Here is a 72,089-nt window from a genome sequence, read left to right as displayed (position 1 = left end):
CCTTTTGACCAACACTTAACAAACATGCAATCTACAGCCATTGAGGCCTTTTGACAAACATTTTGCAAGCACATAATCAAAATCCATTGAGGCATTTTTTCAAACGCTCGGCAACAATGAATTTGAGATTCTTCTTCAACCTATTTATCTCATAAAACTCAGAAATTGAAACTTCAAATTTTGGTATCATCAAACAGGGACTAAATAATCTTAGTCTTTTATCAAAGACTTGATAACCGGCGCACATAACTGACAACAACAATTTGTAAAAGCGCCCAGATTTATGATCCGAGTTTTGAAAAGTGTTTTTTTAATCAAATCGGGGGTTACAGGTCCATCTGACACGGATAACCCCTAATATTGTCTTGAATCGGTACGAAAACACACATAGATGATTTTTAAAAACTATCAAATACGCTAACTCCAGGAATTTCATTTACAATTTTTGTCAAACAGATGTCATGCAAGCTTGAATCTACATATATGCAAAACAAATAACAACCCAATTCAAAGGAAGAAAGAAGCATGTATTAAATTTCTAAAAGGGACAATGGAATGCTATCAAACATAGAATATCAGATTTAGATAATAGACATGGCCTGCTATGGAGAAAATTTCATTATAAGCAAAATTTGAAATCCTTGGCAGCGCATTCTTCTTTTAATTCCTTGCATGTAAATTCTCATACATAGTTTCCATGAAGTTATTAACCCATTGTGAGTTAGCTCAGAAATAACTTTCTAAATATTTCGTAAATATTCATAATTTGGTAATAATTTAAAGTAGCAATAATAAATTTAAAATCTCAACATTTTAAAACTAATAAGAAACTAAAATTTCAAGAGCATTTATATATATATACCTGAGAATATATAACTCGAAAAAGATGAGAGTATGCTCCAACTCCAATGCCCTTACCAACTCATTGTGAACCATCTGGTTTTCCACCCAACCATATCCAGGGAGAACTCCCCCTGGAACCCCCGATTTGTACGAGCTCCCAAGCAGTACCAAAATAGCAGTCGATAGATATACAAGGAAAAATGAGGAAGCTAAGTTTCACTTCCTCTCAATACCACTCATGGACAACTCCACCCGGTAGAACTACTTAATAATTTAGTTTAGGAATTTCATATTCATTTCAACAACATTTGGTTATTCTCCAAGACTCTCCCTTTCACAATCCTCGTCAAGTCTCTCCAACCCTTTGTATTACAATCCACCTCCACCAATTGAGAATACATGAGACACATATATAGGATGAGTAACAAATTCTTGTCATAAAGAGGAGTAATATGCATGCATTGTATTCCATATAGAGGAGTGTAACTCATGCCATTAAGAAGAGGTATGCAATCCTTAGTTAAGTATAGTGTAACTTATGCATTAAAGAGAGCGTAATAGGAATCTTTTATGGCATGTCGTTAATGAGTGTAAGAGGAATATGCCATTCTTTGATGAATGCATAAAAGAGAGTGTAATGTATTATTAAAAGAGAGAGATATTTACATAAAGCCATGAGATTCATCAAGGAGATGTGTGAAGTGATTGAGGAGATGAAGGTGACATGTAATTCCTTTTTAATAATAATATCATATCCATAATTGTTTGAATCGACGTTTCGAGCCATCCACCGTGGCTCATCATCACGATAGATCAATAAGTATATAAGACAGATCTCGACGGAATGAATAAATAGAGGTATGAGATATTGATGGAATGGAAATGATGGTAGCTGACAGGTGATGGAATGGGAATGATTGTAGCTGACACATGTTGGCTACCATCATTCTCGTTCCTTCACTATCTCATACCTCTATTTATTCATTCCGTCAAGATCTATCTTATATACTTATTGATCTATCATGGTGATGAGCCACAGTGGATGGCTCGAAACGTCAATTCAAACAATTATGGATGTGATAATTCCAAAAGAAAACTCGACATAGAATGCAAATTGCAGAAGCCTCAAAATAATAATAATATCATAGTCTCATAAATGATAATAATATTATTAATAATATTGAGGATTAAGTCAAGACTGAACTATTACGATTAAATAATGATAAGTTGAGCGATTTCCTTCAACTATACTTGATTACCCATTGATTAGAAGTGATTTACTATTTTTGTAAAGTCATACTTGAGATGCTAGACATGACTTCCTATTTTTAGAAAGTCAGTCTAGAATTGTCAAAAATTGGATTTTATTAAGGAAATTCATCCCTGAGCTGCCCATGAGCGGTATTTTTCTTCTGGAGAATAGGGACTTTGCATCCCTATTGCATACATTTTTATGCCTTAGTAGATTGAGGACTCCGCACCCTGATCTACTCCAAGGATCCAAGATTCCACACCTTGATCTTTTAAATGCTTAGGACTCTGTGTCCCAATGATTTTATTATAGATCCAAGACTCCACGTCTTTATCTTTCAGAGATTTAGGACTCTGCGCCCTAATCCTTTTATTATAGATCCAAAACTTCACATCTTTACCTTTCATGGATTTAGGACTTCGCGCCTTAATCCTTTTATTATAGATCCAAGACTCCACATATTTACCTTTTATGGATTTAGGACTTCGCGCCTAATCCTTTTATTATAGATCCAAGCATCCACGTCTTTATCTTTCATGGATTTAGGACTCTGCGCCCTAATTTCCATGGCTTCTCATCTACTCTACTTTGAAACTCCGTGCTTCACCTTAAGGTACTGCTTGTGAGATCATACCCATCTGACGGCTCATTGGTAAGGCATTATTCCAAGACCTGTATACATCACAATCTCATAGATCAAAGGAATTAAATGAATTTCATAATTAACTTATTCACATTTTATCAAATATTGTGCATGACTTCCACAGTCATTTTGGTTATGAGGAAATGACTTCCATAGCCATTTATAATTTGAACATCCTTGTTTGCAAATAACCACGTTCCCTATCACATCCTGCTCAATACAAAATTAAGCATATATATCATAAAAATCATGTATCGTGACTTCCACAGTCATTTATAATTTGATCATCCTTGTTTTCAAATAACCATGTCCCCTGCCACATCTTGCTCAATATTAAGAATATATAATCATACAAATCATGTATCATACATAAATCATAATTAACCATATGTTCACATAACCATGATCATCCATGGATATATGTGTCTCAATCCTAGATCACCATCCATGTCATACACCTATGTCTAAACTAGGATACCAAAAGAACATCGATAATATGTTATTAACCAAAATCAGTTCTTATACACACGACCATAGATATTATCATAACCACATACCAATCGTGTGACCCAAACCAGGTCTACAGCATACAAGCCTCTACATAATTCTAACATGCATAATCTTTATATCACTGCATCAAAATCACCCTCTCCAAGTATCATAAAAGTTATAGCACCAAGAAGGGACACTACAATAAGAAGAAGTTTTGATGGGTTTCCCCCCTCGATGGGGTTTTGCCCTAGCATTGAGCCTATTGTTAATTTTTCATAGGGATATATTATTCTTTGCTTTGGTAATTGCATTTTTTCATTAACACATTAAGTTCACCCCAAAACATCATAACATTATTCAAATTTACATCATTATTCATTATCATATGCAACTATGTAGAAAGAACAATATCATTATCATCAATGCAGTGAAACATAAAGGAACGATAGAACAAAAGCATTCACACATAGAGACAACAGGATTGGTCAAAGACCAGGGGAAAACCCACTATGGGGAAAACCCTTGCGAATTATTCTTCTTAAATTGTCATCAAATAATTCAGCAAAAGAGAGTACAATGATCCATATCTTCATCTATGCAACTAACCAGCAAAACATCTACAACATCCATGAAATGAACCCAATAATGTATATGCTCAAAACTCTAATTCTAAAGACTGTAATGAATTGTCACTGTCTGCAGTCAGATGTCGAACGCTGCAGTCACTAAGAAAATTCTTCGAAAGACTGAGATTTCATCTTTTAGATCCTAGTTGCACAAAGGAGGTGTCATGCGAGCGACTATAGATTTTTTAGTCGCTACCTAAATCCTGAGATGCGAGTGACTCGGGTCAGATCTAGACTATGGAAACCCTAAACCCCCAGTCATATGGATGAAGAGTTGTATGTGCGACTAGAAGGCTCTAGTCACAGGGATGAGCTTCCTTGTGTACAACTAAAGTCAAATCCTTCCTATTTTGTGCTTGTAACTAGGGCCCAAAACCCTAAATCAGAGATGTGAGCCTCAGACCCTACAATTTCATCTCAGAGAGAACATGATCCTTCAAAGACGAGCCTCAGACCTATGCGAGCCAAAAAAATATAAAAGAGTGTCTAATAATTTTTTCCAGATGAGGTAGAGGGCACTTGTATTTATAGCCTTTCAAGGTGGTCCACTTTTCTTTAGGGTCGACCTTATCAAATGTGCATATGTGTGTTTTCCTTCATAAGTACACTTTCCCTTATCCGATTTGAGTGATCTTTAGGTCTATTTTGGTCCTATCGAAAAGAGGAATTCAATGCAATTATTATCTCCATTAGGTGAGCTTTCCAAAGTGGAATTTGACAGCAATTTCATATTTTTAACACTCCCTCTCAACTAGGGATAATTCCATTTGCATCATGTCATGTGTATCTTTTCATCAAATCATATCCAATCTTAAGTATCTCATCATCATAAATCATTTTAATTACTCTCTTGCTCATTCCTAGTTATCCCTTTGATTGTCCCTGCTCATATGTTGAACATTCTCAAATCTAGAAGAATAATTTGTCATCAGAGGGGAGCCTAAGCTACCACCCTCTATTCGTCGGGCTACTACCCAAAATCTTTGTCAGCGGCCTACTACCCGAAATCTCTATCAGCTGGCTATTGCCCAGAAATATCAGCGGGGAGTCAAATCTACGACCCGCATCAACATAGGAGAGCATATCATCAGGGAACACATCTCAACTTGGAACCACATCGGGGAGCTACTACTACGACCCCATATCGAGAAATAAGTGATATAGGGGAGCTACTACTCAACACATCCTATTGACTACTAATCTTCCCAACAATGACCCTCAATAGTCATGTGGTAGAAAACCTGCATCATAATCTGAGCTTGGAAGAGATACCTGACTTACCAAGAGTTAAGGATCACATGCCTCTAAGCCTCCTCAACCGTTGGCTCGACGGAGAGGGACAATCCCAATAAGCCCTGCGTGTGGGTATGATGCCAACTGGGGTATACTCTGCAAACACCAAGATAGGGTGAGCTATTAATCCAACCTTATGGGTAACAGATAAGGGTGATACCCTATTTTTCAGAGTTCCCTCAACCCCAAGAGCCCTCTACTCAATTCCACACCCTAGGAGATCATACAGGGGAGGAATGGTTGTCTCAGTGTTCTCAATCAGTCCTGCTCTCTATAGATCAAAAACGTATCATCGTGCTCATATATGTAATAATCATATCTCAATAGCAGTTGTCTCCTATTCATACAGGACATCAAATCAAATATCATATTAGAACATAAATAATCATATATATCACTAAAAGTATACCATATTCATCCTCCCTCTCAAGGAGGTGCTAATCACAAGCCTAAGATTGTCTCATACAACAACATTGTCTCAATATATGAAGATATCTCATTCCCAGCTACATGCAAGATTCTCTACCAATCATTTCTTACATTTTCCATCATAATGTATCCATGCCATATCCAGATCTTACTCATATGAATCTCCAAGGAGCTTCTACATCATGCCACATGGCTAGTCATGCTAGTAACATCGTACTCAAACTCAGTCATGCTATGGACCTCCCATGCAAGATATCATGGCAGATCTCATAGTAAGGCAACATCCAAATGTGCTCATCTCATCAATAATTATCCTAATCATCATCAGTACACCCAAGTAGTCACATACCACAAGAGGATTGTCTCATGCAAGTAAGTTTAAGGATGTTAGACATCAAGTCAATGTGAATGAAGCGGCTCAATCATGAATCAACTCAGGTTCTATGCACATCATGTATATATACGGATGGATGTTCAAAACATAACATCAATGCTTCAATCATCTATCGATTGCCAAGTCAATTTCAACAATATCTCTTCACATCTTCTTGAAATTCAATCGAAGTGTCCAAGGATTTTCATTTCCACTTTCCAATATTTCTTCAATAGTTTCGGAGTATATATTTTATTTTCCCAACTTTAGAAATCGATTCATCATGCCATGATTCAGTATTTCAAGATTCAGAAGCCATCTTCCTCTTACTTAAATAATCAGAGGCTGATTTCCTGTCAAGAGTAGACCATCGACATATAAAACCAAAACCAAAATCAAATTCATACTTTGGAACACTTCTGAAGTAGAGGTTTGCATCAACACATCTTATTGGCTTCACCTGATAACTGTCGATGCAGACATATCTGGATCGAGGACCTTGATTTACACAAAGATTTATGCAAACATAACACTTCACCAAAGCAATATGCATAGCCTTACATGAATCATTGTTGTTAGATCAAAACTAATATCAAACTCATCAATATCATTTGTATAAAATTATTTAGACGAGGTGACAAGTAGAGTTCTCATCAAGTCATGATTTCATCTATTATCATGCCAACAAGTTGTCATAAGAAATATCAATCCAAATTTCATCAAATCATCCCCATGATCATAATATAAGTCACTAGATGCAAATGCATATACCAAGGATAAGTCATGCAGGTTCCAACCATTCATGGAGATAGCTTCATATTGAATCACAGTTGTTAATACTTCAACTAATGTGCTAAGAACGAGAAGGCCAATTGAATACCAATATTAGTCATTGGAAGTTCATAAATCATTCTCATCAAGGAAAATTATTATTCATCAAATCAAATCATATGTCATTAGGTCAAATCCAAATTTTCTATCATAGAGAGATTTATAATCCAGATCGAGTCAAAACTCCAAACGTTGTTTATCATCAGGTCAAATCCAAATTTTCTATCATAGAGAGGTTAGTAATCCATAACATATCTCAACATCGAGTCAAAACTCCAAACATTGTTTATATTAAATAACCAAATCATGTCAAACTCTTGTAGCACAAAGTTTAAACATAATGACATATCTGTATGCATGCTCTAGTCACCTGCAAACACAAGTTCAGTATATATCTATATATATATATATATATAGCTAACATCTTTCCAGCTCACAGATCTTTCAATTGTCTGCCCTGCATTCGTAAGACTGACATCCTTCAAATGAACATTTGATTTCATGCACAAAACTTCATTTTTGTGTCCCGCAGGCATAGTCGCACCCATAAGCCTTCTTGCGTGTAGTTGGAAGACTACAGTCGCACCCATAGGCCTTCATGCATGCGGTTGGAAGACTACAGTCGCACCCTTGACCTCACTTCCACGAGGATGAGAGGCTAAAGTCACACCTGTGAGCCTGCTTCCATGCGACTAACGCTTAGAGCCAAGGAAAACTCTCTCTCCTTAGATCAGAACTTTGTTGCAGATCAATAATGTCAAATGTTTGTCTTATTCATGCCCATAAATCATACTTTATCAGTAAAGAGTATACATATAATGAAAATGATAATAGGATAAGGGATTTTATAGAGAGATTCTCCCTTTGAATGGGAATCCACTTCAGTCATCTTCAATCAAGTTATCAACCAGTCTATAATATTATCATGCATCAATAGATTTGTTAGAACATAAAGTCAAACTATATCCACATATTCATCATGGTCATATATGTTATCATCAACTACTTCATCATGACATCAATCTGTCATCAAGGATTAGTGTTAAATATTTAATAGGAGCAGACTTCGAAAATCATGGTCACATGCATTACTTCTTTATCACATAACTCAATCCAATAAGTTAGGGCATTCAATTTTACCATATGCCACAATCACTAAGCACATCAAAATATAACCATGGTCAACAAAATATCATGAATATCAATCTCATAGTTATACTTTTATCATCATGGTTACCATGCTTATCATTATCAATAGGATCAAGTCAGGTCATTCAATAAAAATTTACCAAAACAACAAGAGTGTCAAACCTTTTTCCATACTTTCATCAGGCTCATCACAAGCATCATCAATAGTATTGTATATAGAAATCGAGCTAAACATCTCTTTGAAATTCATCATGTCTTATGCATGTCAAGTGTCATGAGTATCATCTGCTAGAGTCAAGGTGCTAGCCTTCTTTATGAGATCAATGTATCCAAAAGATAGATGTTAGCCAAACATCAAGTATACCAATATATCAAAGCTCAACATTAAGTAGCCTTATAGAATCAAGAAGTTCATCATGATCGAGAAGTAAGATACTTGTTAAATATTAAGTGCACCATTTCATCATAAGAATCATGAATTCAAATCACTTTCATATGCATGCATGAACCATTTGAGAATGAGACATTCTCATCATACCTTAGGGCTTAACTTGCCATAACATTGAAACAATATACCATGCATACCTTATAGTATTCAAATACTTGTGCATCCTTTTATTTGACATACCAGCATGTAGCACTTAGTCATATTTTCAACATGTGCCTATTTACATTTTCCAGTACTAGCTCTTCTCTTCCTGCACTAACCATGATCCTCAAGAAGGATCCACTTATCATATCTCATCAAGGAGGTTAGAAACACCCAAATACTCAAATATACATGAAAGAAGTATAAGTAATGATCAAAACAATAATCAGATATATAAGTCTAAAAAAAGTAAAGACATATAGGCGCATCATAAGTCAAGAGCTACTTATCTTCAATGAGAGGTGATCCTCTCCCTCTTGAACCAACCTTCAAGAGTCATCATTTTCCATATAACAATGTTGCCTTCAATATTTCAACCAAATTTATCAACCAGGCCTACTAGAGACTATCCCATCTAGGGCTTCATCAAATCTGTCACAAGTGCTTGAGCATATTCAAATTGACCATGCTAAATTTCATATCTCATATCCTTTCCATAAACCAGGGTTTCTCTCAAACCCTAACCTCATAATGTCCATCAAACCCTAATACGCAAACTGCCTAAGGTTATCTTCAAACCTTAGAATTCTTTTAGGTCTCCTCCATCTTCTCTTGCTTCCATCAAAGGTGTCTCCATGGGGGTGATCTCCATGACTTTGTTCCAGCCCAAGTCTAATACCATGTTAATTTTTCATAGGGCTATATTTTTCTTTGCTTTGATAATTGCATTTCTGCATTAATACATTAAATTCACCTCAAAAAATCATAACATTATTCAGATTTACATCATTATTCATCATCCTATGCAACTATGTAGAAAGAACAATATCATCATCAACAATGCAACAGAACATAAAGGAACAATAGAATAAAAACATTCACACATAGAGACACCAAGATTGGTCGAAGACCAGGGAAAAAACCACTATGGGTAAAACCTTTGCAAACTCTTCTTCTTAGATTGTCATCAAGTAATTCAACAAAAGATATTACAATGATCCATATCTTAATATATGCAACTAACCAGAAAAACAAATACAACATCCATGAAATGAACCCAACAATGTATATGCTCAAAACTCTGATTCTAAAGACTGTAATGAACTGTCGTCGTCTGCAGTCAACTGTCAAACCCTATGGTCTCTTAGAAAAATCTTCAGAAGACTGATATTTCATCTTTTAGATCTTGGTCGTATGGAGGAGGTGTCATGCGACTGGCTATATCTTTCCCAGTTGCTCCCTAAAACCCGACATGCGAGCGACTCAGGTCAAATATGGACTGTGGAAACCCTAAACCCCCAATCGCATGGATAGAGAGTTGTCCATGCGACTAAAAGGCTCCAGTTGCACGAATGAGCTTATGTGCATGCAACTATAGTCAAATCCTTCTTGTTTTGTGCCTACCACTGGGGCCCAAAATGCTAAATCAGAGATGCAAGCCTCAGACCCTGCAATTTCACCTTAGAGTGAACTTGATCCTCTGTGGACGAGCCTCAGACCTGTGCATGCCAGAAACAAGATGGAAGAGTGTCTCATCATCATGTCCAAATGAGGTAGAGGGCACTTGTATTTATATCCTTTCAAGGTGGTCCACTTTGCTTTAGGGTCGACCTTATCAAATGTGCACATGTGGGTTTTTCTTCATAAATACACTTTCCTTTATCCGATCTGAGTGATCTTTAGGTCGATTTTGGTCCTCTCGAAAAGAGAAATCCAATGCGATCATTATCTCCATTAGGTGAGCTGTCCAAAGTGGAATTTGACCGCAGTTGCATATTTTTAACACCTATATCTTGTGTTCATTGTGTTTCACATTTATCTTGTTGATGAAATAACATAATAATATTAAGAAGAAGAACCTAAATCACAAGTAAATGTCATGTAAAGGAAAACATTAAGTTTCCATATCAGTTTTCCAACATGGTATCAGATTTATGGTCAGTATAAAGGCAACAAATATCACCTTTTATGTGAAAGAGAAAGGGTTTCATGCCTTGCACTGAAGGTTGAGCCACCTAGAAGGAGAGCCAAATTAAAATAATATATTTCTGAGCATATTCTTAGGTTTGTACCTTTGTAGCTAAGCGCAGGCCTGAGCTAGTAGACAAAAACTTGAGGAAGGGAGCCGAGTAGCATTGTTGGAGGTCTAAAAGGCAAATCATCTAACCTAGTCAAGGTTGAGGTCCTTGAGAAGAAAAGTGAAGTTCTGAACATGGATGTAAGGATACGAAATCACCACCAAAATTTTGAGGTTAGAAGTACATGAATGTAAAGGTGGTTGATCTACAAGTTAAGGTACCTTCTTTGTGGACTATAACAAGTTCCAATATCAAGAAAAGAGTCTACTTATCCAAGACAGAATTGTTTAGAAGCTTTGAAAGCCTATTATAAAACTACAATCACGATAATCTCTAAAAGAGCTAAGACTCCTATGGAACGAAGGACCTGGGAAAATATTAGAAATCTTAGCTCTGTGGATGACTGAATTATATTTTGTGGTGTCTCTTTTTATTCCTCACTGCCAGCAAAGAGAAAATACCAAGCAGATCTATTTGGTAGACCTATTGTAAGACTACAGTCATTATAGAAGCCGAGATTCCTGTGTAGGAGTAAACAAATATGTGGATATAAATATATATGAAGGTCGAGCTCTACTATGGCATAGAAAGTCAAACTTAAAGAACAAGAAAGTCTTTGTATGAACAAGGATGCCAAGCTTATTTGAAAGAGATATATCAGTAGATTGATGAAGCACTAATCATAGGGTCACACTCAAGTCCTGTAGTAGTTCTTTATACCCTAACCAAAAGATTGAAGAACAATGGAATCAATTATATTTGAAGTCTCTTTGAAGGATCTCTTGAAGGAAGTAGTTTATAAACATTGTAGAAGAAGATGTCTAGATGTAAATCTAGACCATCTTGCACAAAAGATCTTATTGATCTAATCTATAATACTCAGTAAAATTAATCACTAACCAGACTATGTTTTGAGTTTTGTTCTTCATAATTTACTTCAGAAATTTGGAAGTCTGAAATAGGTACCAAACCTATTTTGAAGGGGCTTCTGTGTAATTTTTGAATATTGGTAGATGAACCAAGCTTGAAAGGACAACACCATTTGCTCTTATTTGACACTCCCAAGATCGTTGGGAGTCAATATTTGACTTTGGCATCTTGGAATCAATTGAAAGATTGTGACAGTTATGGAAGTGTAAATACCTTAGACAATGTAATCAATGTGAGAGCTTTGTAGTAGACTTCTTGTGATCGCGAAGGACTAAGGTATGTGGTCCTTGACTTTGACGTATGTATTATTTTTATGCATTTTGGGTCTCACATAAATTGTATTATGTTTTTGGGGATAAGTTTGGTTCTAGGGTTTATTGAAGATTATTGATAACTAAGATTTTGTAAAACCCTAGTTGGCCCTTGAAAACCCTAGTCAAGTGAGAAACCCTAATATGTTTGTTCCCTCATAGAAACCCTAGCTTTTTGTTTCTAGGGTTTGCAAGTAGTCTAGGGTGTATGACAAATATTATTAAGGGTAGAATTGAATTTTGGGTTCAAACCTTAGGATTGATGTCTCAAAGGAAATATCTAGGAACTTAGGGTTTAAATCTAAAAATCTTAAGGATTATCCCTCTAAGATACCATGGTATCCCTAGATTGTCAAAGTTGCAATCATGCTCTTGTATTTGCATATTTTTCTTGGTGGTACTTGCCATAATGCAGGTATATGGCTAAGAAAAACTGATCTTATGAGAAACGTGATGAATGGAGGGAACTGCAAAGACCCTGAAGGAACTAATGTTATCCAAAGTTCATTGAAGAAAGAATGGTAACTTGGTAATCAAGTTGGATCCTGCCACTCTGATAGACTCTCGTGGAGATGAACCATGAATATGTTTTGAAGATAATCATGGTTAGGTAAGTCTAATGAGGATATCTATTATTGGTTATCTAGTTAACATGTTGCTTTGCTACCTGGAAAGTTGTTGTAGGTTTACATGTTGATAGTTGAAGCAAGTTCAACTATGTGGATGTTGAGGGAAAAACTCAACATTTGGTACCTAACATCGTGGAAGATCAAGATATGCTCATATTGGGATTGGATGATAGCAACATAAGAAGATAACCTGAATTTCTAGACGAAAGATCACTTTCTTGAAGAAGTTATGAACAAGGTTTAATAGAATGCCTTCATTGATAAAGCTAAGACGAAAACGATGTGCAAGTTGGATGCCTAGAACCTGTCGTAAGAAGATGGCTCTGTGAAAGGGAGCATGCTTTGTATGATGAGATGCAAAGGAAAGAGGGACATGCAAGTTGATAGCTGATGAAAGACAAGTTTGAAGACTTGTGGTTGTGACTTCTTTAAGGAAGTTGGAATCTCCTCTAGGTTTGAGAGGGAGTAAAAGAAGTCTCCTTGAAAATGAGTGGGATCTATTCTTTGATTACAAAGAGAATAGGGATGTCCTCCCTGCTTGAGAGGGAGTATGGTTGGACACTGGTTCTCCCTATGTCATTTACTAGACCAAGACTAACAATCGTAAGTCTAGTGCATGCACCGCGGATGGGGAGAATGATAACTTGTTTGGTTCTCCTCTTGTTAGGTACTTTGATGGATTAGGACTAATGTCCTAATTCAAGTACATGGACATGGATAAGGAGAATGATGGATTGGATAAGCATCTTGAAAAAACATTATTGAGTCATGAAATGTGATGAATTAGGATAGAGATCCTAGGTCATATGAACTTAGATAAGAAAGCTTTGTTGGACATACATTCTTGAGTTGTGTGATGGATTAGGATGGAGATCATAGATCACATGGATTTGGATAAGAATGGTCTGATGGTAGTATTACTCTAGATATCCTAGGTGGAGTATGTACAATGATAAGGTGGTATGGTGTCCTATGGAATGCCTCCTGGCATTGTGCTCCGATCTTGTGAGAGATAGAGTGTACTTGTTCGGATCCCACCCTAACCCCCTTATTTATGTAGTAGGATCGAGTCATATATAGTTAAGTCAAGAGTCAATAAAGCCCATATTAATAATTGTAAGTGGTTAACCCGCATTTAATGACAGGACCACAGTTAGTTGCAAATGGGCCATGGTATTAGATAGATGGTATTAATAAGAACCATGGTATTTCTCCATGGTATTGCATGTATGAATCATATATAAAGGATAGAGACTCCCTGCGAGGAGCATCGTGTCTTATTTTGTAATCGAGCTCTGCTCTATTGGAGGTTTCCCCCTTGAAGAGGCAAGTGAACATTGCTTCCTGAATAATAAAATACTTGCTATTGTTTCTCACTATTCTATGTTCTGGGTATATTTCTTTGCATATTTGGTATTTTGGTATCATATTGCAGGTTAAGAGAATAACAAGTGGTATCAGAGCACTTTCTAGGGCCGGTGGGATCTCCAATTTTTAGCAAAAAAAAATTTGGCTAGAGACGTGTTCCCGCATCTTTAAACCACGGGATCTGTCGTTGAGCACATAAACCTGCGGATTTGGGGAGGCATGCACGCAGGAAATACAAGAGGTTGTCATGCTTGTTGGACTCCCTTGTAACCCCTGTGGGTACCCCTTCGAGTAGTAGCGCATTAGACAGAACCACGCACGGACTGTCTTCCAAGTACCCTCTGGGTATATCGGAAGCCCCCTAGCTCCTTTGAAACCTCGCCATAGATAAATCGTCAGCCGTCTTGCTGCTATAGTACATCGAGAACAGCACTCGGAGAGATTACTCGCCCGTACGATAGGGTAGTCGAGTTGTACGGCTAAGGGTATGGTTGATCCTCCTTAGTTAGTGCCCTGAAACATTGGGCCGAGTATTACTGTCAGACCCTTATGTATATTGCGATCTGTAGCACCTGACACACTTTGAGACCATAGTTCCCTTCTCTATCTCTAGATCACGCATAATCTCTGCCAGATCAGATCTCGCAAGTGGGGGTTTTACAGTAGCAGCCACAATCAGTCCCGTCATTCAAATTTATCAGAACAGCGATTCAGATCTATTAGATCCATCAGATCCATGGCAGCAATCTATTCCACCGTTCAAGATCTCTCCGATCAGCCATTCAAATCTCTCAGATCCATTAGATCTGCCATCCAGATTTGAGTAGTTGTGTGGGTTCCTATACCTGGGCGTGATTTTCGCAGGACTTTTGGCAGCATTGACATTTCGGAGATTTGGCGACTGCAGTATTCCTAAGAAAGGAGTAAAACTCTGTTAGGAGTTTTTAGAAAAAAAAAAACCCGGGGTGCTTATTGGTGACTTAGCCCATAAGAATCAGGACGACGAGCTGAGCAAGGTGGTACCATTCAATTGTTAGTGCCAAAAAATTCAAGCGGTCCCGAATTTCAAGTACATCGGATAGGTGCATGGTAGAAACTAGAGCTCAAGCTATGGCCAATGAGAAGATCGACAAACTTGAACAATCCTTGAAAGACATCCTAGACCAGCTGGCGAAAATAACTACAACACTCTCTACGGGCAAGGCGGAAGCCCACGAGGAGGCGTATATTGGCAATGAACACAATGAGGGTGAGTCTAGCCACTCTCTTCACCTTTGGGGCACCCACCAACAATCCCGTCTACGACCACCCAAGCTAGATATGCATAAATTTGATGGCTCTCACCCAGCAGCATGGATAGCACAAATGGAGCAATATTTCAATCTGAATTACATCTTGGATAATGCCACTCAGCTTATGGTGGGGAGCATGTACTTGGACAATGAAAGATGGCAATGGTGGCAATGGCATCAACGTTGCAATGGAAGGCCCTTGACTTGGGACACATTCAAAAAAGCTCTTATGGAACGCTTTGACCATGACTTTGCTTTTTTGGGTCGTCTCACTAAGCTCCGACAGGCTGGCACAGTGGATGAATATATTACAGCCTTTGAAGCCTTAGCTTTCCGCACTTTAGGTCTACAGGATGAGTTCTACACAGAATGTTTTATCAATGGTCTTAAAGAGGCCATACAAGCCCACGTCCGACTGCACCACCCTCCCACATGGTCGGAGGCTTGCAAGGTAGCTCGTTAAGTGGAACGTGCATTAGCGACCCAGTACAATCACCCAAATTTCACCTCCAAGGGTCACCCCCCACAGGCTCACAGCACTACCCAAACACTTAAGGTTCAAAAGGTGTCACCTACAGAAATGGCAGAAAGAAGAAAGCAAGGATTATGTTACTATTGTGATGAAAAATACTCCCCCGGTCATAAATGCAAGGAGCCCAAACTCTTTCAAACTGATGCTACTGATCACAGCTCATTAGAGGAAGCCCCACTGCTTGAGGAACCAGAGGAGGAAGAAGAGGACAACCAGAAGGATCATGTTCCTAAAGAACCAGTTATTTCGCCACATGCTTTGGCAGGGATTTCTTCACCTCAAACTCTCAAAATCAGAGGTTTTATTAAGCATCGTCCAGTGGTAGTCTTGATTGATAGTGGAAGTACACATAATTTTATCCATCAAAGAGTCACGGAAACAGTGCATTGTTTTGTACGAGCAGTTTCTAAATTCCAAGTCCAAATTGCAGATGGGGGAACAATGAAATGTGACGGCCGCTGTGAAAATGTCAAACTTCAAATGGGGGATTATCAGTTAAAGACCCACATGTTTGTCATCCACATGAGAGGGTGTGACATTGTCCTTGGTGCTAAATGGCTTCGCACATTAGGCCCAATCACAATGGATTTCCAGGAGTTATACATGAGCTTTAAGCAGAACAACCACACACATACCCTCCGCGGACTCCAAGCGGGAGCTCCCTCTATCATCAGCTCACATAGGATGGAAAAATTGTTAAAAAAGGGCCATCATGGATTTATAGCTCAACTTAATGTCATCCAGGCCGTCGCACCCAATTCTCTTCCGATTCATCCTGAGATGCAACAGATCTTAAATAACCATCTGCCAGTCTTTGACAAGCCTCATAAGCTTCCACCCTCGAGAGGGGAACATGATCATAGCATCACTTTGGTCCCAGGGGCCCAACCACCAAATGTGCACCCATATAGATATCCATTCACCCAACAGAATGAAATAGAAAAAATAATCAAAGAACTTTTGGAAGCAAGCATCATTCATCCCAGCATTAGTCCTTATTCATCACCAGTGGTCATGTTGCTCAAAAAATATGGGGAATGGCGTATGTTTCCAGACTTCAGGGCCCTCAATAAGTTGATAGTCAAAGATAAATTTCCCATCCCAGTTGTTGATGATTTGTTGGATGAACTCAATGGGGCTCAATTCTTCCCTAAGCTCGATCTTCGTTCAGGCTACCACCAAATTCGCATGAAAGAAGTCGACATTCCAAAGACTGCTTTCCAAACTCATGAAGGCCATTATGAGTTTCTGGTCATGCCATTCAGTCTTTGTAATGCCCCATCTACTTTTCAGAGCATTATGAACCACTTGCTCAAACCATATCTCAGAAAATTTGTCCTTGTTTTCTTCAATAACATTCTTATCTACAGTCACACTTGGGCCGCACATCTTCAGCATGTAGATCAGCTCTTGCACCTACTCCGCGAGCATAAATTATTTGTTAAGATGTCCAAGTGTTCTTTTGGCATGGAAGAAGTTGAGTATTTGGGCCACATTGTGGGGCGTGAAGGTGTCAGGGTGGACCCCAAAAAGATCCAAGCAATGCAGGATGGGCCTCAACCTAAGACTTTGAAGAGCCTAAGAGGATTTTTGGGTCTCACGGCCTACTATCGCAAATTTGTCCGCAACTATGGTCGCATTGCGAGGCCCTTCACTTAACTCCTCAAGAAAAATTCATTCCTCTGGAATGATGAAGCACAACAGGCCTTTACAGCTCTCAAAAATGCCATGTGTTCCACTCCAGTCTTAGCACTACTCGACTTCACCAAATCTTTTGTCATTGAATGTGATGCTTCGAGCACGGGTATTGGGGTAGTCTTAATACAGGAAGGTCGACCCTTGGCCTTCACAAGCCAACAACTAAGTGGTAAGAATCTAGGACAATCTACCTATGAGAAGGAGATGATAGCCATCTTACATGCAGTGGATACCTGGCGACCTTACTTGTTGGCGATGCTTCCAAATCCGCACAAACCATCAAAGTCTTAAACATTTTTTGGAGCAATGCCTATCCTCACCACAACAAAAGAAATGGCTCACCAAATTGTTGGGATACGATTATGAGATAATTTATAAGAAAGGGCGCGAAAATATTGTAGCAAATGCATTATCTCGCCAATTTGAGGACGAAAGTACCCTACTAGCAATTTCCCTTCCCATTCCAGAATGGATTGAAGAGGCTCGCAGGGAATGGTTTTCACATCCCTGGCTCTCCCAACTCATTACTCAATGCAGACGGATCCAAATTCCACCAAGGGCTACTCGTGGCAGGATGAGATTCTGCGCTACAAGGACAGAGTCGTACTATCACCAACATCCACCCACAAAAGCAGCATTTTGGCAAAGTTGCACTCATCCCCCACTGCAGGACATTCAGGCTTTCAGAAGACGTATGCTCGCACTCGACGATCATTTTTTTGGACAGGAATGAAAAAGGACATTCTTACTTTTGTAGCGGAATGCGACGTCTGTCAGTGCCACAAAGGAGAGACTTTCAAAGCACCAGGCACATTACCCATCCCGACATCAATATGGACGGAGGTTTCTATGGATTTCATTACAAGTCTTCCAAAGTCCAGAAACAAGTTAGTCATCATGGTGGTGGTGGACAGACTTTCTAAGTATAATCATTTGTGCGCCCTACCCCACCCTTTTACACCAACTTTGGTCGCTCAATATTTCATGGATCAAATCTTCAAATTGCATGGCATGCCCACTTCCATTGTGTCTGATCGTGACCCAGTCTTCACCAGTAATTTTTGGCAGGAACTCTTCAAGCTACAAGGTACCCAACTAAAGCTCAATACTTCCTATCATCCACAAACTGATAGTCAAACTGAAGCAATCAACAAATGTCTAGAAACCTACCTTAGGTGTTTCACTTCAGAAAAGCAACATCTATGTGTACAATGGTTACCTCTAGCTGAATGGTGGCATAACACCAACTATCATGCCACCACCAAAATGACTCCATATGAAGCAGTTTATGATCAACTCCCTCCTTCCCCTACTTATTATATCAAGGGGTGCTCAAAGGTACAAGCAGTGGATCAACTCCTACAGAACCGCACAACCATGCTCACCCATCTTAGAGAGAATCTTCATCAAGCTCAAAACCACATGAAGCAACAGGTAGATCAACATCGATCAGAACGCTAATTTCAAGAAGGAGATTAGGTATTTTTGAGGCTGCAACCATATAAGCAAACATCACCCAAAAACAAGGGGTGTTAGAAACTATCTCCAAAATTCTACGGACCGTATCAAGTACTTCAGCGCATTGGAGAAGTGGCCTACAAGCTAGCTTTGCCACCCACTGCAAAAATTCATCCAGTTTTCCATGTCTCATGCCTCAAGAAAGTGATTGGGAACAACTGCAGAATTCAAACCAATCTACCTGAATTGGATGAAGAAGGGTCAATCTAGCTCCAACCTAAACAGGTCCTGGACACACGCGAACGGCACCTGCATGGCCACATGATCAAGGAAGTCCTCATCAAGTGGAAAGACATGTCTCCGAAAGATGCAACCTGGGAACTAGTCACTATTCTTCAGCAGTTTCTGCAGCTTCAGCCTTGAGGACAAGGCTATTCTTATGGGGGAGGGCATGTTAGGGTCCCACCCTAACCCCCTTATTTATGTAGTAGGATCGAGTCATAGTTATAGTTAAGTAAAGAGTCAATAAAGCCCATATTAATAATTGTAAGTGGTTAACCCGCATTTAATGACGGGACCACAGTTAGTTGCAAATGGGCCATGGTATTAGATAGATGGTATTAATAAGAACCATGGTATTGCTCCATGGTATTGCATGTATGAATCATATATAAAGGATAGAGACTCTCTGTGAGGAGCATCGTGCCTTATTTTGTAATCGAGATTTGCTCTATTGGAGGTTTCCCCCTCGAAGAGGCAAGTGAACATTGCTTTCTGAATAATAAAATACTTGTTGTTGTTCTCACTGTTCTTTGTTCTGGGTATATTTCTTTGCATATTTGGTATTCTGGTATCGTCTTATAGGTTAAGAGCATAATAGTACCTGTTAAGGCCTTGGCTAATGAGACAATATTGGCTATGATGAATGATGCTTATCAGTCTAGATGGGTCCTAGGTCTTGGAAGCCTCCTTTGAAATTGATAAGAGGAAGTTTTTATGGGTTTCCCCCTTGGTGGGTTTTCCCCTGGCATGGAGCCTATATCTTTTGCTCCTTGTGTTTGGCATTTATCTTGATGATGAAAGAACATAATAATGTTAAGAGAAAGAATCTAAATCACAAGTAAATGTCATGTAAAGGAAAACATTAGGCTGCCCTATCAATTTTCCAACATAATGCACCTATCTTTTCGTAACTTTCATAATTTTTTATAGCAATCAAAAGAATTTTTCCCCGTAATGAGGACAACGATGGAGATCATAACTGTTATTTTTAGGATAACAATGGTATGTTCTATGCTTAGAGAAATTTTAATTCAATTTTCTTTATTAGCCCAATATCAGATCCAGTATAGCAATCACATCAACATGATAGTAAAATGCAGATAGAACATAAACAATAATAGTAGAAGACAAGCCAACACAAGAGGACACAAGATATGGCACCAACTAGGGACAAAACCCAATGTGGGGAACACTTAATCAATTCTTCTTATAATTCTTCAAAATTTTAGTAGAGAGAGAGAGTACAATTTACAATATTCACTTGCCCAAACTGATCAGTCAAAACAACAAAAACAAAAAGCCCTAACTAGAAAGTCAATGTTGGTCAACAGGGCTGAAATTGACCTCCAAAACAACTCGATAAACCTTGTTCAAATAGGCCTCCAACGACAAGATAATGTAGCCCAAAACAATCCAAAAATAACCGGTCAAATTTGGTCAACAAAAGTCAATGGAATAACTTGAATTAGGGCAGTCAATGCTGGTCAACATAGGGGTCAAACTGCCTTGGTTTTTGTGCCCAAAATAGTGGCCTGCCCAAACAGAAGTCTCCCTCACAAAACTGAAGTCAACGCTGGTCAAAGTGAGCCTCCTAAAATTTGGGTCAAATCTGGTCAACATAATAGCTAGAAAACCAGACCTTCCTTCGCACGTGTGGAGAGAGAGAGAAGCCTAGAAATTTGTACCCAATCAAGATGAGAGAGAGAAAGATAAATGAGAGTGATGCCAAAATGAGGAGGATGCTCCTTGTATTTATAAGCTAACGTTGAGGATGAATAGACGTGTCTATTGGGCTTCTAAGCCTACATGAGGTTGTTGGCTGACCTTGACAATTTGTCCATAATCAAAATAAATTCGTAACTTCATTTGTACATGTCAGAATGGGATGATCTTTAGATCAATCCTACACCTCTCGGAAAGAGGAATCCAAGAAAAATATCAGCTACCTCATAAGAGTTGTCCAAAGTGATTTTTGGCCCTAGGTGCCAAATTTAACACTCCCTCTCAACTAGGGAGAACATCACCTGCCAAATTGTCTGACAATCTATACCATCCCTGTCATTACTCTGCTTTGTTGAACCATGAAGAAAGAAGAAATGATCGAGAATGTATCATACCATTCTCCATTAACCTGAAGTCAGTCTCCAATAATAGAGAGTGTGTCATACCACTCTTAACTGACCCAAAGTCAGTTTCCATTGATCCCAGATCAATATTAACATCCTAGCATAGGGAGTACAGTAGTACACGATGTGTCCATCGGTAGTACTATGGTCCCTATCCTTATTTCCCTACTCATTGGCCAGATGAGAGGTACTTCGCATGAATACTGGACTGCATGGGTAGGATCTGCCATTCATCCTACTCATATGCCATAGGGGAGGGTGAACCACTCACCCTATGCATATGACACCATGGGGTATCACAGGGGAAGGTGAATCATTCACCCTGTACACAATGCACCACTAGGGGAGAGTGAGTCACCCTATGGTCACTCATCACTCCAAGAAGTACCCCAAGCCCCCCAAAGCTCCTAGAGCTCACTATCCATCTCATACAGGACCCTCATAAGAGGGTCTCTCCACGACAACAAGTTGTTCACGGAAGGTTAAGAATTTGACCTTCCCAAGGGACTTCGTAAGAATATCAGTTGTCACAAAGACGATTCCCACTCTAGTTGTCACAAAAGATCATGGTGTTATCTAGCACATGTCCAAACAACTCACTAAAGAGCTTCCTCAACTAGACAACTTCACAGGAGGCCAAACTAGCAGCAATGTATTCAGCCTCAGCGATGCTTAAAGCAACCGACTTATGCTTCCTGCTCATCCATGATATTGAAGTAGAACCTAGAGAGAAGAAACATCCTGATGTGCTTTTGTGATCCACCACATTGTCAGCCCAGTCTGCATCAAAGTAACCATGGAGCCTCACATTCCAGGCAGTGTATCTTAGTCCATAAGTGATTGTGCCCCGAAGATACCTCAAGAGATTCTTGGCAGCAATCTAATGTATATGATGAGGCTCAACCATAAACTGACTCAATGTGTTCACTGCAAAACATATGTCCGAACGAGACTTCACTAAGAACATCAGGGGCCCTATGAGTTGATGATACTTAGAAGGATTTCCCAAATCATGCCCGGTAGCACTTCCGCATAACTTCTTGAAGTTAAGTTCCATCGGAGTAGTCACAGACTTGTAGTCCACCATCCCAAATATTTCAAGTAGCTTCACAACATATTTTCCTTGAGAAAGGAAAATCTCGCCTAGCTTTTGCCAGACCTCTAACCTTAGGAAGTAATGCATCAGTCCTAGGTCCTTCATATCAAATTTGGAAGCCAATGCTCTCTTACATTGATGAATAGGAGGTTTTTCACCTGTCAGAAAGAGATCATCCACGTAGAGTACCAAGATGAGAGATCTATCATTCTCAACCGTAAATTAAAGGTTCAGATCAGCTTCACGTCTTGTAAATCCCAACTTCATCAGATAGCTATTGATCCCCTCATACCAACTCGAGGTGCTTGCTTCAACCCATAGAGGGATTTCTTCAACCTGCATACATGTGACTGACGATCTTGAACTTTGAACCCCTCATGTTATTCTACATAGACTTCCTCCTTAAGTGAACCATGCAAGAAGGCAATCTTGACATCTATCTGATGAAGATTAAAACCTTGCGAGGCAGCAAGGGCTATAATCGAACAAATGGTGGTGTTGTGGGCAACCGGTGCAAATATCTCATCATAATCTACACCTTCCTTTTGAGAGAAGCCTCGAGCAACGAATCTAGCCTTGAAATTTTCAGCAGTTCCATCAGCACCATGCTTGATCTTGTAGAGCCATTTAGAGGTGACAACAAATTTGTCCTGGGGTCTAGGGGCCACATCCCAAACATCATTCTTCATAATTGATTCGTACTCTTCATTCATAGCATCTTTCCATACTTGTTGCTTCACAGCTTCTTCGAATGAGCAAGGTTTAGACTAAATAATTGTGCTCGTAGCAGTTAAGTACCCTTGGTAACTATTAGGCTTCTTGCTTTCACAAAATTTCCCCCTCGGTGCTACCCACCTTGGTGCAACATGTCTCTCGGCATCTTCGAGAGTTTTCCTCAGCCATGAGGGTCTCCTTTTGGAGAACGAGGGCTCATGAGGAGGAGGAACAATGGGATCTATTAGTTCTTCAACATCGAGCATCGGCTCATCCTACGATTCTCCCTTCTTTCCAGAATCTGCTTCTTTGTCCTTCCTTGAAAGGGGAAGGTTACTAATCTTCCCAAAGGCAACATCCTCATCAAAAGTGACATCATGACTTATCTCCACTTCTCTTTGACCAGGTACATAGATTTTATATGCCTTAGAAGTTTCACTATAGCCCACAAATTTTCCTTTCTTCTCGGAAGCATCCAATTTGCTTCTCTTTTCTTTCGGCACATGAATATATACGAGGCTATCAAAAATTCTAAAGTAGGAAACATCAGTGTTCTTACTGGTGAAAACTTCTTCGAGAGTCTTGGAATCCAACGTTTGATGAGGGCATCTATTTTGAACATACACAACAGTGTTGGCAGCTTCGCCCCATGTGAACTTTGGAAGTCCTTGATCATGAAGCATGACACGAGTGGCTTCTATAATGGAACGATTCTTCCTTTCAACAACACCATTTTTCTCAAGAGTATATGTAATAGTAGTCTCCCTCTTAATGCCAGCTTCTCTACAATAATCTTTGAACTCATTTGATTCGTATTCGGTTCCATTATCGGTCCTCAATATTTTGATGTTCTTCCCTGTTTGATTTTCCACCAAGGCTTTAAAGGCACGAAACCATGAGAATATTTCATCCTTCTTCTTCAAGAAATATATCCAAGTTTTGCGAGAGAAGTCATCCACAAAGACAACATAATATAAATATCCCCCTAATGATGTCACAGGCAACATACCAAATAGATCAAAATGAACCAATTGCAAAATGTATGTGGTCTTGCTATCACTTGAGGGGAATGGTCCCCTTGTATGTTTTCCTGACAAACACCTTCATGTTCAACTTTAAATTCGGGCATACATGTCACCATCTTCCTTGCATCGGGTAGAGCCTTATAGTGAAGATGAGCAAACCTCCGACGATAGTTCAGATTGAAGTGATGTGTCGCAAGACATAACTCCCAGTGGACTTCCGCCAACTTGATATAAATTGTCAACCCTGAATCCAAGAGTAAATTCTTCTTTGAAATTTCTTTTCCATACACGTACCCTTCCATCGATGAATGCCACCTTGAATCCTTTGTCTTCCATCGCCGAAATAGACACAAGATTCTTCTTTACATCAAGTACATATAGTACTTCTTGAAGATGAACAGTTTTACCTTGATTCAATTGAAGGGTAACATTTCCAACTCCCTTCACAGGATAGGTGGCATTGTCTCCAAGGATAATTTCCAAATTTGTATCCTTCTCTATCAATTTGAAAATCTTACTTGTTCCCGGTGAAGTTCCTTGAGGCACCACTATCAATCATCCAATTTCCCAAAGTATCCGGAGGAGACGCAGTAGAGAGGGAAGATATAAGATGAAATTCCTTTTGCTTAGAATTTAGAACATTAGACTCATCATACCTAGAGTTTCTTGTTCCTTTAGAAGCTCAATCATTTCCAAGTTGAGTAGCGGAACATTCATTTTCCCTTTGTTGTTGAACCTGACATTCCTTTGATTTTTATTGTTGCCCTTGGAATGACTGTGATCATCATCATGAGATGTGTCCCTTCTATTTGGACACTCCCTAGCATAGTGACCAAACTTGTTGCAAACGAAGCATCTTCCCTTCCTTCCATTTTTGAATCTCGGTCTTCCTTGACTTTGCTTCTTTGAACCTACATTGTTCTCCCTCTTGGCATGAGCAGAGAATATAGTAGGATTATTCCTATTCAAAGGCATCTACAATTCCATCGTCCTTGTTTCTTCTTGAGAACACATAGTCAGCAATTCTTCAAAACCTAGAATTCTATCTTTATTCAAAATAGTAGTGTTGAACACATGCCATTCAGGAGGAAGACCTCCAAGGGAAATGAGAGTGAGCTCCTTGTCAGCAATAGATTCACCAATCAAAAGAAGATCATTTTTATCTCGGCAATCCTCATGAAGTGGGATTGAATATCCTCACCTTTTCCCTTCTTTATATCCTTCATCTTATTCTTGAGGAAAAGAATTTGATTTGCATTGCTAGATTTGAGCATGCCAACCAACCTGTCATATATCTCTTTTGATGTATTCAAATCGGAGATGCAAGTAACTAAGTGCTTATGAATAGAATCCCTGATGATCTTCTTGGCTTTGACTTCATCCTTCTTGTACTTTGTCTTAGCAACAGCCGATGCATTTGAAGGAGGCTCCAGAATCTTTCCCTACACATAATCCATGACATCTTGCTCTTCTAAAGACAAATCAAGATACATCTTCCATGCATGATAATCAAAATTATCATGAAACTTATCATCAGACTTGAAGTAGGATGTGGTGGCCATTAAGACTTGTTCTTGATCAGTGATTTCTCTTCACTCTTGCTTGGACTTTGTCTTCACCTCAGCTCTGGTACCATGTTAATTTTAGGATAACAGTGGTATGTTCTATGCTTAGAGAAATTTTACTTCAATTTTATTTATTAGCCCAATATCATATCCAGTATAACAATTACATCAACATGATAGTAAAATGCAAATAGAACATAAACAATAACAATAGAAGACAAGCCAACACAAGAGGACATGAGATATGGCACCAATCAGGCACAAACCCCAATGTGGGGAAACCCTTGATCAGTTCTTCTTATAATTCTTCAAAATTTCAGCAGAGAGAGTACAATTTACAATATTCACTTGCCCAAACTAATCAGTCAAAACAGCAAAAACAGAAAGCCCTAACCAGAAATTCAACGCTGATCAACAGGGCTGAAATTGACCTCCAAAACAACTCAGTTAACCTTGGTCAACTCGACTTCCAACAACAAGATAATGTAGCCCAAAACAATCCAAAAATAACCAATCAAATTTGGTCAACAAAAGACAACGCATAAACCTGAATTAGGGCGATCAACGCAGGGGTCAAACTATCTCGGTTTTTGTGCCCAAAACAGCGGCCTGCCCTACTAGAAGTCTCCCTCACAAAACCAAAGTCAACGTTGGTCAAAGTCAACCTCCTGAAATTTCGGCTTCCTGAAATTTCAGCCTCCTGAAATTTCGATCAAATCTAGTCAACGCATCAACTAGAAAATCAAAGCTTCCTTCATACATGTGGAGAGAGAGAGAAGCCCATAAATCTGTACCCAATCAAGATGATAGAGAGAAAGATGAATGAGTGATGCCAAAATGAGGAGGTTCCTTATATTTATAGGCTAACGTTGAGGATGAATAGACATGTCTATTGGGCTTCTAAGCCTACATGAGTTTGTTGGTCGACCTTGACAATTTGTCCATAATCAAAATAAATTCATAACTTCATTTGTACATCTCAGAATGGGATGATCTTTAGATCAATCCTACACCTCTCAGAAAGAGGAATCCAAGGAAAATACCAGTTGCCTCATAAAAGTTGTCCAAGTTGATGTTTGAACCTAGTTTCCAAATTTAACAAGAACACTCTTCTCCATATGGTCAACTTGATGACAATGTTGAAGGCTTATTAGGAATTTCACCAACATCTTTAGAGTCATTAATTCCTTTATCAACTTTTTGAATATATGTTCAATGCCCCTTCAAATATTTGACAAGAAATCCAACACTCACAATTGAATTGCCTTTAAATAATAAGGAATATGAAAGGTGATGTCCTATTCATCTGATAAGTGTTTATTGTTGAATTGCAACTTTCCCAAGGTCTAACAATTGTTGTGGAAAGATTATTCTTTAGGCTTTTAACTTTCTCCATAAATCTAGGAATATTTTTCTTTAGACACTTCAAAAGAATAAATTTTAAGTTCACAATCACCTAGAATTCTGTGTGCACTATTTTGAGTTTTGCCATCTTTGGTTTGTTGGTGGTCTTTATCAAAATGTATTATCATTAAGTCATATTCTGAATCATTGCTTAAGTTTTAACAAATCATCATGATTAACCATGTTGTATATTAGGAATTTATGTCACAATAAGCATAACTACCAACTTGCCATCCTTTATGTTCTCAATTTGCAGTTTTACTATCTCATACTTTTTTTCACTCAATGATTGTTTGAGTGATTCTATTAATGGATACTTATGCCCATTTACATACGAACATAGCAACACTACTTTTTTTCACTCAATGATTGTTTGAGTGATTCTATTAATGGATACTTATGCCCATTTACATACGAACATAGCAACACAATTATTTAGAGATGATATTTTTTCTAATTCATTTAGACATTATATGCTTAACAATTCAAGATGTTGTTGAGTGTGTTTTCTTTAATTAAATTTTCCACAATGTACACAATGTGGTTCCTTAATATGTCAACTTCCTGGACATAATCATGGAAGGATTCAAGGGGTTCTTTGACTTCCTTATTTGCATGCTCCAAATGTTTTCCTTCTTTCCCCATTTGAAATCTCTAATTGTCTCACAATAATTTGTCGTTGCTTAATATAGTCACAATAGCTTTGAATGTCGAGAACTACTAATCATGCACTCAAAAGTGTTATTCCACCTATCTGTTATTATCACAAATTGAGTTCAATGGCTTTGGAACTCATGAGTTTTACTTGAACCTACTACAATAAAAAAGGGAACGACTTTCATAATCAAATTTAGGAAGGCCTTCTTGATCATTTTAATTTAAAAACCCCTAATTGAATTTGAAAAGTTTCTTGCAACTCAACCCTTGTGACCTATATAGTAGATTTGACTTCGTTCTATACTAAATTTCACTCAATGACTTAAATTGCACTTGCATAGAAGACTCTGAAATTGATGCATGAATATTTTCCAATCCACAAAAATCTGAGATATAAAAAAATTTCAAAAATTTAATTGCCACAAACATTATTGTCATTTACACACTTAATTGCCAAAAAATCAACGTGTTTGTTATTTTGCTCAAGTAACAACTAACTTCTGAAACTAAGCAAAAATAACTATAAAAATTCTAAAACATTCACCATCACATACAAAGCACTCCTAATACATTCACCATCACACACAAAGCACTCCTAATGTACCTATAATCTAGTTACTAAAATTTTGAATAGTTTTGAGACAAAACCACCACCAATAAATAATATTAATTTTATTAATATTAATATAGCAAAAACTTATCACATAAGAATACAACCAACAATGACAATGAATGCTAATTTGTACTCTCCAAAGTTGTTACAAATTCATAGTATATTCATTTTTAACCAAAACTTTTCAAGAAAGACAAAATCAGAAATCTGATAACACATATGTTTCAAATCAGCTGGACATGGGATGTTTGAATGTATTCTGTAAGATCAAAACACATTTGACATTGACAAAAAGCCAAAACCCATTTGCCCTCAAATATTTACCAAGAGGGACATCTGGAAAAAAATGCTGCGAACCTGTTGCATTGCTGGTGATTCCTTCTCCACAGGCGCGCGCGACGGCTTCGAACCTGTTGCCTAGCTGGCTATTCCTTCTCCACAAGCACGCGCGTCGGCTTCAAGCAAAAATTACACACGGCACCTCTTTTTCGCTGGCGTCTGATGCAGATGGGGACTCTTCTCGTCACTGCATCCATCATCATGCGTAAGCCCTGATTTGACCTACTGCTTCAGTCGCATCGAATGACAGGATTTTCCAGATTCCTTTACACAATAAACTTCCTGGTGTGCTACTCAGATGCAATTGATGGAATTTTGAATAGGCATTTGTAGTTTCCTTGCAGCATCGCCCTGATTTTATCTATCCTCTGCTCTTGACAGCTCCCGGTAATTTTTCTTAACAAATTCAAAGTTTCGACTTGGCTCCGTAAAGAATGGCCTGCATTCTATTTAACGTGTACATGCCTGCAACTTCCTGTACTTATTTGACTTTAATGTACGCTAGAAATGGCACCTCTGTCCCTTCTAAGCTTGGATACTTTGGTTTCAATCACAAATGATTGCATTCCAACTTAGGGTTTGGAAGATGATAGGAAAAGCTTGCAAACACTTAGAAAATATAAACAGCTAACAAGCTGATATTCAAATTTAAAAAGTTGATATTCAAATGTAGGCTTCTGATTTATATTTTGAATATTTCAAACACTTCAGGTAGAAATCACAGATATTGATATTGGTATAGGGAAATAATTAATTTAATCTTAATTGATTTAAATGTAAATAGATAAATATTGATATTATTATTATTCAGTCTTGAACTAATTAAAATAGTGATAAATATATATTTTATTTAATCTGGAACTAATTAATTAAAAATATATTTTAATTATAATTTAAATAATTAAATATATATAAAAATATAATTAAAATCCTAGAAAAATAACTTTGACTAAATTAAATATATAAATAAAGAATTAGAATTAGAATTTAAATATATATAAAAATATAAATTAAAATCCTAGAAAAATAACTTTGACTAAATTAAATATATAAATAAAGGATTATAACTGGAATGAGGTTAGGGATAACGGTAATATTAACCTTAAAATAAATTTAAATGAAAATAACCTATAAGTCAAAAGAGAAATATAATTTTATTATTATTATTATTATTATTATAATTTATAAAATAAAGAATTAATTTAATCTTAATCGAAATATATATATATATATATATATTAACTAATTAAAAATAATAATATTAATATTGACTTCTAAAAATAAGTGTGTGTGTATATATATATATATGTATGTGGGATAATAAGTCACTCCATAAATAGAGGCTAAGAATAATAATTAAAACAAGGGAGACAATAATAATAAGAAAATCAACAAAAAATATCCTCTAAGCCAACACAGGAATAAAAATTAAGAATTAATAAAATTATAAAATGAAGGAAAAGGGGAATCAATAAAACTCAAGCATAAATCATAAAAAACTAAAATCAAGGAGATAAAAAGAAAAAACATGGAAATTGACAAAACCTCTAGACCAAGAAGGAGAAAAAACTAAGATGAAAGGGCAGGCATCCAACAACTACTAATTTTCCATCTGTCATCCCTGTTTAGAATACTTGATCTCCTCTCAATTTCAATGGCTTCTCTAAACTTACGATGATGAATATGAGAAATCTTCGCAATAACCTTAGCCTCCTCAATGCATATATGATGTTTAGTCTTCTCGGCATGTTCAACCAACGCTAAAGAGCGAGCCCTCCCATGTTTGATGTCGACTGTGTGTTCCTTAATTCTCTAATTTATAGACCAGCCAGTTTCACCAATGTATGAGGTACCACAAGAACACGGGATGACATAAACACATTTCATATCCATTGGGTTCACTGGGTCTTTAACAGATTTTAAGGAACTTCTAATGATGTTGAGGGGTCTAAAGGTTGAGGGAACATTATGCTTCTTTAGGATTCTCGCAATCTTGTCTGTGGTCCCTTGGATGAAAGGGAGATGAACCCCTGAATTACGATCACTAGGGTATTTCTTAACCTTAGGACCTTTGCTAGCTTTGAGGAAAGCTTTAAGACCTTGTTTCCTACTATATCCATTATTAACAAAAACATTAAGGAGATGGGTTTTTTCTTTGGAGAGGTGGTCTTCGTCAGAAATTCTCAGTGCCCGAGTAGCTAACGTGTTGAGAACACCTAGCTTTTGAGCAGGGAAATGATGAGATTTGGCATGAAAATATTGCTCAGTATGAGTTTTCTTCCGAAACCCCTAGTGGAGAAAGAGCCACCATCCTTCATCAAAATGAGGACATCAAGGAAAGGTAGGCAACCATTAACTTCTTCCTCCATGGTAAACTTTATGGAGTTAGACTGATTATTAAGATGTTGGAAAAAGAAATCTAACTTTTCTTGACCGTGCGACCAAATGGTGCAGGTGTCATCCACAAATATTTTCCAAATCTTGGGTTTAAATTGAGCTGAGGTCAAAGCTTTGGATTCAAAGTCTTCCATAAACAAATTAGCAACAATAGGCGACAAGGGGGAGCCCATGGCCACACCACAGGTTTGTTCATAGAACTCACCTTCAAAAAGAAAAAAGTATAAGCGAGGCAAATCTCGATTAATTTAGCAGTGTCGGAATCAGTGAGACGATAAATGACCTCAATGGCTTCCTTATGGGGATGCTAGTGTAAATGGAGACTACATCAAAACTAACAAGCTTGTCTCTCGGATCAAATTTCATATCCCTCATCTCATTGACAAACGAAGAGGAGTCTTTGACAAATGACTTTGTAAGGCCAACAAGGGGCTTGAGCTTCATGGGCAATTATTTAGCTAGAAGATAGGTTGGACCACATATGGTGTTGACAATGGGTCTAAGAGGGACCCCCTCCTTATGGATTTTTGGAAGCCCGTAGATCATAGGAGTGATAGGGCTACTCTTGATAAGCTTGTGTCTAAAGGAGCCAACAATGCTACTGGACTTTATAGCCAAAGCAATCATTCTAGAGATCCTCTTCAAGGGATTCTTGTCAAGTTTTCTGCATCTTCCACTATTATATAGGTGATCTAACATATTCTTCTGATAATCCTCCTTATCAAGGATTACAGCGGCCCCACCTTTGTCAGGTTTGAAGACAACGATGTCCTGGTTCATGTTTAAATATTTGAGGGCCTCAAACTCATCCTTGCAAATGTTATTGTTAGGGGGTTTAGCTTTCCTAAGAATAACAACACAGTCTTGCCGAATAATATCTTTAGTATTATCCGATAAGCCCCTGATCCCAAATTTGATGTCACACATGATGTCATCCACTGGGATTTTCTTAGGAGTAACAGCAAAATTTAACCCCTTCTCTAAAAGTCTAAAGGCTAGAGGGGCAAAGGAAAAACTAGACAGGTTGACTACCTTATTATTATGAGAAGGAGGATTGTTATATTATTATTATTCACGTATTCAGTTTTACAACATTATTCTTGATAATATTAAGCATTACATCGTCATCATCATTATTATTATTATTATTATTATTCTCTTCACTATTGTTATTATTATTAAAACACAAGAGGGAGTATATCTTATTTATTATTAGACATTCAGTTTTGCCTTTGATTGTTTATTAGTTTATCTTTTTATTTTTTTTATTTTTTTTCTTTTTTATTTACTTTTTGAATTTTTTTCCCTTTTTCTATTATTTCTATTTTCATGAATTATAGTTTTTCTCCAAGATGAGAAATTTTAAAGAAGAAAAAATAATAAAAAAACTTTTTCCAATAATTTTTTTAGTTACTTTATTTTTTTATTATCTTCTTTATAGTAAAATAATTAAAAAATATTTTATATATATATATATATATATATATATATATATATATATATATATATCTTAAGTCTTATTATTTTTAATTTGACTTATATATTTTTTGGTTTTATCTATTTTTTTTTCTCTATTTCCAATTCCAATTATATTAATAATAATTTTTTCTTGTTAACACATAGCTTTTATAATTAATAACTATTATCATAATTAGTTATTAGTTTTTACAATTTTGTGAACATTTTTTCTTAATTTTATTAACAAGGTTTTATTTATGTATAGTTATTGAGCATTTTTTTCCTAACTTTGTTGAATTTGTTTTATTTATGCATAGTTTTTATCATTTTTGCTTCGAAATATATCAAGAATTCAAGAAATTGATGTTATAACAAGAAATTGAATTTAAGAATTCAAGAAATTGGTCTTCTTGAATTCAAGAAGGTATATTCTTCTCTTTTTTTTTGTGATTAACCTTTGTTGTTCTTCGAGGTCAAAGGATTTGAAACTCCAGCTAGAGATTACAAGGATCTCTCTTTGAAGTTCCATAATTGCTTCAAGTCGCTAGAGATTAGCTTTCAATTTCTCATTTGTTTCAACTAGTTTGTTAAAGTTGTTTTATCTTCTTTTCTCAAACCAAACATAGAAGACATGCCAAAAGTTAATGTGTGAATTTTGTTAAAGCGGTTTACTGCAACTTTGTTCCTAGTTTTATTCAAAGTTATCGTGTCAAATTCATCCATTTTAATACTAAATCAAAAATCATACACAAAAGTGTAATATTTAGAAAATATTTGAAAATGGCTAATCATATATTTTATTTATTTTAATAATTAATTTTTTTTAATGTTTTTTATATTTTCACGATACAAAATGTTTCATTCAAAGTATCATTCAAAGTCACTGTGTCAAATTCAATCATTTTAATATTAAATCACAAATCATAGACAAAAGTATAATATTTAGAAAATATTTGAAAATGGCTAATGATATATTTTATTTATTTTTAATAATTATATATATATATATATATATATATATATATATATATATATATATATATATATATATATATATATATATATATCCACGAAATGTTTAGGAACTAAATATTTTGATTAGAAACTAAGTGTTTTGATATTCATCTATAGTTACTAGTGATTTAAACTTTGTTAGTCATAATTTAGTTGTTAAATTAATAGTAAAATGCTTGTTATTAGGAATTATTTATAAATACTAATTAACTTGTTTTTACAATTTAATTTTAAAAAATAATTTAATATTAAATCACAAATTATAGATCGTTCCAACTCCATCTTTCTCTTCATTAGAAAAAAAATCATATTTAAAACGGGAGGCCATTTGAGAGATAACATTAAAAGATTTGTTCCATATTGCCATGCCTTTACTGCCATGAACTTTGTAGGAGACAATTGGTTGTGCAAATCAAGTTTCTTGGAATTGACACCTCACTGAGTTGAAACTAAAGTTTCTCCATATCAATTTGAACCAAACACTACCAAAGAAATAAAGTTATAAAGTTTCATTACAACCAATGAGGTAGGGTGTTCACCAAAAAGCAACATTTTCACTAGACTATCAAAGAAATAAAGTTATAAAGCTTCATTACAACTAATGAGGTAGGGTGCTCACAAAAAAAACAACATTTTAGCACAACATTTTCACTTTCAGTTCTATTGTTTTTATGAAGGCTTTAATTGATCATTTCACATCATGTTAGTAGTTCATACTCAAATAAGCTATATTTAAACTAAGCGGCAGGTACTAGCTATTACGTAGCACTTGTTTATAACCAATCTAGATCTATCATAATTTGGGATCTACCTCAAGGAAAATTTTAAGGATGGAAAATTTTCTTGAAGTTTAAAAACATTGGCGAATCTCACTAATCCCTAATATGCAAACTATAAATTTTTTAATGATATATTTGCAAAATTATTCAAATTTATAATGATTTTATATATAGCCTCAAGAGATTTGATCCCTCATTTGATAAATCCCAAATTAAGTTGAATATAGGCTAATTTAATTATTAAATATAATTATTAAAAAAAAAAATTGATCGAGTCAAAATGTTAAACAAAACATTGCATTACAACATCTCTAACATACTCACCTAGATAGCACCTTTAGCACAATAAATCAGGAGAAGTTAAACGTTTAAGAAAGATAGTTGGCTAGTAGTGTCTGATTATATGAAAATAATGACTTGCGTATATAAGCTTATATGCATATTTGGTTTACTATTTTCTATTGATGCCTCTTTTAAGTGAAAAGTAGAGAGTATATAAAAACACAACAAAAATTGGTTTGTCAATGAGCACTACTAAGATCCCTCGGTACAATTTTTCATAAATATAGAAAGTGAGAAAAACCTTGAGGGAAAAAAATCTTCCCAAAAAAGAGTAAACAACATATAAACAACACAAAAAATATGTGAAGGAAGAAAGACTTGAGAGGATCCCCAAGGAATAGGTTCATTCACCCTGAGCATCACTTGCAATTGAGGAAAATGAGGTGATGCCAAAGGTTTAGTGAAGATGTCGACAATTTTCTTTCAGTAGGAAAATAGTCTAAGCTAAGAATACCATCCTGGATGAGTTGCCAAATGAAGTGCGTGTGAATATCAATGTGTTTTTCTGTTGATGCTCCACTAGGTTGCAAAAAAAGGGCATGGTACTCTAATTATCTCACTAAAGAGTAGTGGGATGATCTAACTAAAGACCAAACGTTTTTATCAGTTGTCAAAGCCAAAGAACCCCTTGAGTAGCAAGAAATGCAACATGATACTCAATTTATTTAGAAAATAATGCAATTAAGTATTTATTGCAAGACTAGACAATAGGAGTAGAACCAATGTAATAAAAAAAACTAGAGAAAGACTTCTCATCATTAACTGAACCAACCCTATCTAAGTTAGTGAAGCCCACGAGCTAAGATGCATTAGAGGTGTGCTAAATGCCAAAATTGATAGTTCCCTGAATGTACCTTATATAGTATGCTTTGTTGCCTTCTAATGACTCTCATGAGGATCTTGAGAGGATTGAGAAACAAGCCCAAATTCAAAGGAAATGTTAGGGTGTGTGTAAGCTGAATACATGAGACTCCCAACCAATTAACTATATAGTGAAGGGTTAACACATGATGAAGCATAGTTGGGAGAAAGTGTAACACCTAACTAAAATAGAGTGGGCATAGGCTTGTAATCAACCATGCCAATATGTTGAAGTAAATCATATGCATGCTTCTATTAAAAAATGGAGATCGCTTCTAAAAATTAAGGGATATACAGACCAAGATTTGTTTTAACATAGGATCAAGGTATGTCATATCGAAACTATTTCATCATGCTTGCTAAACAGATTGAATGATAGATGAGAAGTTGCATGTGAAAATAAAATCATACACGTGCAAAACAACAATTGAAACATCAAACACTGCTTCTTAATGTATAGTATAGGATCATAATGGTAATGATGGAAACCTACAAAAATCTGTTAAATGTCCATATTTTCATACCAAGCTTAGGGAGCTTGTTTGAGACCATACTGTGAACATCAGAGCCTACAAATAAGTGAAGGATCCTATAAAAAACTAAGAGGCCAATCCATGTAGGTTTCCTCATGCAAATCACCATATAGAAAATCACTCTTCACATTCATTTGATAGGCTAGCCAACTTGGAATGAAACAAGAGAAACCACTAGATATACATAATCCATCTTGGCAACAGGGGAGAAGGTCTCAAAATCATTGATAGAAAATCCTTGGCCATAATATGTGTCTTGTGCTTTTTTACAAAGATATTTGATATATATTTGGTAATTGATTCTATATACCCATTTATAATAAACCAACTTTCATTCCTTGGGAAGCGGAATAAGATCCCATGTGTGATTCTTTAGCAAGGAAGAATACTCCTCTATCATGGAAACATACCATTTTGGCATGCCAACAACAGTAAAAAAAAATTGTGAATTGGTTGAAATGCCATGACTCAAAAGAGAGACATTTGTTATCTATGTGTTATGAAATTTGCGCCATAAAAATGATTAGAAACCATTAATTACATTCTTCTTCAAGGGGGGCACCTCCTTTTACAATTAATACAATGTACAAGACAATATTTGATGTCTCTAAGACTAGGTTTTATATATATATATATATATATATATATATATATATAGACAAAGGGTACAATTATAATAAAACGGGACCATGAGAAGTTCTAGCCTACATAATAATATAATAATAATCATCACTCAATATCTAGGGCTTAATAAAGGGTTTTAGGGTTAACATGGACCTTATATAGGGCTTAACATGTCACTCCCCTTGAAAAATGTGTTGTCATCAACACTTGACTATTGTGGGTGTTTCGATATGAACAACTCATCTTCCCATGTCGTTTCTTCCAATGGTATCTTCTTCCATATGATGATGTACTTAGTAATTGTTCGATTTCTCAATTGCTTAGTCCTTGTTGCCAAGATTGTTTTTGGTTTTATTACTATTTTCCCTTCTTCATTAATCTTTGGTAGAATAGTTTGGATTATGATCTTCTCACTTATTACCTTATATGAGCAAGAAACATGGAAGACTGGATGTACATGTGAAGATGGAGGCAAATCCAATATGTAAGTCATGCTTCCAATCCTCTGCAACACCTTATAGTTACCATAATACTTTGGTGCTAATTTATTGTCCTTATTTTTTTGCTTGAGGGGCATCTATTTGTATGGTTGTAGTCTCACAAATACCCAATCCTCCACTTCAAATTCCCTTTCATTGTGATGTTGATTTACTTGTTGTTTCATCCTATTTCGTGCCATATCCAAGTTATCCTTCAATTTTTTTAGAACATCTTGTTGGTGTCTATTGACAGTGTTGGACCCACCAACATGTTAGGGGATCTCCCCAGTAAGAAGTCCCAACTAGACCTCAAACTGTTTGGAGTAGGAGTCCCAGCAGTGGGTAGTACAATAGTGCCCTGACTGCGGTAGTGCGCAGAGGTAAGTATGATAACTTTGTCAGAAGAAAGTGTGTGACCTTGCAACGAGTCAAGTGAGATGAATGGGGGTTCTAACACATGGAGGGGAAGAGGAAGTGTGTCCCTTAGAATCCTGTAATAGTACGCAGCCTGAAAGGAACACATGAGCAGAATGGCATCACAAGCTAGAAAGCGGAATATTCCACAAACTAAAGTGACAAGTTAAACCAACAACACGTCTGCAACAAGATTCATACAATTGCATACAAAATAGTTCATACACAAATGCGTAAGTTAAATAACATACATTGCTAAAGTAACCAGAATAGTCAAACTACAATAACAACATATGCATGAAAATGTGCTAGCTTTGTTATATATATTAAGTGAAAGTTCCATCCATACATATACCATTGACAACCACTAGCCCCAATAGTGGAACATTACAGTCAACACCGCTTGCTCCTCCAAAGAGATGTACTCACTCTACGTTGTGGAGAAGCCAAGGCTCGTCACAATACTCTCCAAGCCTTCTCTAAGCAATGCCTAGCCAAAAGCTTGGCTCCCAAAATCCTATTCTAGTTATTAGGTTCTATATATAGCAAAGGGTGGGGTGACCCTTGACATTCCCCTTTGACTCTTGGAATACCCTCATGACTCTTCACATTACATAGTGATTGTTCACATTCCACTAGTGACACTTGGAATTTCACTTACAACATATTTACAATAATACAATTTCCACATATACCCATGTGGGAAAAAATAGGCTTGAGTCAACCTAACAAGACAAACAACATCACTCGGGGTCTTGGGGAAAGACCAACTTGATAACCTCCTCGCGGTGGTCTTTGGTGATGAACTGATACCAAGCTTGGTACTGTGCTATCATGTCCCCGTACTATTTGGTGATGTCTTTATCGAAGCGAACTCTCGCCTCCATGGATTTAGCTATATGGTTATGAAACATTTGTCCATCTCATCTTGAAGCATGCATAATGCTATCCTGAGTGTGTTTGGACCACCGATGTACTTCTGCATGTTCTCTGCGCTCAGCTGCAAGTCATCACTAGTGGCTTTGCGCATCAACTGCTCTATGTACTTGTCGAGCTCCAGCATGACTTGGTTGTTCCTCATGGCTTGAGTGAGGGTTCCGATGGAAGGGATCTTTTCTTTCCTCACTATGACATACAGACTCCTATACGACTGTGCATAGGAAGCCTCAATGCTGGTGATGAGCAGAGAGAGTTGGTCATAGTTCCAGATCAACATTTGAATCTGTGCTTTGTCTAGCTCTACCTGCGATTTCATCATCTTGTGCAAGTAAAGTGGGGCCCCTTTGTACCTCATTGTCCATTCCTGTACATGCGCAATGGTAGTGTGGATGTCTTTGAGAGTTTGGGTTGTCTTTGCACACTGCTGCTGAAAACCGTATAGATGGACAACCGCTTTGTGCACGGTGACAAATCTTCTATACAATGTCTACATGGTGGTCTCCAAAGTTGATATCTCCGCAAGTATTGCTTTCTTCATTTCTGCCATAGCGGATCTTGCGGACTGCTTTGTTCTTTGCCTGGCCTCTTGCAAGTCCTTCACCATCCGATCATTCTCTTCTATCAAGAACTTGACCGTCAAACTCGTGGCTTCTGCATAAGCCTGAGAAGCCTCGGCCATGGCAGCTAGATGTCTTCTAACATTTGATACAATCACCCTTTCCTCTATGTGCGTAGGTGATGTGTGATCATCCAGGAGCTGATTTCTACGTGCATGTACAAAATTGTGTTGTAACTTTTCGAATGACAGATTGTACACATCCATCTCCAGATCATCATCAATGAGAACAACCTCTCCTTGCTTGCTCGGGACTGGTTTTGATTCTGGAGGTGGCGGGGACTGTGGTGTGACCACAGATGCTCTCGGCATGAGATTGGTGTCTTGGTCATGTGGCTCTAGTTCCATCTCCATGTCCATTGCCTCAACCGTCTACTCAACCTATTGAGAAGATTCCTGAACCTGTACCTACACACCCTCTTCTTCATCTGTTGGTTTTCCTACTGTCTCAACTTGTATAGGCGTAGTTTTCTCTGTTAGTGCGCCTTGCCTTTCCTCATGTTCATGTTTCTTCTTTTCTTCCCTTTCTCTCCTCCTAATCTCTTGCTATGCTTTCAACTTCTTTTCTGTTACTTGCAACTTCCTCTCTGCATCTTCCAACCTTTCCTTATCTCTCTTCCTCCGTTCTACTCTCCTTTTGCGTTATCACCTCTTTTCCTCTATCTCCAAATCTACTTTCTCAACAAGAGAATCTTCTCTGAACATGTAGCTTTTCTCAGCCTCTGCTCTCTCGGCAATCTTCCTCTTGCCTTTGTCTTACGCCAGTTTGCTACTCGTTGTTGTTGTTGTTGTTTCTTCCTGTGGTGTTGTTGCCCATTCTACAACTATACTGACTAGTTCATTGAGCCTAGAGGAATTATAGAAATACCTCCAAGGATCTTCCTCTCGCCAATGACATGCCCCATGGATCCATGGGTAATACACCTTCACACAGTGGTTCTTGCATATGCAGTGGGGATCATATGGATTGAAACTCTTGGTGTTGAACCCAAACTTCTTCAAGTCCTCAGCCTCGACATCCACATCCTTCAAGGTACAGATCTCGTACAACCCAATTCGCAAAGGAAGAGTAGGCCATGTTTCCTTCTTCCTCCTATGCATTCCTGTTGATAACCCTATGGAGATGTGGTATGCAACCTCTTGCATGACCAGCTTGTTTGTGGCAAACCTCGATAGCTCATGCGAAGGCTTCTCCATGCCAAACATCCTAATGAAGGTGCCACTGGGTGAGGCATACCAATATGAAATGTTAAGCAATGCCTGCATCGCTTCTTGGGACATGCAAGGTGGATCATGTTCGAATATCATCTTGTACAGCGGGGTGATGAAGTGGTCAAACAACCTCGCCATGACTCCTCGGTAGCTGCACTCAGAGAGCAACTTGCAATAGATGTTCACAACATCCTCTGATGGTGTCCATGTCCAACCCATGCCAGGGAACTGCTGCTAGGCACAAATTTCTTCAAGCAGGGATGCGTACATAAATAATCCTACTTTCTCATCCTTAGGCAGACTCTAACATTCGACACATGCACTTTCAGTTGAAGATCCAACATGTCGAACTAGTTGAATGGCCTTCCTTCATTTTCCAACTGCTCCGACATAACTACCCAACTCTGCGGGAAGGTCTTCGTGCTCTCTTGGTCATACAAGCGACATGCAAAGATGACCAAGAATTGCTAAGCCTTCCTGAGCAACGTCGTCTTGTAGACCTAGTTGGGTGTTGCTCTGAACTTTTATGGCTCTTTTACCCAACGCTTCATGATGTCTCTAGTGTTCACATTTATGTTGGGAGTGTAGAACAATGCATCGATATAGTTCACCGACTGCGACAAGTGATACATATGATGGTAGTTTTCCATCCTAAAGGTGGCAAGCTGTGTTCCACTAGTACTGCTCAGTATCATCGTCTTGGGATTGGTATGTGAGACAATCCAATGAATGATATTCACACACAGGAAGGCGGGGTACCTGCATGCAACCCTGTATAAGCCTGACTTGTGGATGTTGACATAGACTTGTCGATCTTCCAGATCTTCCTTGAAACTGCCTGCAAATATGTCCTTTATTTCTTGCCATGTAATCTTCATGTCCTTCTCTATGAACAGTTACATGTCTACATAGATAGGAAAGTTCATTGGCACCTGTTCAACCACATCTCCAGTGCTGCTCTCTACAATATCCTTTGATCCAACTCTCTTGGAAACCATGATGCCTGTACTGTTGAGAAGTTGTTCAACAACTGATGTACTTGGAGACAGAGAAGACACTCACGACAAGAAAATGTCAGCTTAAAAACACAAAGCACTTCAAGGATCGATCATGCAACAAACTGGGCAACTACTGGGCAAGATTTCACAGTTGTGACTCTTAGAGGTGAGGGACTGTTAGTTGGATCTGCACATTATGCAGTCCCAACTGCTAGTGAGAGGTATTGTTGACTGGAACTGCGTAGTCCAGTGTGGCTTGTTGTGGACTGGAACTGCACAATGTGTAGTTCAGTCTAGCTTGATGCTGGCTGGGTGGCTTGATGCTGGCTGGGACTGTGCATTGCATAATCCTAGTGGGAAAGACTAGGGATTGTCTCTTGGAACTAAGCGGAACACAGTTGGAGCTAGTCACTGGTAGCCTCTGTGCAATTCTTGAAGTCTAGGTAGAGCTTTGAGTTCTAGAAATGCACAGTGCATGTTGGGAGAAGCTAGATTTGAGCCAAGGCAGCCCAAATATGCCCAAGGGAAACTTGAAAACGAGTAGATATGAATGCATGAGAAAATGATGGTGTAGATCTGAGTGAATGGTCGTGCATGCAATCAAAACAAGTTCAGAAATAATTCAAACGAACAAACAACGATGTTGGTGGGGAGAGTTGCCACAACGACGACCATTAGTGTAAAAACGGGGTCATGCATGCGACGCTCAAGAAAGACAATGCAAAAACTTCAAACAATACTTCTACAAGTTAAAACAAACTAAAATGCCAACGGTTGTTCAATGAAACATGAAAAACAACACTGACACAAGCCAAGGAAACAAAAGTGACAATAAAAGTAGAAAATGACTTGAAAAGCAAAACATACCTAGAAAAGTTGTGTCAATCGTGTTGAAGGTTCCTAGATGCTTCGGGAATGCCGGAGCTCTAAGATTGAATGTGAAAATGAGCTCTGGCGGCATCCATTAAATAGATTTTATCGATTTAGGGTTTATGACGCGCATGCCAAAAATATAGGAAAAAGCGACAAGTGGCAGCAGTTTATAAAATTAGCTCAAGTGTAACTCCCACTGCTAAAAATAGATCTTTGGATAAAAAAAATATAGGCATGTGCCAGCTTCATCTTGGGAATGCAACGAACCTGTTTCATAGCTAGTGATTCATTCTCCATAAGCACGCGCACGTCAATTTCGAACATGTTGCATAGCTAGTTATTCCTTCTCCATAACCGTGTGCATCGTCTTCTCCTTCACTTAAGGAAAAATTACACACGACACCTCTTTCTCACTAGCATCTGATGCAAGTGGGGTCTCTTCTCGTCACTACATCCATCATCATGCGTGAGCCCTGGATTGGACCTACTGCTTTAGTCACATGATCGAATGATGGGATTTTCGAGAAGCAATTGATGGAATTTTGAATAGGCATTTGTAGTTTCCTTGTAGCATTGCCCTGATTTTATCTATCATTTGCTCTTGAAAGCTCCCGATAATTTTTCTTAACAAATTCGAAGTTTTGGCTTGGCCCCGTAAAGAATGGCCTACATTCTATTTAATGTGTGCAAGCCTGAAACTTCCTGTACTTATTTGACTTCAATATCTGCTATAAATGGCATCTCTATCCCTTCTAATCTTGCATATTTTGGTTTCAATCACAAATGATTGCATTCCAACTTAGGGTTTGGAAGATGATAGGAAAAGCTTGCAAACAGTCAACATAAAAAAAGCTTGTTTTTTTCAATACAAGAGGGAGTATACATTATTTATAACCAGCCTAGATATATTATAATTTGGGATCTACCAAGTGCTAAGAAGGATCAAATCTCTTTTCACTTAAAGCAAAAAATGTATCTCAAGAAATTTGATTTTTCATTTGATAAATCTGGAATTAAGATGAATATAGGATAATTTAATTATTAAATATAATTCATTTAATTATAATAATTGTGTTTATGCTTTTTTATTTTATTTTATTTTGATCAAGTCAAAATGTTAAACAAAACATTACATTACAACATCCCTAACATACTCACCTAGATAGAAGTTAAATGTTTAAGAAAGATGGTTGGCTAGTAGTGTCTGATTATATGAAAATAATGACTTGTGTATATAAGCTTATATGCATATTTGGTTTACTATTTTCTATTGATGCCTCTTTTAAGTGAAAAGTAGAGAGTATATAAAAAGAAATTAAAAATGGGTTTGACAATGAGCACTACTAAGATCCCTAAGTACAATTTTTCACAAATAGAGAAAATGAGAAAAACCTTCAAGGAAAAAACTCCTCCCAAAAAAGAGTAAACAACATATAAACAACATACAAAAATATGTGAAGGAAGAAAGACTTGAGAGGGTCCCCAAGGAATAGGCTCGTTCACCCTAAGCATCAATCACAATTGAGCAAAATGAGGCAATGCCAAAGGTTTAGTGAAGATATTGACAATTTGCTTTCAATAGGAAAATAGCCCAAGCTAAGAATACCATCCTGGATGAGTTTCCAAATGAAGTTCATGTGAATATCAATGTGTTTTTGCTATCGATGCTCCACTAGGTTGAAAAAAAAAGACACAGTACTCTAATTATTTCACTAAAGAGTAGTGAGATGATCTAGCAAAAGACCAAACTTTTTTATCAGTTGTCATAGCCAAAGAACCCCCTGACTAGCAAGAAATGCAACATGATACTCAATTTCTTTAGAAGATAATGCAATCAAGTATTTCTTGCAAGACTAGACAATAGGAGTAGAACGAATGTAATAAACCAAACTAGAGAAAGACTTATAATCATTAACTGAACTAACCCTATCTAAGTTAGTGAAGCCCACGAGTTAAGAGGCGTCAGAGGTGTGCTAAATGTCGAAATTGATAGTGCCCTGAATGTACCTTATATAGTATGTTTTGTTGCCTTCTAATGACTCTCATGAGGATCTTGAGAGGATTGAGAAACAAACCCAACTTCAAAGGAAATGTTAGGGTGTGTGTAAGTTGAATACATGGGACTCCCAACCAATTGCCTATATAGGAAGGGTTAACACATGATGAAGCATAGTTGTGAGAAACTATAACACCTAACTAAAATAGAGTGGGCATAGACTTGTAATCAACCATGCATTAGAGTCTTGGAGTCCAATGCTTGATAAGGGCATCGGTTTTGAACATACACGATGGTATTTGCAGCTTCAACCCATAGGAACTTCAGAAGACCTTGATCATGAAGCATGGCACCAATTGCTTCAACAATAGAGTGATTCTTCCTTTCAGCCACACCATTCTGCTTAGGAGTGTATGGTGTTGTAGTCTCCCTCTTAATGGTAGCTTCTCTGCAATAATCTTGGAATTCATTGGATTCGTACTCGGTCCCATTATTAGTCCTCAATATCTTGGTTTTCTTCTCAGGTTGGTTTTCGATCAAGGCTTTGAAGTGTCGGAACCAGGTGAACACTTCATCCTTCTTCTTCAAGAAGTAGATCCAGGTCTTGTGAGAATAATCATCTGTAAATGTGAGATAATATAAGTATCCTCCCAAAGAGTTTACGGGCATCATACTAGCTATGTCAGATTGGATCAATTGCAATATATCTGTGGTCTTGCTATTACTTGAGGGGAATGGTCCCCTTGTAAGTTTTCCTTTGGCACATTCCGGACATACACCTTCATGCTCTACTTTGAAATCAGGCATACCTGTCACCATCTGTATCACATCGAGTAGGGCCTTATCATGAAGATGGGAAAACCTTCGATGCCATAGTTCAGATTGTAGAGATGTGTCGCAAGACATTGCTCCCAATGGACTTCCTCCAGCTTGATACAAAGTGTCAACCTTGAACCCAAGAGTAAAAGCATATTTAAAATTTCTTTTCCAAACACGTACCTTTCCATCGATCAATGTTGCCTTGAATCCTTTTTCCTCAATGGCTGAAATGGACACCTGGTTCTTCTTAAGATCACGTACATATAGTACTTCTTGCAAATGAATAGTGTTACCTTGATTAAATTGAAGGGTAACATTCCCCACTTCCTTCACGGGATAGGTGGCATCGTCTCCAAGGATGATCTCCAAGTTTGTCTCCTTTTCTATCAGATTAGAGAGGGCTACCTTGTATTCGGTGAAGTGCCTTGAGGCACCACTATTAATCAGCCAATTTCCCAAAGTGTCAGGAGGAGAGGCAGTGGGGAGGGATGATATAAGATAGTACTCTTTTTTCTTATTGTTAATAACATTTGATTCTTCATACCTAGAGTTACTTCATTTCTTTGAGGGTCGACCATTTCCTTGATGTCCCGTATTCCTTTTTCTTTTGCCGTTGGACCTGCCCCTGGAATGATTGTGATCATCATCATGTGATGTGTCCCTTCCATTTAGACACTCCCTTGCATAGTGGCCAAACTTATTGCAAACAAAGCACCTGCCCTTCCTTCCTCCCTTAGATCCATGCTTTCCATGGAAATGACCTTTAGACCCTGGATTATTTCTCCTTTTGGCATGAATGGAGAATGCAGTGGGGTCACTTCTATTAGAAGGCATTTCTTGCTCCACCATTCTTGTTTCTTGTTGAATGCATCTCGGCATCAATTCTTCAAACCCTGGAATTCGATCATTATTGAGGACAGTGGTTCTAAATACATACCACTCAGGTGGGAGTCCTCCAAGGGTGGTGAGAGTAAGTTCCCTGTCAAGAATGACTTCTCCAATCGAGAGTAGATCATTCTTGATCTCAGTAATCCTCAAGAAATAGGATTGAATATCCTCATCCTTGCCCTTCTTAATATCCTTCAACTTATTCTTAAGAAATAGAATTTGATTAGCATTACTAACCTTGAACATGCTGACCAACCTGTCGTAGATCTCCTTGGAGGTCTTCAATTTGGAGATGTAGGCCACCAAATGCTTGTCAATGGAATCCCTGATAATCTTCTTTGCTTTTACTTCAGCCCTATTTTACTTGGTCTTCACAGCAGTCGGTGCATTTAAAGGAGGTTCAGGGATTTCACCCTGAACATAGTTCATCGCTTCTTTTTCTTCCAAGGTCAAATCAAGAGACATCTTTCATCCATGATAGTCAGATTTATCATGGAGCTTGTCTTTAGCCGGGAAGTAGGAAGAGGAACCCATTGAACCTTTTTTCCTTGTCCAACTATCTTTGGTGATTTCACTTTCACTCTTGCTTTGGCTTTGTCTTCACCTCAGCTCTGATACCATGTTAATTTTAGGCAACACTGGTATGTTCTATGCTTTAGAGCAATTTTACTTCAATTTCTTTACTAGCCCAGTATAAAAAAATCAGATTAGCAATCACATCAACATGATAGTAAAATGCAGATAGAACATAAACATAAACAATAGAAGAGAAGCTAAGACAAGAGGACACAAGATGTGGCACCAGCTAGGACAAACCCCAATGTGGGGAACCCTTGATCAAATCTTATTTTAGTCTTCAATAATTCAGCAGAGAGAGATAGTGCAATTCACAAATCTGATAATTTATAACAACAGCAAAAGAGCCCTAACCAGAAAATTCAACATTGGTCAACAAGGCAGATTTGACCCTCAGCAAATCAGTCAACTTCAATGAACTTTGGCCTCCAAACAACAAGATAAAAGAACCCTCAAAACAGTCAAATTCAGCCCAGTCAAAGTTTGGTCAAACAACCCACCTGCGGTCAGCCCTAGCTGCAGCCAACGTTGGTCAATAGTCAACGTTTAGCCTCGATTGACGTGCCCAGAAATGCGGTTTGCCCAAACAGATATAGCCCTCACAAAAACGCAGTCAAAGGAGGTCAACACATGCTAGTCAACACTTGGTCAAAATGTCCAGAAATTCGGTTTCCTAAAATTTGGGCCTCTTGAAATTTCGCTCTCCTAAAATTTTGGCCTCCTGAAATTTCGCTCTCTTGAAATTTCAGACGTGTGGAGAGAGAGAGGCCCAGAAATCCATACCCAATCAATGAGGAGAGGGAGATAAGTGTGAAGATGAGTGTGTCCAAATGAGGCTAAGTCACCTTCTATTTATAGGCAACGTTTAGGATGAATAGACGTGACTGTTGGGCTTTTGAGCCTACATAAGTTTGCTAGCCGACCTTGACAATTTGACCATAATCAAAATAAATTCATAACTTCATTTGTACATGTCAAAATCGAATGATCTTTAAATCAATCCTACACCTCTCGGAGAGAGGAATCTAAGAAAAATATCAACTGTCATAAATAAGATGACTCACGTGGAGTTTGGCCCTAGTTGCCAATTTTAACAAATGTAACTAGGTTCGGTCTTCATAAATGTACTTTTGATATTTGCATTTATTCAAGAAAAGAAATATTATTTTTATAATGTATGTCAATGAGTTTCTTTCTCATTGAAATGGGTCTATCACATGTTAAAGTGATATAGGCGAGTCAAATAATCAAAAGATAATGTTGAAGACCTTAAGGGCATGTTACACCATGTATGTTTATGTATTAGAGTCAAGAGAATACCTCCAAGCAAAGTCAACAAGTCTCCTCCATGCAACGACACCTACAAAGAAGCAATCTGAATTAAATAAGTCAAGTCGGCCTGCAATCTTCAAGTCAGCCTAAAGGAGGGACAAACCTCTATATATAGAGGTTGTCCACTCCCTCAAAAGACAACACATTCCTCTCTGAAATCAGCAAAGGTAGGAAGCCGAGAAAAGGGTAAACAAGGGATGAAGAAAGGGTCTTCAAGAGCAGCAAAGAAGAAGGGTACACAACCAAAGTCAAGAGGACTATTTTCTAGGGTAGAAAACAATCACACGTGTGAGAAACATAAGCAGCCCTACAGTCATAATTGCAGCAATACAACAATTCTAAATCTATCTTTGTTTGGGATATAAAGTAAGGTCTACAAGGCCTCCTACTTAAGCGAAGAAGACTCTCTCTCAAACAAAGGTGAAAAGGCCCTAATTCACAAGGATACCTTCCACACATGCGAAGCTCTAGGGCTGTTGTACAGTCACACCAAGCCTACACCTACATCTCAAGAATGAGATCGTTTGGTTGAAAGAAGGAAAGTGTCTACATAAGTAAAGGATATCAATGAGTATATAAGAGAAGAATCTCATCTAGAGATCACATAAACAAGGCCTATGTACAGTTGGAAGAAGGAGGATGAAGTGTTGGGGAATGAAGTGCTAGAAGAAGAAAGACTAAGTGTCGGGGAACAAAGTGAAAAAAGGAGGAAGGACTTGACTTGTGCATGGAGGATATTCTAGTAGGACGAAGTGTCAGGGAATGAAGTGCCGGAAGAAGAAAAACTAAGTGTCGGGGAACAAAGTGCAAAAAGGAGGAAGGACTTGACTTGTGCTTGGAGGATATTCTAGTCAAGGGTCTAGGGTTTGGCATTGATCAATAAGAAGCTTCAATAAGAGAAAAATTACCGAAGGGTTTTCCTCTCAAGAGAAGAGAGGTTTTGGCCCTGACAGAGAGCCAACATTTTGTGTTCTTGTCCTTATGTTTTTGGTAGTAGTTTGATGAAGTACACGCAAATGCATTAAAATAAGAATAAGAAGAAGATTAAGCCAACAAGAAAAAGTAAAAAGACTCCACAAATTGTTATCTAGTCTCGAAGAATCACTCTACATCTCATTACCCTAGATTCTTCAACAAGATCATCTTCATAGTGCGAAATTTTCTATGAAAACTAGGGTTTCCACAGGTCCAATTTTGGAAGAAGCAGAAGCACACTTTTTTTGGAGAACAATTCTTATTGTGAGTAGCTAGCTTAGCCTTTGAGAGTTTGTTTTTGGTCTTAGGTCTTGGAAGCCTCCTTTCAAGTTGATAATAAGAAGTTTTGATAGATTTTCCCCTTCGGTGGGGTTTTTCCCTGGCATGGAGCCTATATCTTGTGTTCATTTTGTTTGGCATTTATCTTGATGATGAAAGAACATAATAATATTAAGAAGAAGAACCTAAATCACAAGTAAATGTCATGTAAAGGAAAACATTAGGTTGCCCTATTAGTTTTCCAACATAACGAACCTATCTTTTTGTAACTTTCATATTTTCTTATAGCTATCAAAAAGACCTTTTCCCCGTAATGAGGACAACAATGGAGATCAAAACACTCTATCTCCATATGTCCAACTTGATGACAATGTTGAAGGCTTATTAGGAATTTCACCAACATCTTTAGAGTCATTAACTCCTTTATCAGCTTCTGGAATATATTTTCAATGCCCCTTTAAATATTTGACAAGAAATCCAACACTCACAATTGAATTGGTTTTAAATCATTAGGAATATGAAAGGTGATGTCCTATTCATCTCATAAGTGTTTCTATTATTGTTGAATTGAAACTTTCCCAAGGTCTAACAATTGTTGTGGAAATATTATTCTTTAGGAGTTTCACTTTCTCCATAAATCTAGGAATATTTTTCTTTAGACACTTCGAAGTTCACATTCACCTAGACCTCTGTGTGCACTATTTTGAGTTTTGCCATCTTTGGTTTGTTGGTGGTCTTTATCAAAATGTGTTTTCGTTAATTCATATTCTGAATCATTGCTTAAGGAATCATTTAACACATCATCATGATTAACCATGTTGTGTATTAGGAATTTATGTCACAATAAGCATAACTACCAACTTGCCATCATTTATGTTCTCAATTTGCAGTTTTACTATCTCATGCTTTTTTTCACTCAATGGTTGTTTGAGTGATTCTATTAATGGATCCTTTTGTCCATTTACATATGAAGATAACAACACAATTATTTAGAGATGATAGTTTTTTTAATTCATTTAGGCATTATATGCTTAACAATTCAAGGTGTTGTTGAGTGTACTTGATTTAATCAATTTTTCCACAATTGGCACAATGTGCTTCCTTAATATGTCAACTTCCTAGATAGAATCATGCAAGGATTCAGGTGGTTCTTTGAGTTCCTTATTTGCATGCTCCAAATGTTTTCCTTCTTTCCCCATTTGAAATATCCAATTGTCTCAAATTGTCTCACAATAACTTGTCCTTGCTTAATATTGTCACAATAGCCTTGAATGTCGAGAACTACCAATCATGCACCCCAAAGTGTTATTCCACCTATCTGTTATTATCATGAGTTGAGTTCAAAGGCTTTGAAACTCATTAGTTTTAATTGAACCTACTACAACAAAAAGGTAATGACCTTCATAATCAAATTCAGGAAGGCCTTGCTAATCATTTTCATTTAAAAACCCCTAATTGAATTTGAAAAGTTTCTTGCAACTCAACCCTTGCGGCCTATATATTAGATTTGAAATCTTCAATTTAGAGACTTCGTTCTAGATTGATTTACAACTAAACTTCACTCGATGACTTTAGATGCAATTGCACCAAGGACTCTAAAATTGATGCATGAATATTTTCCAATCCAAAAAGATGTGAAGTATAAAAGAACTTCAAAAATTTCATTGCCACAAACATTATTTTCATTTATACACTTAAAAAAGGCATGCTCATTTTAATCCATGTGTTTGTTGTTTTGCTAAAATAACAACTTGCTTCTAAAAATAGACAAAAATAACTATAAAGACTCTACTTGGTCTGTTGGTGGCCTTTATCAAAATGTATTTTCATTAAGTCATATTCTGAATCATTGCTTAAGGAATCATTTAACAAATCATCATGATTAACCATGTTGTGTATTAGGAATTTATGTCACAATAAGCATAACTACCAACTTGCCATCCTTCATGTTCTCAATTTGCAATTTTACTATTTCATACTTTTTTTCACTCAATGATTGTTTGAGTGATTCTATTAATGGATCCTTCTGTCCATTTACATATGAAGATAACAACACAATTATTTAGAGATGATATTTTTTCTAATTCATTTAAGCATTATATGTTTAACAATTCAAGATGTTGTTGAGTGTATTTTCTTTAATCACATTTTCCACAATGGACACAATGTGGTTCCTTAATATGTCAACTTCCTAGATAGAATCATGCAAGGATTCAGGGGCTTCTTTGACTTCCTTATTTGCATGCTCCAAATGTTTTCTTTCCTTCCCCATTTGAAATCTCTAATTGTCTCACAATAACTTGTCTTCGCTTAATATTGTCACAATAGCCTTGAATGTCGAGAAGTACTAATCATGCACTCCAAAGTGTTCTTCCACCTATCTGTTATTATTACGAATTGAGTTCAAAGGCTTTGGAACTCATGAGTTTTGTTGAACCTACTACAACAAAAAAGGGAATGACCTTCACAATCAAATTCAGAAGGCCTTCTTAATCATTTTAATTTAAAACCCCCTAATTGAATTTGAAAGGTTTCTTGCAACTCAACCCTTGTGACCTATATAGTAGATTTGAAATCTTCAATTTATATACTTAGTTCTAGATAGATTTACAACTAAATTTCACTCGATGACTTGAGATGCACTTGCATAAAAAAACTCTAAAATTGATACAAGAATATTTTCCAATCCACAAAAATGTGAAGTATAAAAAAACTTTAAAAATTTAATTGCCACAAATGTTATCGTCATTTATGCACTTAAAAAGAACATAGTCATTTTAATCCATATATTTGTTGTTTTACTAAAATAACAACTAGCTTCTCAAAGTAGACAAAAATAATTATAAAAATTTTAAAGCGTTCACCATCACACACAAAGTCCAAAAAGTCCTCATGATGTACCTATAATCTCCTTACTAAAATTTTGAATAGATATGAGACAAAACCACCACCAAGAAATGATATTGGTTTTATTAACAAACACTTATCACATAAGAATACAACCAACCATAACAATGAAGGCTAATTTGTATTCTCCAAAGTTGTTAAAGAAAAAAACCCATTTGCCCTCAAATATTTACCAAGAGGGACTTCTGGAAAAGAAAAGAAAAATACAGGCATGTGTGAGCTTCTTCTTTGCTGCGAACCTGTTGCATTGCTGGTGATTCCTTCTCCACAGGCGCGCGTCGGCTTCGAACCTGTTGCCTAGCTGGCTATTCCTTCTCCACAAGCGCGCGCGTCGGCTTCAAGCAAAACTTACACACGGCACCTCTTTCTCGCTGGCGTCTGATGCAGATGGGGGCTCTTCTCGTCACTGCATCCATCATCATGCGTAAGCCCTGATTTGACCTACTGCTTCAGTCGCATCGAATGACAGGATTTTCGAGATTCCTTTACACAATAAACTTCCTCGTGTGCTACTCAGATGTAATTGACGGAATTTTGAATAGGCATTTGTAGTTTCCTTGCAGCATCGCCCTGATTTTATCTTTCCTCTGCTCTTTACAGCTCCCGATAATTTTTCTTAACAAATTCAAAGTTTCGGCTTGGCCCCGTAAAGAATGGCAATTCACCCTGAGCATCAATCGCAATTGAGGAAATTGAGGCGATGTCAAATGTTTAGTGAAGATGTCAACAATTTGCTTTCAATAGGAAAAATAGTCCAAGCTAAGAATAACATCCTGGATGAGTTGCCAAACGAAGTTCATGTGAATATCAATGTGTTTTTTCTATCGATGCTCCACTAGGTTGAAAAAAAAGGGCATGGTACTCTAATTATCTCACTAAAGAGTAGTGAGATGATCTAGCTAAAGACCGAACTTTTTTATCAGTTGTCATAGCCAAAGAACCCCCTGACTAGCAAGAAATGCAACATGATACTCTATTTCTTTAGAAGTTAATGCAATCAAGTATTTCTTGCAAGACTAGACAATAGGAGTATAACCACTGTAATAAACAAAACTAGAGAAAGACTTATAATCATTAATTGAACCAACCCTATCTATGTTAGTGAAGCCCACGAGTTAAGAGGTGTCATAGTTGTACTAAATGACAAAATTGATAGTGCCCTGGATGTACCTTATATAGTATGCTTTGTTTCCTTCTAATGACTCTCATGAGGATCTTGAGAGAATTGAGAAACAAGCCCAACTTCAAAGGAAATGTTAGGCTGTGTGTAAGTTGAATACATGAGAGTCTCAACCAGTTGCCTATACAGTGAAGGGTTAACACATGATGAAGCATAGTTGGGAGAAATTGTAACACCTACCTAAAATAGAGTGGGCATAGACTTGTAATCAACCATTCCAATATGTTGAAGTAAATCATATGCATGCTTCTACTAAAAAATGGAGATCATTTCTAAAGATTAAGGGACGTATAGACCAAGGAAAAAAAGTACAGAGGATCAAGGTATGTCATATCGAGACTATTTCATCATGCTTGTTAAACAATTTGAATGATAGATGAGAAGTCAATGCATGTGAAAATAAAATCATACATGCAAAACAAGGATTGAAACATCAAACATTGCTTCTTAATGTATACTATAGGATCATAATGATAATGATGGAAACCTACAAAATATGTTAAATTTCCATATTTTCGTACCAAGGTCAGGGAGCTTGTTTGATACCATACAGTGAACATCGAAGCCTACAAATAAGTGAAGGATCCTATAGAAAAATAAGAGGTCAATCCATGTAGGTTTCCTCATGGAAATCACCATGTAGAAAATCATTCTTCACATTCATTTGATAGGCTAGCCAACTTTGGAATGAAACGAGAGAAACCACTAGATATACATAATCCATCTTGGCAATAGGGGAGAAGGTCTCAAAATCATTGATAGAAAATCCTTGAACACAAGATGTGTCGTGTGCTTGTTTGCAAAACTATTTTTTATATATTTGGTTCTATAGACCCATTTATAATGAACCAACTTTCATTCCTTGGAAATCGAAATAAGATCCCATGTGTGATTCTTTAGCAAGGAATAATACTCCTCTATCATAGCAACATACCATTTTGGCATGCCAACAACATCAAAAATTTATTGTGAATTAGTTGAAATGGCATGACTCAAAAGAGAGACATTTGTTATCTATGTGTTATGAACCTTGCGCCATAAAAATGATAAGAAACCAATAATTACATTCCTCTTCAAGGGGGAAACCTCCTTTTACAATTAATACAATGTACAAGATACTATTTGATGTCTCTAAGACTAGGTCTCATATATATATATATATATACGAGAGACAAAGGGTACAATTATAATAAAATGAGACCATGAGAGGTTCTAGCCTACATAATAATATAACAATAAAAATCACTTAATATTTAGGGCTTAATAAGGGGTTTTAGGGTTAACATGGAGCTTATATAGGGCTTAACGTGCCCCTCGCCTTCAAAAATGTGTTGTCAGCAACACTTGACTACTGTGGGTGTTTCTACATGAAAAACTCATCTCCCCATGTCGTTTCTTCCACTGGTATGTTCTTCCATTTGACGATGTACTCAGTAAATGTTAGATTTCTCAACTGTTTAGTCCTTATTTCCAATATTGTTTCCAGTTCTATTATTATTTTCTCTTCTTCATTAATCTTTGGTAGAATAGTTTGGATTGTGATCTTATCACTTACTACCTTATTTGAGCAAGAAACGTGGAAGACTGGATGTACATGTGAAGATGGAGGCAAATCCAATATGTAAGCCATGCTTCCAATCCTCTGCAACACCTTATAGTTACCATAATACTTTGGTGCTAATTTATTGTCCTTCTTTTGTTGCTTGAGGGACATCTATTTGTATGGTTGTAGTCTCACAAATACTCAATCCTCCACTTCAAATTCCCTTTCATTGTGATGTTGATTTGCTAGTTGTTTCATCCTATTTTGTGTTATATCCAAGTTATCCTTCAATAGTTTGAGAACATATTGTTGGTGCCTTATGTGGTCCTCTACTACTTAAGCCTTTATAGTTCCTTTCAAGCATGATGTGATGGATGGGGGATGATATACATAAAGTTCCATAAATGGTGACATTTTTTATGTGGTATAGAAGGATGTGTTATACCACCATTCTGCCAAGGGAAACCATTTGACACATTGTGTATATTTATTAGATCCAAAGCAACGCAACTATATGTCTAAACATGTATTCACAATCTCATTTTTGTTGGAAATAATACTGAGAGGGGGGGTGAATCAGTATTATCAGATCAATAAAACTTTTCAAATTTCATGCTCAGAAACATATACGCTACTTCAGTTAAGTGAACCCGCGTGTACACGCTATTGTGTCTAAAGCAACTAGCGTATATCCAGAAATCTTATGATTCAGTTAGCTTATCTTCAGTAAATGCATCAGAACATTATTAACCACATTAACAGTAAACAGGTGCAGTATAACAGAACAGATCATCACATAAAAGCCACACACATGAACACCATGATATAAGGTGGAAACCCAATGTGGGTGAAAACCACCTGCTGCAATTCATCTCTTTCTTCTTTAATAAGAAACTTCTTTTACAATGTACTGGTGCAGTCCTTTACCAGTACGCAGGCTACAACCTGCAGAGGGCTACAACCCTCTCTCGTTTTCCAACTACTTCTGGAAGGGAGCTACAACCCCCTTAGCTCTTGTACTAGCTGATCCATTTACTAGTACGTAGGTGTTGACCCTACAGAAGGCTACAACCTTCTTTCCTACAGGGACCACGTTTCATCAATTTTCAGACTGGATCCATGAGTACAAAACAAACACTGCTGCAATACAATCATCAACTTATACTTGTATCATAATTCTCTAAATCACCCAATACTGAATCACTGAAACCCTGTCATCAAGAACACAGAACGCAAACCAGAGCCCAGAACTCTGCAACAACCACCAGAATCAACAATAACCTGAAATATCAAATCTTATTATGCATACGCTACTTCGCTATACCAAAACCGCGTGTATACGCGCTTTCTCCAAAGGCAACCCGCGTGCAGATCTAGAAATAATTACTTATACCTTCGCTGTCAGATCCGATCCTTGCCAAGCGTCCCGAACAGATAACCAGCAATACCAGATCTTCTCACTTTGTCAGACACTCCTTGCTTGCTGCCCTTTTGCCTAATGATCTTCTCCTTATATAGCCTTAGGCCCTTCACAATACCACGGTCCAAAACCATAGTAACACAATACCATCAACTTCAAAACTAGGGATCGACATGTCTGTCGAGACACCATGGTCCAAAACCATAGGCACAACTTCCAAGGACTAACCGCCACGGACCAAAGGTACGTTTTCACATGTACGCACTTTTACTGAAACCAACCTTCGTGTATATGCCGATTTTCCTTAATGAACCTGCGTATATCTCTTTCTTGTTCTGTTGTACTAAGATCTGTCCTCTGATTAAGTTGCCATCACTTGTACCTTCTTCTGAGTGAGTTGCCATCAAGGACAACACTTGTATCATAATGCCAACAATTTTCCCCTTCATATTGAGGATGGTAAGATGAGTTGTGAGCCAATTGAGTACTCAAGCAAGAGAATAATTTAGTCCAAAAATTTCTAGTGAAAAATGGGTCTCTGTCACTTACAATAATCTTTGGTATTCCATGTAGCTTTTGGATTGTGTCCGTGAATGTTTCTGTCACAATACTTGCTTCAAAAGTAAGAGGAAGAGAGAAAAAATGGGCATACTTTTTCATTTGATCTACCACTAACATAATGACATTCCTTCAGATTTGGGTGAACCTATAATAAAATCCATTGGAACTTCTTCCCAATGTTGGCTTGGTATGGTTAATGGTTGAAGGAGCCATGGGGTATTAATTATGTCTCCCTTAGTTTGTTGGCATACCACACATTCCTCCACAAAAAATTTCGCATCTACTTTAAGATCTTCCAAAAAAACAAAAACAAAAAAATTGATCCTATGGTAAGTCTTTAAGAACATTGAATGTCCTCCTACAAGAGAAGTGTGTAATTTGGAAAGGGCCTTTTATTTGAGTTCAAAATTCTTATGTAAGTATAAGTGATCTTGATACCATAACAAATCATTTTTCCATATATTTTTTACTGCATCGAGGTCCTCATATATTTGTTGAATGATCTTGCATATTTCTCATCTTGTTCCTTTTCTATCATTGCTTCTTGCACCCAATTGGATTGTGTTGTTGAATGATATTGCATATTTTCTCATCTTGTTCCCTTTCTATCATTGCTTCTTGCACCCACTCGGATTGTGGAAGGGGAATGAAACATAGTAAACCGTTTGTGTCTTCCTCTTTCCTTGAAAGTGCGTCTGCCACAATATTTTGTTTTCCCTTTTTGTAGATAATTTCAATGTCATAACCTAACACCATTATGACTCAATTTTGTTGCTCTTCTAAAGATAATATTTTCTCCAATAAGTACTTAAAACTATTATGATTTGTTTTTACTTTGAAGTGTCTTCCTATTAGGTATGGATGCCATTTCTTAATTGCATGTAGCATGGCCAACAATGTTTTTTCATAAATGGGTTTAAGCAAGTTTTGTTACCCACTACTAGTAGGTAACCCCATAGGATAAATTTTCTTCTAGATTTGTCTTCAGTCGGGAGCGAACAACCTTTCCAACCACTTGATAGCTTTGATGTGCTACTTTTCTCCCACACCTAAGCCAACCATTGTGTACCCTTTCTCATATGTCATGATTGTATGCTTGAAGGTGGGCCATATGATCCCAAAGGTATGATTTTTCATTATGTAATTGTGTGTTTATGCTTATTTTTCATGGGCACACTTAGGCATATATTACTGCGAGACTTGGAAGGAGGGTATTTGACTGTACTTTTGTTATCTTACCTCAACTAGGGGATTCATCATGAATCCTAGTTCCGTTGGATCTCATTTATTATCTATTAGCTTTAGGAAGGGAATTACATGTAAAAACCCTTATTTTGGTCGTGTGGTCTCACTACCCATTACCATATCTCACTCTCATTCGCTCATTACAAGCCCTTTTCCACATTTGTACATTGGGTCCACAAGGTGCTAGCATCCCCTTCCCCTTCTTGTCCACACTTCGGGTCGGGCCTCGAATAATGCCTCGGAGGTTGATGCAACTAAAAAAGAAAGGCAAAAGCATAATATGGCCACATACAATAGGAAAAGTACCACAAAATGCAAAATATGGTCGGGAAAATAAAATTTAGCACATGGGAACAATCCAAACATGAGCTCTACCCCCTATTATTATGACCATCACACTGGTTCCTAGGGCCCCTATGAGTTCCCCTTTCATCATTAAAGAACCCATGAATGTCCCAACCCCTAGTGGGCGATGAATTTCCCCATCTTAATGGGGTAACCGATGTTATATCTTACACATCATGATCTCATCCCCTGAGCCCCAAGCAGTAAAATAAAGAAAAATAAATAAAAGGCAAAAGGAAAATGAAGAAGGGTTGAAAAACAAAGGTCGGAGTAACTCATGTACCACAATTTCTCCTTCAGACATTCATATACCCAAGGTGTGGGCTTTCCTCATCATATCTACCCTTGTACCATGATATGTAGCTTAGAACCTTCCTTTTGTCCCCACTCCTTTCCATCATTGTCTCACATGACACCTACCACTTGAAGGATGTACCATGTGTTAGCACTCAATAATTTTCTGAGGTTGCAGAAGAAAATCACCAAGGTAACCACAAACCAACTTTGGAAGCTAGGATCTAGCCCTGCCAGCTTTAGAGAGGGCTCTCTCTGTAAGATTTAACTTTGTTGGATTGGATATTAGGCTAGTTATGAAGTTTGGGGTTTGATTTGTATTTGAATGGTTGGTTGATAACTAGATTTCCATTGGGCTATGGAGTTTGTTACATAAAATACAGATTGACTATAGTATCTATAGATAGATCTCACAGGGCAAGGTAGCCAAATTGAATGGATTCTTTAAAGTCTGTGAAATTTGGAAGAAGAATAGATTAAGGTTCACTCTAAAATATAGAGCATTGTTACCTTAATTTTATATTTAAAGATCAGAAGAAAACATTGAAATTATTCATAGCCGGGTGCAGAGTGTATATTTAAACAAATTTTGCCCTTTATTTATCTATTGAATAATTCAAATTTGGAAAAAAAATATGTTCTATAAACAGAGAAATATAAATACATAAGACAGATAGATGCACTTCACCAACAACTTGACACAAGAATCCTGTGAAAGGGCTTTTGTATTACTGGTAATCTATTGATGCTTCATAAAAGATAAAATAGTGTTCTTCGTACAAAAACCAACCTCTATTACTTCAACAATTGAATTATTTATAACAAATTTACAAAAAATATCCTGTGAGGATGACGAGGATGTATCTACAAAATAATAGGACTGAATCAAGCTAACTTATTACAATAATATTAGGGAAATTGAACTGTCTGAAGTGGTGGCACTGAAATGATGGAATAGATGGTTGTCTAGCGTTGAAATTATGCATGTGTTGTAAAGTTGAGTTGTGCCACTGAAATTACCTTTTACTCTAGTAATTCACAAAGTTTATCCCATCGTTGTTCACTCGGGATATTCATCTTCATAAACTTCTTGTATACTTCGTCAACTTCAGGATATTTGGCGAATGTCGGTCGGGTGATGAACGAGTTTGGAATTGCATATTGAATGTCAAGATTGTATGATAATGCTTTTAGGAATGCCTTTCCTGTCATACTGATTCTTCTGGCTATACCCTTTGAACTGTCCCTTGCTTTAGTCATAATCTGCTCACTATAATATGACCACATACTAAGCTTGTCGTTAATCACTAACAGGTTTGGGAGTCCTTTCTTGTAGAGGCGCTCCAGTTTGGCGAAGAATCTTTCTATACATGTGTTCGTATTTCGACCATTCTCTTCAAGTGGTCTCATCAGATTCCTTTTAGTCAGCACTTTCCTGACTTCCAAAATTGTTTCAGTCCTATCCTCAATTTCCAACTCTTCCTATTCCTAACTGTTCTTGGAGTTTAGAAATTTGATAAGCTAAGTGGCTTCATTTGGTTTATTGCCTAGTTTCTTTCTGACTTGCTCAATGGCTTCATTGGACCATTCAATCAGCCCTTATTGTTCAAAAATGATTTGGATTGAAGGCCAAATGTCCTCCATGTCTTCATTGATCCTTTTCCAGATTTTTTTTCATTTACTCGTGCCAATATATTACCCATGGCACAGTCTTTTTCCATTTTTTGCAATCTTTGCAATGTCTGAGACTTATGTGTTTACGTCATGTAAGCATTTTCAAACCTTGTACTCTGCTCCTGTAAAATCTTTATCTCCAACTTGAGCTTCTTAAGCTCCTCTTCCTGTATAGACATATTTTCCATAGATTGAGCTAACTTAATTGAATCATCAACAACTGATGTAGGAAGCATGGTAGGAGATGATGTTCCTGTTGTCATGGTTGTTGTAGGGACACATGTATGTAGTAGAGATGCAATGGGAACTGCATCAAGAGGAACAACTGCATGTTGTGAACATTGTTCCTTTTCTTTCATCAATTTATCCATTTCTTCTTCCTTTGCTTTGATCTGTGCACCTTGCTCCACTAGAAGCTTCAACATCTCTTCCTTTTGTAGCTCTGTTTTTCCATTTTCCATGAGCAAACCATTTCCTCCAAGTATTTGATTCTGGTGTCTTTGGCAAGTGAGGACACTTTCTCCAATTTGAGTTGATACTGCACATTATTTAAAGTAATTTGTAGCTTAGAGGTAGTAATACCTGCCTGTGCATATCTATTTAATCTAAAGGATGAACATCCTTTGCCTCAAATTTAAAAGTGGTTTCTTTGAAATATGTTGTTGACTTTGGTTGAGGGACCTAGGCCTGCAAGATTGCCATATGCATCCTTCCCTTCTTTATATCATATGATGAGATGAACATGTGCTGGATGGAGGAAGATTGTTTTCTAAACTGTGGAAATATATTATCATGAATGGCTTCATTTATATGCTTAATCTCCTTGTACCTCTTAAAAATATCCAAATGCCTCTGCTCTATGGATGTTTCTGGTGTCTGAGGGATAAAAGTTGGAATCTATTTAGTAACTGAGGAAGATGGGGACTCTGTGGTACCATTGTCCAACTTGAAAGTCTTCAAACCTGAGAGCACAATAGTGCCTTGTGTGTCCTCCAGTGATGGGAAGTCTATTTTAGATCATGAGCTTGCTTTAACCTTCTTATTATATATTTTGAATTCTTTAGCTGAGACTTCAGTGACTAAGGGAGAATCATCTTCTCTTTCTCCCTTATCTGTTTTCTCTCTCGGTATGGGAGTCTCTGAATCTGTCTTGAAAAGTACTTGCTCCTTGGCCTCCCGCAATGTATTTTCTACCCAAGTGTGTTGGTTCATATATTTCTCTATTTCAGGCCTCTGAGTATGCACATATGGTGTAGATTTTTGTTCCACTCTCAACTTGGAAATTACCCCAAAGAGTTCAAAAGACCAAGTGAAACTGAGAGGGAAGTTCATATGTTTCAGCAGGAGGTCTGCTTCCTCTCGTGTTGCTCTACTGTTGCAGATAAAGGATCCTACTTGTGTTTTGATCTAGAACTAAGATTTCTTCTTGGCTGCCACAAAATGGATGTTATCAAAATGAATTATTTGCCTGATGTACTCCAAGGAAAAATTTCTCATTGGCACATACTTGGGCAGTTTGTATGGTGGCAGTTCTGAACCATATACTCTTATTTATGTGAATGACTGGTAAAGATACCAGTCCCCTATTTTGACTTGTTCACTGAGTTGTAAAATCTTCTGAATGTCTTCACTATTCCTCGAAACCTGCTGGCCACTCAGCAAAAAAGTTGTTGGATACACAAACTAGTTTATGAGCTTTGAGAAACTGAATTCCTGTGGTTGTTTTTTCACTAAGGAAGTCCAGAAAACAACAGACTAAGGCTCTCCTTATTGGTCAAGTTTCTTCACTGAGAATGGAAACCTATCTGTTTGAATAAACATAAACATATATATGAGAATTGATGAAAATCGGAACATTCCTTCAGTTAAAAACTGCAGAAATTGTTCATGAATTACATTTGATAAGAAATGACCATAGTCAAATGTGATTGATGGCCCTTCTTCTGAAGAAAGGGTGGATAGAAAGCCTAGAATAGGCTCATCTACCCACTCATCTGAATAGTAACCAAGAATGGATGACAAGACAGAGATAATATGTCGTGTCCTTTGAGGGAACATAGAAGAGGGATATGGGGGATTTTTCTTAGGGAGTTGGGAGTCTTCAAGGAGGAAGATTTAAAAAATGGCATCTCTCTAGGGGAAGGTTAATTTCTGGTAAATTTCTCTGAGAGCTTCAAGGGAGAAAGGGGAGAAGGAATCATAGTGAGGAACCTACAGCATTTTATTTATGCTGTCAGATGTGATGGTGAAGAGAATTTCACCATTTGGGAAGATAATTGCCCTCTTTCTTGCAAGGTAAAAGGCTTGGAATCTTAGAAAGAATTATGGAAAATGATAGGACTGAGGGACAACAAACAGAGGGAGTCTGGATTGCCAAAGGTGTATCTCATCATACTGATCAAGGAAATTATCCCGAAACCAGCAACGTAATTCGAAAAGGTTGAATTCACACTCTGTTTCGGCAATTTTGTTATCTCTGTCTGCAAGTGGAATAAGGTCTAAGTTGATAGGGGGAGTAAGCATCGGATTGACTACCATGGCTTTAGGTGCCATGGTGGTTGCAAAATGGAGAGTTTAAGACTCTAACAACAGTAAATCGTTGTGTGTCCATTAATTGGTGGGAATTTAGAGTGGCATACCTCTGTGAATTTATGAATGACAGGAAACGGAAATGCTGCTGCAAAATTAGAGCACAGAGGGATGGGAGCAATATTGAATGAGCGAGGAAGAAAAGATGTAATCGCAAAGGAAAATTCCATATTTATTAGCCACGAATTGGCCTTAACCGTTGGATTAACGGTCTTTTTAGGGCATTAATTCAACAGTCTCAGACGTGGCAGCTGGGGATTGGTGGATGAGTGGAGCGGAACCATTGGCGAGAGTGACAGGGATAAGGGAAGGTAGTATGATGGGAGTGGGAGCTGCGACGGGATGTGGAGGCGACAATTGGTAGGAGACGAGCTAAATTGGGATAGCAAAAAAACTTTCGAAGGGGGGGCAGTGGTATCCGGTAAGGGGGGGGGGGGGGTCCAAAATCACATGGCACTGACACGTAAGGGGGTGGTAAACTGCTTTTCGAACCCCCCTTGCCGTTAAACATTATCGTTTCGGGGGGGTCCAAAAGCTATCATGGGTCGTCGGATTAATGCTATGGGATATCAGGGGGTCGTGAAATGGGGGGAGGTTAACACCAGAGGGCCCTGCAACATAATTTTGGGCCCATGCATAATAGCCTAAAGTCAAAGCTTTGGATATGAACCACTTTAGACAATGATATAAAAAACCTTTATGTTTCCTATCCTAATGCTATTTTAAAGCAAATGAGGGTCAATTTGAGCATGCAAAAACTTTCAATTTTTTTCATTCTAAGAGATAAAGAATATTTATTTCATCTTACTAAAATAATCTAAGCAACTTAATTAATCCAGATTAAACAATTGGATCAGCTTTATTCACCTATTCTACCTATCTAATCTTAGCCAAGATTAAACTATTTGGCTAAGTTATTCACTCTAACCTAATTAACATAAATAGAGAACAACTTGAACATGATTAAACAATATGGCTCAAGCAGAAATGGATTGTGGCATTTTAAACAAGTTGCACACAATTTCACAAATTTATTCTTTACAAATCGAGAAGGCTAGTAGTGGCACTTAAGCTAGCATCACTTTCACATTTATTCATTTTTTTGTGGTGTTCATTTATCATTTCTTTTATTTTTCTCTTTTTTCTCTTTTTTGTATTTATACCCTCTTTTAATTTTTAATTTTCATTTTTCTATCTTTTTTTTTAAATCATTTGCAGAAAGCTATATTATTTACAATCTGAAATACTGAAAGTAACTATTCAATGATCAATTGATCCTATAAATTATAGGACCCTAACAGTGGCTCCAGCTGGGGAGGGCACTTCCTGGTGAAGTGTAAAGAAAATTGTAGACTAGTAGCCTTGAATCCTTATCTTCGATATTTGTTGCATCTCATTTTTTCGGTTTTCTGTAGTTATGGTGGAAAAATGCCTCAAAGCTCAAGGCCTTCTCCACGAGCTTCAACTTTGAGACATAAGCTACCCACTCATGATAGTACAAAATTAAATGGTATCAACAATGGGTGTGATAAAAACACTTTGTTAGTCCTGAAAAACATAATGCTTGAGCATCCTGCCATTGACAGGTCCTCCAGGTATTTTTGTTCCATCTGTGTTCTTCAGAAAAAATGCATTGTTACCTCGGTAAGAATCAATAATGTAAGGTCCCATCCACAAGTTGTTGAACTTACCATGCTTTCCTTTTCTTCCCTTCTGGAATCCCATTTCAGAACATGATTTCTGATATGAAAGTCATCAACTTTAGTCCTTCAGTCAAATGTTTTCTTGATGCTATCTTGGATCAACTGAGTTCTGTTATGAATTGCTTCTCTTGTCTGATGCAAATGGATGGTCTGGTTTATTCTCCTCTGTAAATCATTTGGTTCCACCTCCAATTCTTGCATCATCTTTAAAATAGGAATTCCCAACGAAGTTGGAAAAACAACATCTATCCCATAAACTAGTTGATATGGAGACATGCCTATTGACTTTTTGGTAGTAAGCTTGTCTACCCACAATGCATTAACTAGCTTGATGTGCCATGATTTTTTATTGTCCCGCAACAACTTTTTAATAATGTTAACTAATCTTTTATTGGAGGATTCTTCCAGTCCATTTCACTGAGGGTAATAGGTTGTAGAATGTCCCAACGTCATCTGATATTTGTTGCAGAACTATACCATCCTTTTTTACCTGAAAGTTGCAGCATCGTCAGTAATAATTTTTCTAGGGCAGCCAAATCTAGCAAGGATATTTCTCTCTAGGAATTTATGATGACAGTATCAGAAGCTTGTCTGGTAGGTATGGCTTCTATCCATTTTGTAAAGTAATCAGTGGCTGTCAGAATCCACTTGTGTTGGGCAGATGAGGCAGGGTGGATTTCTCCTATGAAGTCAAGGCCCCATTGTTGGAAAGGGGTTTCAGCAGATATAGGCCTCAAGGGTAAAGGAAAAAGTTTCTTTTTACCTTTGAATATTTGACATTTGTGGCATGAAGTAACTTTCTTTTGGATATCAGAAAATAGGGTGGGCCAGTAAAAACCTACCCTCAGAATCTTATTTGCAGTAGTCTTCCAATACAAGTGTCCACCGCAATCTCCTTCATGGAACTCTTGCATGACTTTATCTACTTCATTTTTCAACAAATAATTTAGTAAAACACCACCAACATCTTTCCAATAGAGATTTTCATTCAAAATACAAAACTTAACAGCTTTAAGTTTAATAAATCTAGCCTTTGTTTTAGTTAAACCAGGAGGAGCTTGTAAATTATGTAGAACATAAATAATGTCTGCATACCAGGGAGAGGTAGCAAAATATTCTGCTACCATTGGATTCGCCAACTCATCTAGTTCATTAAATATTGCCAGAAAATTTATATTTAAAGCTTGCAAGATAGATTATGCCATTAATTTTGCTAACCATTGACCTTTGATGAATTTAGTGGGTCGGATTTCAATATCATACTCTAATATAACAACAATCCACTTACCCCTTTTCCCATCTGGATCGTTTTGAGTCAGTATATCTTTAACTACTACACTTGGAACAAAAGAAATGATATGTGAATGAATAATATACACTCTAAAATATTTTATGGCCTTTACCAGGGAAAAAGCTTGTTTTTCCATAATGTCATATTTCAATGCTACATCTCTCAAAGATTTGTTGAAGAAAGCAATAGGATGTTCATGGCCCTTGTCGTTATTTTGTAGGAGAATTGCAGCAATGGTATGTTTTGAAGCAAATGAAAAAATTAGAAAATATTCACTAAAATCTGGATTAATTAACACAGGTACCTGAGTTAAAACCTACTTTACAATGTTAAATGATTGTTTAGCTTCCATGTTCCATTTCACCTCAGTATCTTTTTTTAGCATATTGGTAATATTCTTTAAAAGTTCAGCTAAATTCAGAATGAATCTCCTTAGAAAATTTATCTGTCCAATAAAATATTGAACTTCCTTTATATTTCTTGGGGGATTAATTTTGAGTATAGCTTTGATTTTGCTAGGACCTATCTTGATTCATTCTTTAGAAATTATGTGTCCCAACAGTTTTACTTCTTGCAAACCAATTATGTTTTCTTGGGATTGAGGGAAATTCCAAATTTCCGACATTTTTTCAAAAAGTCTTCTGAGGTGATTTAAGTGTTCCTCATCTGTTTTTGAAAAAACAGTGATGTCATCAAGATATATAACTGTGAAATGACCCATTTCATCAGCAAAAGTAAAATCCATGGCTCTCTGAAAAGTCGCTCCAGAATTCATTAGACCAAAAGCCATTTTCACATACATGAAAGTGCCCCAAGGTGTAGTAAACGTTGTTTTCTCTTGATCTTCTGGGTGTACTAAGACCTGGTTATAACCAGAAAATCCATCCAACAAGGAAATCCTGTTGGATCCAACCACTTTCTATAGGATGTGGTCCATCTTGGACATAGGGTAATTGTCCTTTAGAGAGGCTTTATTTAAATTTCGGAAATCAATGCAGAACCTGATTTCACCAGTCTTTTTTCCGAGTGGGAACCAAATTGGATACCCATTTGGAATATCTCAGAGGTGCAATGATTTTTTGCGTCATACATTCCTTTTACCTCTTTTTCAACTAGAGGCATGAGCTTTGGATTAATCCTCCTTAATTTTTGTTTAAAGGTTTTATGATCTTCTTTCAAGGTAATTTTATGTTGTATGATATTGGTGTCATAGGATTTTAGGTCTTCATAACTCCAGGAAAAAACATCAATGAATTATTTAAACAATTTAATGTACTTCAACTTTTCACCTGGGGGTAAGGATTTAGATACTTTGATGATTTTTTGTTGAAGTTCAGTCCCAATATTATGTTCCTCAACGCCAGCTCCAGTGGGTTCAATTTGGGGCTTCTTAGCTACATCATTGAAATCAAATAAATCTTCTAATGGAACAAGCCCTCTAGGTAGAATATTGTCTTTCAGCTGTAAAATATTTGTTTCTTGTTTTTCTTCATCCATTTCATGCAATTCTAATGTATTTACACTAGTATGTACAACATCTTCTACATCAAATTCTATATCTATATTAGCATCTTCAAATTCGTCTTTAGACTGCAAAAAGTTTTCAATCTAAGCATCATCTCAAAAACCCTGTTAGTATCTAATGTTATCAGGTACAGTAAGTCTATTTTGACTTCAATAATATATGGACGAGTAGGAAGAAATGGTAATTTACAAGTACTTTTCGAAGTAGCAAGACCATTAGGCAGTGTATTTTGATCTCTTGAAACTGCAGACAAACTATATTCGGTGAAAGAATCTAGAAAGTCTAACACATCATTTTTATAGGCTCTCATCCTAGGTTTTTTGCAGAGTATTCTCCTTTTATTTGTTTTATAACCAACTTAGAGTCTCCATGAATGGAAATCCGTTTAGCACCAAGTTTCTTCAAGCGCTGTAAACCTAAGATTAAGGCTTTGTACTCTGCAACTTTATTAGGACACTGAAAATTCAATTTGTAGGAGTGACCTTCTGAGTGATGAGTATATGAATTAGACACCCATACACTAGCACCAAGTCCTTCTTTACTCACTGATCCATCAAAACTCAAATTCCATAAAACTTTATTTGAATTATCCTACTCACTAACTAGTGTTTGACCATCAGCATTGAGAAAAAACTAGTATGATTATTAGGAATTTGTTCTTGTGTGATTACATCATTGTAGAGGATAAATGAGTCCAAATCAGAATGAACAAAATGTATAGGATAATTGTTAGGTCTATCCTGAGTGGTGACCATGAATTTCATGAGTTTCTCTCTATAAAGTCTTCTATTCTGACCAAAGACAAGGATTGTTGCATAGGACATATCCATATTTAAGGTTCCTTGGAGTTTGGCTCCCCATGAACGGGAGAGAAACATGTCATATTTGGGTGGAATATTAGCAACAACTATATCCATTAGTACACTTTTGGCAGGGATTTGGACTAAATTTACACATAAATCTTTTCTAAGTCCAAGGCACTTAACTTGACTAGAATCAAATGAATACAGGTCTTTTTACCTTCTGGTAATATCTAAGATTGTGGGAGGCCCCTAAGTCAAGCATAATGTTGTGTAAGATTTTATCATGAATAGTTAGCCTAACATAAAAGGGAGGAACCTCTCCCTCTTGAAGTTTTCCATCAACTTCTGAGCCAAATAGTAATTCAGGTTGATCATCTGATACATTAACTGTATCAGTGCTTTCTCCTATGCTCAATGCTTTCATTACTTGGGATCTATAAGCAGTTTTATTCATCAATTCTGTCAAAGGAATGGGGATTTTGAGTTTTGCCAATTCATTTTCTATATTAAATGATGTTTGTGTTTTATTTGAATTAGCAACTTCTTGTTTATCGGCCACATCTTTTTGGGGTATATCTCTTGGTTGGATGGTAGAGGGATCATTAGTTTGAATTGTTTTGGATGCAGTATCAGGGTTTTTCTATATTAGAACATTAGGATTCTTTCTAGTAATAATCTCAACATTATTTTTGGCAGGTGTTTCAGCTGGTTTCTTTGGTGGAGTATCCGATGTTTTCCTACTCCTAAGGTTGTATTGTTTATGGACTTCCATAATAGCATTCTCAAAACCTTTCTTGTAATCCTGTAATTCTTCAGGTTCTATTTCATTTTGGGATAACAGGAAAATTTCTTGTTCTTCCTCAATCAGGAAAATATAGTCATTATCATTTACTCCCATGAGATTTATTTGAGTGTCCTTTGTATCGTCAGCTACTTCAGCCTCCTCATATGTATAATTTTCTTGGAAAGGAGGTATTACCTGCTGGTCTGGACCTTTTGGGTCCCTTTATTTTATCTGGGGTTGATTTCTTCGATAGTTTAGATTCCTTATTTGCCTAGTTTGATTTTCTCTATGAGGAGCCCAATCAGCTATAATGATTCTATCCATCATTTTCTCTATTGTTCTCAGTAGATTGTCTAATTTATAATCAATAGAAACAAAAGATGAAGGTTCCTCTTTTCTTGTTACTCTTTTTCCAGCTTTTAGCTTACCCTTCTTGGCTAATAAATTAGCCTCTACTTTGAGTGTGTTTGCTTGCATCTTCTCTAAGGTTGAGGGATCTCTCTTTCTCAGTTGACAGGCCATATCAACATCGAATCCTTCTGGGAAATGTATCAGGGCCAGGCTTGGGGGTGGTTTAATGGCAAGGGGAATGGAATTGTAAACCCTATTAAATTTGTTACAATACTCTTCTACGATTTCATTGGGACCTCTCTTAAGGTTTTTATAATCATTAAGGATCTACAGAGGACTCTTTTTAATTTCCCACCTAGTTAGGAAAGATTAGTGAAAAACAAAAAGGTTAGTTACACTACCTGCTGCTAAGTTTCTAAACCACTTTCTGACTTCCCCAAATAAATTCTTAGCAAACAGCCTTAGTTTTACATCATTCTCATCTACTTCATGAAGATCAAAAAAGTCATTCATCCTATCTATGTGTTGTTGTGCAATGATAGCAATATTACCATCAAATTGGGGAATCCTAGTTTGATAGTCTTGGGGCATATCATGCAATTGAGCAGGTAAAACCAGGGGTGCATAGTGAGCAGCCATGATATTTGGTCTTAAGGGAGGAGCAGATATAGGATTTGTGGGAATTAATTGAGTTACTACTTGTGATACTACTGGATGAGTAGTAGAAATTATAGAAGAGGTAGGGCCAACTGATGTTGGATGAATTGATTGGGAAGATGAAGCGGATGCTGCAATGGTAAGAGAAGAAAGCTCAACAGACTATTGTATGTAAGCTTGATGTACATCCTAATCAAGGGCTGAAACAATATCTTACAATTTGTCAAACTTGTGAAGGGCTTGCTGATCTGAATCAGGTTCAACAAATGGTCTTATTGGTTTATATGGTTGAAGAATGGCTTGATCAACAAAAGATTCTGACTTAGTCTTGAAAAGACTATGTTCGAAAGGTAGGTCGAACTGAATATCTTGAATGGTGTCGAGGTTTTCAGGAAGAGAATTCGCCCTTGAAAGGGGGCTATTGCTTCCCTAGATTTCAACTAAGCTTCTCCTTCTAAGTATTCTTTCAAGATTGTCTAGAATTTCAGGTGGGTATGGATAAGGATTGGCTCGAGTATAGATTATTTTTGGAGCCAGATCTTTAAAAGTAAAAAACAACCTCTAATTCTTTATTTCCAATGCCTTGATCATTAAACTTCTTGAAATAAGGATGCAGAAACTAGGGAAATAATCTTATGATGATGAAATGAAGGATTATTTTTTAGTTCCCCAGTATGGTCACCAGAATGTTAGCACTTAGTAATTTTCTAAGGTTGCAGAAGAAAATCACCAAGGTAACCACAAACCAACTTTGGAAGCTGGGATCTAGCCCTGCCAGCTTCAGGGAGGGCTCTCTCTGTAAGGTTTAATTTTGTTGGATTGAATATTAGACTAGTTAAGAAGTGTGGGGTTTGATTTGTATTTGAATGGTTGGTTGATAACTATATTTCCATTGGGCTATGGAGTCTGTTACATAAAATACAGATTGACTAGTATCTACAGATAGATCTCACGGGGCAGGCTAGCCAAACCGAATGGATTCTTTAAATTCTGTGAAATGGAGAAGAAGAACAAATTAAGGTTCACTTTAAAATATAGAGCATTGTTACCTGAATTATATATTTAAAGATTAGAAGAAAACATTGAAATTATTCATAGTCGGGTGCAGAGTGTAGATTTAAACAAATTATGCCCTCTATTTATTTGTTGAATAATTCAGATTTGGAAAACAAATATGTGCTATAAACAGATAAATATAAACACATAAGACAGATAGATGCACTTCACCAACAACTTGACATAAGAATCCTATGAAAGAGCTTCTATATTACTGGTAATCTGTTGATGCTTCAGAAAATATTCAATAATGTTCTTCGTACAAAAACCAACCTCTATTACTTCAACAATTGAAGTATTTATAACTAATTTACAAAAAATATCTTGTCAAGATGACGAGGATGTATCTACAAAATAATAGGATTGAATCAAGCTAACTTATTACAATAATATTAGGGAAACTGAACTATCTGAAGTGGTGGCACTGAAATGATGGAATAACTGGCTGTCTGGTGCTGAAATTATCCATGTGTTGTAAAGTTGAGTTGTGCCATAGAAATTACCTTTTACTCTAGTAACTCACAAATTTTATCCCAGCATCGTTCACTCGGGATATTCATCTTCATCCACATCCTATATACTTCGTCAACTTCAGTAGATTTGGTGAATGTTGGTCGGGTGATGAACAAGTTTGGAATTGCACACTAAATGTCGATATCGTAAGACAATGCTTCTAGGAACGCCTTTCCTGTCATACTGAGTCTTCCGGATGTAACCTTTGAAATGTACCTTACTTTGGACGTTATCTACTCACTCTAATCTGATCTTGTCATTAATCACTAATAGGTTTGGAAGTCCTTTCTTGTAGAGAGGCTCCAGCTTGGTGAAGAATCTGTGTATACATGTGTTCATATTTCAACCCTTCTCTTCAAGCTATCTCATCAGATTCCTTTTAGTCAACACTTTCTTGACTTCCAAAATTGTTTCGATCCTGTCCTCAATTTCCAACTCTTCCAATTCCTGACTATTCTTGGAGTTTAGAAATTTGATAATATTAGTGGCTTCGTTTTATTTATCTCCTAGTTGCTTTCTTATCTGTTGCTCAATGGATTCATTGGTCGTTCAATCAGCTCCTGTTGTTCAAAAATGATTTGGATTGAAGGCCAAATGTCCTCCATGT

This window comes from Pinus tabuliformis, chromosome 7 (assembly GCF_031772625.1).
Source record: "Pinus tabuliformis cultivar Carrire ecotype Pingquan chromosome 7, CPIR1, whole genome shotgun sequence".
Taxonomy (NCBI): domain Eukaryota; kingdom Viridiplantae; phylum Streptophyta; class Pinopsida; order Pinales; family Pinaceae; genus Pinus; species Pinus tabuliformis.
This window is presented reverse-complemented; position numbering follows the sequence as displayed.